The sequence below is a fragment of the Ascaphus truei genome, chromosome 5, assembly GCF_040206685.1.
Source record: "Ascaphus truei isolate aAscTru1 chromosome 5, aAscTru1.hap1, whole genome shotgun sequence".
Taxonomy (NCBI): Eukaryota; Metazoa; Chordata; class Amphibia; order Anura; family Ascaphidae; genus Ascaphus; species Ascaphus truei.
This window is the reverse complement of record NC_134487.1, coordinates 2,685,565-2,757,653: the sequence shown is the minus strand read 5'-3', so window position 1 is coordinate 2,757,653 and position 72,089 is coordinate 2,685,565. Positions and strand designations below refer to the sequence as shown.

General features: G+C 53.1%; 1 protein-coding gene across 1 annotated transcript; it reads left to right on the top strand.

Moving 5' to 3' along the window:
• The first annotated feature begins 33,350 nt into the window (after positions 1–33,350).
• LOC142494331 (uncharacterized) lies at positions 33,351–52,144 on the top strand. The gene is made up of 3 exons (XM_075598890.1): positions 33,351–33,461; positions 34,957–37,917; positions 52,013–52,144. The coding sequence occupies exons 1-2, from the start codon at positions 33,351–33,353 to the stop codon at positions 37,507–37,509; spliced, it is 2,664 nt and encodes an 887-aa protein (XP_075455005.1). The 3' UTR covers positions 37,510–37,917; positions 52,013–52,144.
• Positions 52,145–72,089: the final 19,945 nt, after the last annotated feature.

Sequence of the window (72,089 nt, the reverse complement as noted above, 5' to 3'; positions counted from 1 at the left end):
TGTATAGCGCATACACAGAGCGAGCCCTGCTCCTATGTGACTATCTCACTGTCCTGTATAGCGCATACACAGAGCGAGCGCTGCTCCTATGTGACTATATCACTGTCCTGTATAACGCATACACAGAGCCCTGCTCCTATGTGTCTATCTCACTGTCCTGTATAGCGCATACACAGAGCGAGCACTGCTCCTATGTGACTATCTCACTGTCCTGTATAGCACATACACAGAGCGAGCGCTGCTCCTATGTGACTATATCACTGTCCTGTATAGCACATACACAGAGCGAGCGCTGCTCCTATGTGACTATCTCACTGTCCTGTATAGCACATACACAGAGCGAGCCCTGCTCCGATGTGACTATCTCACTGTCCTGTATAACGCATACACAGAGCCCTGCTCCTATGTGTCTATCTCACTGTCCTGTATAGCGCATACACAGAGCGAGCCCTGCTCCTATGTGACTATCTCACTGTCCTGTATAGCACATACACAGAGCGAGCGCTGCTCCTATGTGACTATATCACTGTCCTGTATAGCACATACACAGAGCGCTGCTCCTATGTGACTATCTCACTGTCCTGTATAGCGCATACACAGAGCGAGCGCTGCTCCTATGTGACTATCTCACTGTCCTGTATAGCGCATACACAGAGCGAGCCCTGCACCTATGTGACTATCTCACTGTCCTGTATAGCGCATACACAGAGCGAGCGCTGCTCCTATGTGACTATATCACTGTCCTGTATAGCACATACACAGAGCGCTGCTCCTATGTGACTATCTCACTGTCCTGTATAGCGCATACACAGAGTGAGCGCTGCTCCTATGTGACTATCTCACTGTCCTGTATAGCGCATACACAGAGCGAGCCCTGCTCCTATGTGACTATCTCACTGTCCTGTATAGCACATACACAGAGCGAGCGCTGCTCCTATGTGACTATCTCACTGTCCTGTATAGCACATACACAGAGCGAGCCCTGCTCCTATGTGACTATCTCACTGTCCTGTATAGCGCATACACAGAGCGAGCGCTGCTCCGATGTGACTATCTCACTGTCCTGTATAGCGCATACACAGAGCGAGCCCTGCTCCTATGTGACTATCTCACTGTCCTGTATAGCACATACACAGAGCGAGCCCTGCGCCTATGTGACTATCTCACTGTCCTGTATAGCGCATACACAGAGCGAGCCCTGCACCTATGTGACTATCTCACTGTCCTGTATAGCGCATACACAGAGCGAGCCCTGCACCTATGTGACTATCTCACTGTCCTGTATAGCACATACACAGAGCGAGCCCTGCGCCTATGTGACTATCTCACTGTCCTGTATAGCGCATACACAGAGCGAGCCCTGCGCCTATGTGACTATCTCACTGTCCTGTATAGCGCATACACAGAGCGAGCGCTGCGCCTATGTGACTATCTCACTGTCCTGTATAGCACATACACAGAGCGCTGCTCCTATGTGACTATCTCACTGTCCTGTATAGCACATACACAGGGCGGGCGCTGCTCCTATGTGACTATCTCACTGTCCTGTATAGCACATACACAGGGCGGGCGCTGCTCCTATGTGACTATCTCACTGTCCTGTATAGCGCATACACAGAGCGAGCCCTGCACCTATGTGACTATCTCACTGTCCTGTATAGCTCATACACAGAGCGAGCGCTGCTCCTATGTAACTATCTCACTGTCCTGTATAGCACATACACAGAGCGAGCCCTGCGCCTATGTGACTATCTCACTGTCCTGTATAGCACATACACAGAGCGAGCGCTGCTCCTATGTGACTATCTCACTGTCCTGTATAGCACATACACAGAGCGAGCGCTGCTCCTATGTGACTATCTCACTGTCCTGTATAGCGCATACACAGAGCCCTGCTCCTATGTGACTATCTCACTGTCCTGTATAGCACATACACAGAGTGAGCGCTGCTCCTATGTGACTATCTCACTGTCCTGTATAGCACATACACAGAGTGAGCCCTGCGCCTATGTGACTATCTCACTGTCCTGTATAGCACATACACAGAGCGAGCGCTGCGCCTATGTGACTATCTCACTGTCCTGTATAGCACATATACAGAGCGAGCGCTGCTCCTATGTGACTATCTCACTGTCCTGTATAGCGCATACACAGAGCCCTGCTCCTATGTGACTATCTCACTGTCCTGTATAGCACATACACAGAGCGAGCGCTGCTCCTATGTGACTATCTCACTGTCCTGTATAGCACATACACAGAGCGAGCCCTGCGCCTATGTGTCTATCTCACTGTCCTGTATAGCGCATACACAGAGCGAGCCCTGCTCCTATGTGACTATCTCACTGTCCTGTATAGCACATACACAGAGCGAGCGCTGCTCCTATGTGACTATCTCACTGTCCTGTATAGCACATACACAGAGCGAGCGCTGCTCCTATGTGACTATCTCACTGTCCTGTATAGCGCATACACAGAGCCCTTCTCCTATGTGACTATCTCACTGTCCTGTATAGCACATACACAGAGCGAGCGCTGCTCCTATGTGACTATCTCACTGTCCTGTATAGCACATACACAGAGCGAGCGCTGCGCCTATGTGACTATCTCACTGTCCTGTATAGCACATACACAGAGTGAGCCCTGCGCCTATGTGACTATCTCACTGTCCTGTATAGCGCATACACAGAGCGAGCCCTGCGCCTATGTGACTATCTCACTGTCCTGTATAGCGCATACACAGAGCGAGCCCTGCTCCTATGTGACTATCTCACTGTCCTGTATAGCGCATACACAGAGCGAGCGCTGCTCCTATGTGACTATCTCACTGTCCTGTATAGCGCATACACAGAGCGAGCGCTGCTTCTATGTAACTATCTCACTGTCCTGTATAGCACATACACAGAGCGGGCCCTGCTTCTATGTGACTATCTCACTGTCCTGTATAGCACATACACAGAGCGAGCGCTGCGCCTATGTGACTATCTCACTGTCCTGTATAGCGCATACACAGAGCGAGCCCTGCTTCTATGTGACTATCTCACTGTCCTCTATAGCACATACACAGAGCGAGCGCTGCTCCTATGTGACTATCTCACTGTCCTGTATAGCGCATACACAGAGTGAGCGCTGCTCCTATGTGACTATCTCACTGTCCTGTATAGCACATACACAGAGCGAGCGCTGCTCCTATGTGACTATCTCACTGTCCTGTATAGCGCATACACAGAGTGAGCGCTGCTCCTATGTGACTATCTCACTGTCCTGTATAGCACATACACAGAGCGAGCGCTGCGCCTATGTGACTATCTCACTGTCCTGTATAGCGCATACACAGAGCGAGCCCTGCTTCTATGTGACTATCTCACTGTCCTGTATAGCACATACACAGAGCTAGCGCTGCTCCTATGTGACTATCTCACTGTCCTGTATAGCGCATACACAGAGTGAGCGCTGCTCCTATGTGACTATCTCACTGTCCTGTATAACGCATACACAGAGCCCTGCTCCTATGTGAATATCTCACTGTCCTGTATAGCACATACACAGAGCGCTGCTCCTATGTGAATATCTCACTGTCCTGTATAGCGCATACACAGAGCGAGCGCTGCTCCTATGTGACTATCTCACTGTCCTGTATAGCACATACACAGAGCGAGCCCTGCGCCTATGTGACTATCTCACTGTCCTGTATAGCACATACACAGAGCGAGCCCTGCGCCTATGTGACTATCTCACTGTCCTGTATAGCACATACACAGAGCCCTGCTCCTATGTGAATATCTCACTGTCCTGTATAGCACATACACAGAGCCCTGCTCCTATGTGAATATCTCACTGTCCTGTATAGCGCATACACAGAGCCCTGCTCCTATGTGACTATCTCACTGTCCTGTATAGCGTATACACAGAGCGCTGCTCCTATGTGACTATCTCACTGTCCTGTATAGCACATACACAGAGCGAGCGCTGCTCCTATGTGACTATCTCACTGTCCTGTATAGCACATACACAGAGCGAGCCCTGCGCCTATGTGACTATCTCACTGTCCTGTATAGCGCATACACAGAACGAGCCCTGCACCTATGTGACTATCTCACTGTCCTGTATAGCGCATACACAGAGCGAGCCCTGCGCCTATGTGACTATCTCACTGTCCTGTATAGCGCATACACAGAGTGAGCCCTGCGCCTATGTGACTATCTCACTGTCCTGTATAGCACATACACAGAGCGAGCCCTGCGCCTATGTGACTATCTCACTGTCCTGTATAGCGCATACACAGAGCGCTGCGCCTATGTGACTATCTCACTGTCCTGTATAGCACATACACAGAGCGCTGCTCCTATGTAACTATCTCACTGTCCTGTATAGCACATACACAGAGCGAGCGCTGCTCCTATGTGACTATCTCACTGTCCTGTATAGCACATACACAGAGCGAGCGCTGCTCCTATGTAACTATCTCACTGTCCTGTATAGCACATACACAGAGCGAGCGCTGCGCCTATGTGACTATCTCACTGTCCTGTATAGCGCATACACAGAGCGCGCGCTGCTCCTATGTGACTATCTCACTGTCCTGTATAGCGCATACACAGAGCGCTGCTCCTATGTGACTATCTCACTGTCCTGTATAGCACATACACAGAGCGAGCGCTGCTCCTATGTGACTATCTCACTGTCCTGTATAGCACATACACAGAGTGAGCCCTGCGCCTATGTGACTATCTCACTGTCCTGTATAGCACATACACAGAACGAGCCCTGCTCCTATGTAACTATCTCACTGTCCTGTATAGCACATACACAGAGCGAGCGCTGCGCCTATGTGACTATCTCACTGTCCTGTATAGCGCATACACAGAGCCCTGCTCCTATGTGACTATCTCACTGTCCTGTATAGCACATATACAGAGCGAGCGCTGCTCCTATGTGACTATCTCACTGTCCTGTATAGCGCATACACAGAGCCCTGCTCCTATGTGACTATCTCACTGTCCTGTATAGCACATACACAGAGCGAGCGCTGCTCCTATGTGACTATCTCACTGTCCTGTATAGCACATACACAGAGCGAGCCCTGCGCCTATGTGTCTATCTCACTGTCCTGTATAGCGCATACACAGAGCGAGCCCTGCTCCTATGTGACTATCTCACTGTCCTGTATAGCACATACACAGAGCGAGCGCTGCTCCTATGTGACTATCTCACTGTCCTGTATAGCACATACACAGAGCGAGCGCTGCTCCTATGTGACTATCTCACTGTCCTGTATAGCGCATACACAGAGCCCTGCTCCTATGTGACTATCTCACTGTCCTGTATAGCACATACACAGAGCGAGCGCTGCTCCTATGTGACTATCTCACTGTCCTGTATAGCACATACACAGAGCGAGCGCTGCGCCTATGTGACTATCTCACTGTCCTGTATAGCACATACACAGAGTGAGCCCTGCGCCTATGTGACTATCTCACTGTCCTGTATAGCGCATACACAGAGCGAGCCCTGCGCCTATGTGACTATCTCACTGTCCTGTATAGCGCATACACAGAGCGAGCCCTGCTCCTATGTGACTATCTCACTGTCCTGTATAGCGCATACACAGAGCGAGCGCTGCTCCTATGTGACTATCTCACTGTCCTGTATAGCGCATACACAGAGCGAGCGCTGCTTCTATGTAACTATCTCACTGTCCTGTATAGCACATACACAGAGCGAGCGCTGCTCCTATGTGACTATCTCACTGTCCTGTATAGCGCATACACAGAGTGAGCGCTGCTCCTATGTGACTATCTCACTGTCCTGTATAGCGCATACACAGAGCGAGCGCTGCTCCTATGTGACTATCTCACTGTCCTGTATAGCACATACACAGAGCGAGCGCTGCTCCTATGTGACTATCTCACTGTCCTGTATAGCGCATACACAGAGCCCTGCTCCTATGTGACTTTCTCACTGTCCTGTATAGCGCATACACAGAGCGCTGCTCCTATGTGACTATCTCACTGTCCTGTATAGCGCATACACAGAGCGAGCCCTGCTTCTATGTGACTATCTCACTGTCCTGTATAGCACATACACAGAGCGAGCGCTGCGCCTATGTGACGATCTCACTGTCCTGTATAGCACATACACAGAGCGGGCCCTGCTTCTATGTGACTATCTCACTGTCCTGTATAGCACATACACAGAGCGAGCGCTGCGCCTATGTGACTATCTCACTGTCCTGTATAGCGCATACACAGAGCGAGCCCTGCTTCTATGTGACTATCTCACTGTCCTCTATAGCACATACACAGAGCGAGCGCTGCTCCTATGTGACTATCTCACTGTCCTGTATAGCGCATACACAGAGTGAGCGCTGCTCCTATGTGACTATCTCACTGTCCTGTATAGCACATACACAGAGCGAGCGCTGCTCCTATGTGACTATCTCACTGTCCTGTATAGCGCATACACAGAGTGAGCGCTGCTCCTATGTGACTATCTCACTGTCCTGTATAGCACATACACAGAGCGAGCGCTGCGCCTATGTGACTATCTCACTGTCCTGTATAGCGCATACACAGAGCGAGCCCTGCTTCTATGTGACTATCTCACTGTCCTGTATAGCACATACACAGAGCTAGCGCTGCTCCTATGTGACTATCTCACTGTCCTGTATAGCGCATACACAGAGTGAGCGCTGCTCCTATGTGACTATCTCACTGTCCTGTATAACGCATACACAGAGCCCTGCTCCTATGTGAATATCTCACTGTCCTGTATAGCACATACACAGAGCGCTGCTCCTATGTGAATATCTCACTGTCCTGTATAGCGCATACACAGAGCGAGCGCTGCTCCTATGTGACTATCTCACTGTCCTGTATAGCACATACACAGAGCGAGCCCTGCGCCTATGTGACTATCTCACTGTCCTGTATAGCACATACACAGAGCGAGCCCTGCGCCTATGTGACTATCTCACTGTCCTGTATAGCACATACACAGAGCCCTGCTCCTATGTGAATATCTCACTGTCCTGTATAGCACATACACAGAGCCCTGCTCCTATGTGAATATCTCACTGTCCTGTATAGCGCATACACAGAGCCCTGCTCCTATGTGACTATCTCACTGTCCTGTATAGCGTATACACAGAGCGCTGCTCCTATGTGACTATCTCACTGTCCTGTATAGCACATACACAGAGCGAGCGCTGCTCCTATGTGACTATCTCACTGTCCTGTATAGCACATACACAGAGCGAGCCCTGCGCCTATGTGACTATCTCACTGTCCTGTATAGCGCATACACAGAACGAGCCCTGCACCTATGTGACTATCTCACTGTCCTGTATAGCGCATACACAGAGCGAGCCCTGCGCCTATGTGACTATCTCACTGTCCTGTATAGCGCATACACAGAGTGAGCCCTGCGCCTATGTGACTATCTCACTGTCCTGTATAGCACATACACAGAGCGAGCCCTGCGCCTATGTGACTATCTCACTGTCCTGTATAGCGCATACACAGAGCGCTGCGCCTATGTGACTATCTCACTGTCCTGTATAGCACATACACAGAGCGCTGCTCCTATGTAACTATCTCACTGTCCTGTATAGCACATACACAGAGCGAGCGCTGCTCCTATGTGACTATCTCACTGTCCTGTATAGCACATACACAGAGCGAGCGCTGCTCCTATGTAACTATCTCACTGTCCTGTATAGCACATACACAGAGCGAGCGCTGCGCCTATGTGACTATCTCACTGTCCTGTATAGCGCATACACAGAGCGCGCGCTGCTCCTATGTGACTATCTCACTGTCCTGTATAGCGCATACACAGAGCGCTGCTCCTATGTGACTATCTCACTGTCCTGTATAGCACATACACAGAGCGAGCGCTGCTCCTATGTGACTATCTCACTGTCCTGTATAGCACATACACAGAGTGAGCCCTGCGCCTATGTGACTATCTCACTGTCCTGTATAGCACATACACAGAACGAGCCCTGCTCCTATGTAACTATCTCACTGTCCTGTATAGCACATACACAGAGCGAGCGCTGCGCCTATGTGACTATCTCACTGTCCTGTATAGCGCATACACAGAGCCCTGCTCCTATGTGACTATCTCACTGTCCTGTATAGCACATATACAGAGCGAGCGCTGCTCCTATGTGACTATCTCACTGTCCTGTATAGCGCATACACAGAGCCCTGCTCCTATGTGACTATCTCACTGTCCTGTATAGCACATACACAGAGCGAGCGCTGCTCCTATGTGACTATCTCACTGTCCTGTATAGCACATACACAGAGCGAGCCCTGCGCCTATGTGTCTATCTCACTGTCCTGTATAGCGCATACACAGAGCGAGCCCTGCTCCTATGTGACTATCTCACTGTCCTGTATAGCACATACACAGAGCGAGTGCTGCTCCTATGTGACTATCTCACTGTCCTGTATAGCACATACACAGAGCGAGCGCTGCTCCTATGTGACTATCTCACTGTCCTGTATAGCGCATACACAGAGCCCTGCTCCTATGTGACTATCTCACTGTCCTGTATAGCACATACACAGAGCGAGCGCTGCTCCTATGTGACTATCTCACTGTCCTGTATAGCACATACACAGAGCGAGCGCTGCTCCTATGTGACTATCTCACTGTCCTGTATAGCACATACACAGAGTGAGCCCTGCGCCTATGTGACTATCTCACTGTCCTGTATAGCACATACACAGAACGAGCCCTGCTCCTATGTAACTATCTCACTGTCCTGTATAGCACATACACAGAGCGAGCGCTGCGCCTATGTGACTATCTCACTGTCCTGTATAGCGCATACACAGAGCCCTGCTCCTATGTGACTATCTCACTGTCCTGTATAGCACATATACAGAGCGAGCGCTGCTCCTATGTGACTATCTCACTGTCCTGTATAGCGCATACACAGAGCCCTGCTCCTATGTGACTATCTCACTGTCCTGTATAGCACATACACAGAGCGAGCGCTGCTCCTATGTGACTATCTCACTGTCCTGTATAGCACATACACAGAGCGAGCCCTGCGCCTATGTGTCTATCTCACTGTCCTGTATAGCGCATACACAGAGCGAGCCCTGCTCCTATGTGACTATCTCACTGTCCTGTATAGCACATACACAGAGCGAGCGCTGCTCCTATGTGACTATCTCACTGTCCTGTATAGCACATACACAGAGCGAGCGCTGCTCCTATGTGACTATCTCACTGTCCTGTATAGCGCATACACAGAGCCCTGCTCCTATGTGACTATCTCACTGTCCTGTATAGCACATACACAGAGCGAGCGCTGCTCCTATGTGACTATCTCACTGTCCTGTATAGCACATACACAGAGCGAGCGCTGCGCCTATGTGACTATCTCACTGTCCTGTATAGCACATACACAGAGTGAGCCCTGCGCCTATGTGACTATCTCACTGTCCTGTATAGCGCATACACAGAGCGAGCCCTGCGCCTATGTGACTATCTCACTGTCCTGTATAGCACATACACAGAGCGAGCGCTGCGCCTATGTGACTATCTCACTGTCCTGTATAGCGCATACACAGAGCGCTGCGCCTATGTGACTATCTCACTGTCCTGTATAGCACATACACAGAGCGCTGCTCCTATGTAACTATCTCACTGTCCTGTATAGCACATACACAGAGCGAGCGCTGCTCCTATGTGACTATCTCACTGTCCTGTATAGCACATACACAGAGCGAGCGCTGCTCCTATGTAACTATCTCACTGTCCTGTATAGCACATACACAGAGCGAGCGCTGCGCCTATGTGACTATCTCACTGTCCTGTATAGCGCATACACAGAGCGCGCGCTGCTCCTATGTGACTATCTCACTGTCCTGTATAGCGCATACACAGAGCGCTGCTCCTATGTGACTATCTCACTGTCCTGTATAGCACATACACAGAGCGAGCGCTGCTCCTATGTGACTATCTCACTGTCCTGTATAGCACATACACAGAGTGAGCCCTGCGCCTATGTGACTATCTCACTGTCCTGTATAGCACATACACAGAACGAGCCCTGCTCCTATGTAACTATCTCACTGTCCTGTATAGCACATACACAGAGCGAGCGCTGCGCCTATGTGACTATCTCACTGTCCTGTATAGCGCATACACAGAGCCCTGCTCCTATGTGACTATCTCACTGTCCTGTATAGCACATATACAGAGCGAGCGCTGCTCCTATGTGACTATCTCACTGTCCTGTATAGCGCATACACAGAGCCCTGCTCCTATGTGACTATCTCACTGTCCTGTATAGCACATACACAGAGCGAGCGCTGCTCCTATGTGACTATCTCACTGTCCTGTATAGCACATACACAGAGCGAGCCCTGCGCCTATGTGTCTATCTCACTGTCCTGTATAGCGCATACACAGAGCGAGCCCTGCTCCTATGTGACTATCTCACTGTCCTGTATAGCACATACACAGAGCGAGCGCTGCTCCTATGTGACTATCTCACTGTCCTGTATAGCACATACACAGAGCGAGCGCTGCTCCTATGTGACTATCTCACTGTCCTGTATAGCGCATACACAGAGCCCTGCTCCTATGTGACTATCTCACTGTCCTGTATAGCACATACACAGAGCGAGCGCTGCTCCTATGTGACTATCTCACTGTCCTGTATAGCACATACACAGAGCGAGCGCTGCGCCTATGTGACTATCTCACTGTCCTGTATAGCACATACACAGAGTGAGCCCTGCGCCTATGTGACTATCTCACTGTCCTGTATAGCGCATACACAGAGCGAGCCCTGCGCCTATGTGACTATCTCACTGTCCTGTATAGCGCATACACAGAGCGAGCCCTGCTCCTATGTGACTATCTCACTGTCCTGTATAGCGCATACACAGAGCGAGCGCTGCTCCTATGTGACTATCTCACTGTCCTGTATAGCGCATACACAGAGCGAGCGCTGCTTCTATGTAACTATCTCACTGTCCTGTATAGCACATACACAGAGCGAGCGCTGCTCCTATGTGACTATCTCACTGTCCTGTATAGCGCATACACAGAGTGAGCGCTGCTCCTATGTGACTATCTCACTGTCCTGTATAGCGCATACACAGAGCGAGCGCTGCTCCTATGTGACTATCTCACTGTCCTGTATAGCACATACACAGAGCGAGCGCTGCTCCTATGTGACTATCTCACTGTCCTGTATAGCGCATACACAGAGCCCTGCTCCTATGTGACTTTCTCACTGTCCTGTATAGCGCATACACAGAGCGCTGCTCCTATGTGACTATCTCACTGTCCTGTATAGCGCATACACAGAGCGAGCCCTGCTTCTATGTGACTATCTCACTGTCCTGTATAGCACATACACAGAGCGAGCGCTGCGCCTATGTGACGATCTCACTGTCCTGTATAGCACATACACAGAGCGGGCCCTGCTTCTATGTGACTATCTCACTGTCCTGTATAGCACATACACAGAGCGAGCGCTGCGCCTATGTGACTATCTCACTGTCCTGTATAGCGCATACACAGAGCGAGCCCTGCTTCTATGTGACTATCTCACTGTCCTCTATAGCACATACACAGAGCGAGCGCTGCTCCTATGTGACTATCTCACTGTCCTGTATAGCGCATACACAGAGTGAGCGCTGCTCCTATGTGACTATCTCACTGTCCTGTATAGCACATACACAGAGCGAGCGCTGCTCCTATGTGACTATCTCACTGTCCTGTATAGCGCATACACAGAGTGAGCGCTGCTCCTATGTGACTATCTCACTGTCCTGTATAGCACATACACAGAGCGAGCGCTGCGCCTATGTGACTATCTCACTGTCCTGTATAGCGCATACACAGAGCGAGCCCTGCTTCTATGTGACTATCTCACTGTCCTGTATAGCACATACACAGAGCTAGCGCTGCTCCTATGTGACTATCTCACTGTCCTGTATAGCGCATACACAGAGTGAGCGCTGCTCCTATGTGACTATCTCACTGTCCTGTATAACGCATACACAGAGCCCTGCTCCTATGTGAATATCTCACTGTCCTGTATAGCACATACACAGAGCGCTGCTCCTATGTGAATATCTCACTGTCCTGTATAGCGCATACACAGAGCGAGCGCTGCTCCTATGTGACTATCTCACTGTCCTGTATAGCACATACACAGAGCGAGCCCTGCGCCTATGTGACTATCTCACTGTCCTGTATAGCACATACACAGAGCGAGCCCTGCGCCTATGTGACTATCTCACTGTCCTGTATAGCACATACACAGAGCCCTGCTCCTATGTGAATATCTCACTGTCCTGTATAGCACATACACAGAGCCCTGCTCCTATGTGAATATCTCACTGTCCTGTATAGCGCATACACAGAGCCCTGCTCCTATGTGACTATCTCACTGTCCTGTATAGCGTATACACAGAGCGCTGCTCCTATGTGACTATCTCACTGTCCTGTATAGCACATACACAGAGCGAGCGCTGCTCCTATGTGACTATCTCACTGTCCTGTATAGCACATACACAGAGCGAGCCCTGCGCCTATGTGACTATCTCACTGTCCTGTATAGCGCATACACAGAACGAGCCCTGCACCTATGTGACTATCTCACTGTCCTGTATAGCGCATACACAGAGCGAGCCCTGCGCCTATGTGACTATCTCACTGTCCTGTATAGCGCATACACAGAGTGAGCCCTGCGCCTATGTGACTATCTCACTGTCCTGTATAGCACATACACAGAGCGAGCCCTGCGCCTATGTGACTATCTCACTGTCCTGTATAGCGCATACACAGAGCGCTGCGCCTATGTGACTATCTCACTGTCCTGTATAGCACATACACAGAGCGCTGCTCCTATGTAACTATCTCACTGTCCTGTATAGCACATACACAGAGCGAGCGCTGCTCCTATGTGACTATCTCACTGTCCTGTATAGCACATACACAGAGCGAGCGCTGCTCCTATGTAACTATCTCACTGTCCTGTATAGCACATACACAGAGCGAGCGCTGCGCCTATGTGACTATCTCACTGTCCTGTATAGCGCATACACAGAGCGCGCGCTGCTCCTATGTGACTATCTCACTGTCCTGTATAGCGCATACACAGAGCGCTGCTCCTATGTGACTATCTCACTGTCCTGTATAGCACATACACAGAGCGAGCGCTGCTCCTATGTGACTATCTCACTGTCCTGTATAGCACATACACAGAGTGAGCCCTGCGCCTATGTGACTATCTCACTGTCCTGTATAGCACATACACAGAACGAGCCCTGCTCCTATGTAACTATCTCACTGTCCTGTATAGCACATACACAGAGCGAGCGCTGCGCCTATGTGACTATCTCACTGTCCTGTATAGCGCATACACAGAGCCCTGCTCCTATATGACTATCTCACTGTCCTGTATAGCACATACAGAGCCCTGCTCCTATGTGACTATCTCACTGTCCTGTATAGCACATACACAGAGTGAGCCCTGCGCCTATGTGACTATCTCACTGTCCTGTATAGCACATACACAGAGCGAGCGCTGCGCCTATGTGACTATCTCACTGTCCTGTATAGCACATACACAGAGCGAGCGCTGCTCCTATGTGACTATCTCACTGTCCTGTATAGCACATACACAGAGTGAGCCCTGCGCCTATGTGACTATCTCACTGTCCTGTATAGCGCATACACAGAGCGAGCCCTGCGCCTATGTGACTATCTCACTGTCCTGTATAGCGCATACACAGAGCGAGCCCTGCGCCTATGTGACTATCTCACTGTCCTGTATAGCGCATACACAGAGCGCTGCTCCTATGTGACTATCTCACTGTCCTGTATAGCACATACACAGAGCGCTGCTCCTATGTGACTATATCACTGTCCTGTATAGCACATACAGATCCCTGCTCCTATGTGACTATCTCACTGTCCTGTATAGCACATACACAGAGCGAGCGCTGCTCCTATGTAACTATCTCACTGTCCTGTATAGCGCATACACAGAGCGGGCGCTGCTCCTATGTAACTATCTCACTGTCCTGTATAGCGCATACACAGAGCGAGCGCTGCTCCTATGTAACTATCTCACTGTCCTGTATAGCGCATACACAGAGCGAGCGCTGCTCCTATGTAAATAACTCACTGTCCTGTATAGCGCATACACAGAGCGGGCGCTGCTCCTATGTAACTATCTCACTGTCCTGTATAGCACATACACAGAGCGAGCGCTGCTCCTATGTGACTATCTCACTGTCCTGTATAGCACATACACAGAGCGAGCGCTGCTCCTATGTGACTATCTCACTGTCCTGTATAGCACATACAGAGCCCTGCTCCTATGTGACTATCTCACTGTCCTGTATAGCACATACACAGAGCGAGCGCTGCTCCTATGTGACTATCTCACTGTCCTGTATAGCGCATACACAGAGCGGGCGCTGCTCCTATGTAACTATCTCACTGTCCTGTTTAGCACATACACAGAGCGAGCGCTGCTCCTATGTAACTATCTCACTGTCCTGTATAGCACATACACAGAGCAAGCGCTGCTCCTATGTAACTATCTCACTGTCCTGTATAGCACATACACAGAGTGAGCCCTGCGCCTATGTGACTATCTCACTGTCCTGTATAGCGCATACACAGAGCGCTGCTCCTATGTGACTATCTCACTGTCCTGTATAGCGTATACACAGAGCGAGCGCTGCTCCTATGTAACTATCTCACTGTCCTGTATAGCGCATACACAGAGCGAGCGCTGCTCCTATGTAACTATCTCACTGTCCTGTATAGCACATACACAGAGCGAGCGCTGCTCCTATGTAACTATCTCACTGTCCTGTATAGCGCATACACAGAGCGGGCGCTGCTCCTATGTAACTATCTCACTGTCCTGTATAGCACATACACAGAGCGAGCGCTGCTCCTATGTGACTATCTCACTGTCCTGTATAGCACATATACAGAGCGAGCCCTGCTCCTATGTAACTATCTCACTGTCCTGTATAGCGCATGCACAGAGCGGGCACTGCTCCTATGTAACTATCTCACTGTCCTGTATAGCGCATACACAGAGCGAGCGCTGCTCCTATGTGACTATCTCACTGTCCTGTATAGCACATATACAGAGCGAGCCCTGCTCCTATGTAACTATCTCACTGTCCTGTATAGCGCATGCACAGAGCGGGCACTGCTCCTATGTAACTATCTCACTGTCCTGTATAGCACATACACAGAGCGAGCGCTGCTCCTATGCGACTATCTCACTGTCCTGTATAGCGCATGCACAGAGCGGGCGCTGCTCCTATGTAACAATCTCACTGTCCTGTATAGCACATATACAGAGCGAGCCCTGCTCCTATGTAACTATATCACTGTCCTGTATAGCACATACACAGAGCAAGCGCTGCGCCTATGTGACTATCTCACTCTCCTGTATAGCGCATACACAGAGCGAGCCCTGCGCCTATGTGACTATCTCACTGTCCTGTATAGCACATATACAGAGCGCTGCTCCTATGTGACTATCTCACTGTCCTGTATAGCACATACACAGAGTGAGCGCTGCTCCTATGTGACTATCTCACTGTCCTGTATAGCACATACACAGAGTGAGCGCTGCTCCTATGTGACTATCTCACTGTCCTGTATAGCGCATACACAGAGCGAGCGCTGCTCCTATGTGACTATCTCACTGTCCTGTATAGCACATACACAGAGCGAGCGCTGCTCCTATGTTACTATCTCACTGTCCTGTATAGCACATACACAGAGCGAGCGCTGCTCCTATGTGACTATCTCACTGTCCTGTATAGCGCATACACAGAGCGGGCGCTGCTCCTATGTAACTATCTCACTGTCCTGTTTAGCACATATACAGAGCGAGCGCTGCGCCTATGTGACTATCTCACTGTCCTGTATAGCGCATACACAGAGCCCTGCTCCTATGTGACTATCTCACTGTCCTATATAGCGCATACACAGAGCCCTGCTCCTATGTGACTATCTCACTGTCCTATATAGCGCATACACAGAGCGAGCGCTGCTCCTATGTGACTCACTGTCCTGTATAGCACATACACAGAGCGAGCTCTGCTCCTATGTAACTATCTCACTGTCCTGTATAGCACATACACAGAGCGAGCCCTGCGCCTATGTGACTATCTCACTGTCCTGTATAGCGCATACACAGAGCAAGCCCTGCTCCGATGTGACTATCTCACTGTCCTGTATAGCACATACACAGAGCGAGCGCTGCTCCTATGTGACTATCTCACTGTCCTGTATAGCGCATACACAGAGCCCTGCTCCTATGTGTCTATCTCACTGTCCTGTATAGCGCATACACAGAGCGAGCGCTGCTCCTATGTGACTATCTCACTGTCCTGTATAGCACATACACAGAGCCCTGCTCCTATGTGTCTATCTCACTGTCCTGTATAGCGCATACACAGAGCCCTGCTCCTATGTGTCTATCTCACTGTCCTGTATAGCGCATACACAGAGCGAGCCCTGCTCCTATGTGACTATCTCACTGTCCTGTATAGCACATTCACAGAGCGAGCGCTGCTCCTATGTGACTATATCACTGTCCTGTCTAGCACATACACAGAGCGCTGCTCCTATGTGACTATCTCACTGTCCTGTATAGCGCATACACAGAGCGAGCGCTGCTCCTATGTGACTATCTCACTGTCCTGTATAGCGCATACACAGAGCGAGCCCTGCTCCTATGTGACTATCTCACTGTCCTGTATAGCACATACACAGAGCGAGCGCTGCTCCTATGTGACTATCTCACTGTCCTGTATAGCACATACACAGAGCGAGCCCTGCTCCTATGTGACTATCTCACTGTCCTGTATAGCGCATACACAGAGCGAGCGCTGCTCCGATGTGACTATCTCACTGTCCTGTATAGCGCATACACAGAGCGAGCCCTGCTCCTATGTGACTATCTCACTGTCCTGTATAGCACATACACAGAGCGAGCCCTGCGCCTACTGTATGTGACTATCTCACTGTCCTGTATAGCGCATACACAGAGCGAGCCCTGCACCTATGTGACTATCTCACTGTCCTGTATAGCGCATACACAAAGCGCTGATCCTATGTGTCTATCTCACTGTCCTGTATAGCGCATACACAGAGCGAGCCCTGCGCCTATGTGACTATCTCACTGTCCTGTATAGCGCATACACAGAGTGAGCCCTGCGCCTATGTGACTATCTCACTGTCCTGTATAGCACATACACAGAGCGCTGCTAATATGTAACTATCTCACTGTCCTGTATAGCACATACACAGAGCGCTGCGCCTATTTGACTATCTCACTGTCCTGTATAGCACATACACAGAGCGAGCGCTGCTCCTATGTGACTATCTCACTGTCCTGTATAGCACATACACAGAGCGAGCGCTGCTCCTATGTGACTATCTCACTGTCCTGTATAGCACATATACAGAGCGAGCCCTGCTCCTATGTAACTATCTCACTGTCCTGTATAGCGCATGCACAGAGCGGGCACTGCTCCTATGTAACTATCTCACTGTCCTGTATAGCGCATACACAGAGCGAGCGCTGCTCCTATGTGACTATCTCACTGTCCTGTATAGCACATATACAGAGCGAGCCCTGCTCCTATGTAACTATCTCACTGTCCTGTATAGCGCATGCACAGAGCGGGCACTGCTCCTATGTAACTATCTCACTGTCCTGTATAGCACATACACAGAGCGAGCGCTGCTCCTATGCGACTATCTCACTGTCCTGTATAGCGCATGCACAGAGCGGGCGCTGCTCCTATGTAACTATCTCACTGTCCTGTATAGCACATATACAGAGCGAGCCCTGCTCCTATGTAACTATATCACTGTCCTGTATAGCACATACACAGAGCAAGCGCTGCGCCTATGTGACTATCTCACTCTCCTGTATAGCGCATACACAGAGCGAGCCCTGCGCCTATGTGACTATCTCACTGTCCTGTATAGCACATATACAGAGCGCTGCTCCTATGTGACTATCTCACTGTCCTGTATAGCACATACACAGAGTGAGCGCTGCTCCTATGTGACTATCTCACTGTCCTGTATAGCACATACACAGAGTGAGCGCTGCTCCTATGTGACTATCTCACTGTCCTGTATAGCGCATACACAGAGCGAGCGCTGCTCCTATGTGACTATCTCACTGTCCTGTATAGCACATACACAGAGCGAGCGCTGCTCCTATGTTACTATCTCACTGTCCTGTATAGCACATACACAGAGCGAGCGCTGCTCCTATGTGACTATCTCACTGTCCTGTATAGCGCATACACAGAGCGGGCGCTGCTCCTATGTAACTATCTCACTGTCCTGTTTAGCACATATACAGAGCGAGCGCTGCGCCTATGTGACTATCTCACTGTCCTGTATAGCGCATACACAGAGCCCTGCTCCTATGTGACTATCTCACTGTCCTATATAGCGCATACACAGAGCCCTGCTCCTATGTGACTATCTCACTGTCCTATATAGCGCATACACAGAGCGAGCGCTGCTCCTATGTGACTCACTGTCCTGTATAGCACATACACAGAGCGAGCTCTGCTCCTATGTAACTATCTCACTGTCCTGTATAGCACATACACAGAGCGAGCCCTGCGCCTATGTGACTATCTCACTGTCCTGTATAGCGCATACACAGAGCGAGCCCTGCTCCGATGTGACTATCTCACTGTCCTGTATAGCACATACACAGAGCGAGCGCTGCTCCTATGTGACTATCTCACTGTCCTGTATAGCGCATACACAGAGCCCTGCTCCTATGTGTCTATCTCACTGTCCTGTATAGCGCATACACAGAGCGAGCGCTGCTCCTATGTGACTATCTCACTGTCCTGTATAGCACATACACAGAGCCCTGCTCCTATGTGTCTATCTCACTGTCCTGTATAGCGCATACACAGAGCCCTGCTCCTATGTGTCTATCTCACTGTCCTGTATAGCGCATACACAGAGCGAGCCCTGCTCCTATGTGACTATCTCACTGTCCTGTATAGCACATTCACAGAGCGAGCGCTGCTCCTATGTGACTATATCACTGTCCTGTCTAGCACATACACAGAGCGCTGCTCCTATGTGACTATCTCACTGTCCTGTATAGCGCATACACAGAGCGAGCGCTGCTCCTATGTGACTATCTCACTGTCCTGTATAGCGCATACACAGAGCGAGCCCTGCTCCTATGTGACTATCTCACTGTCCTGTATAGCACATACACAGAGCGAGCGCTGCTCCTATGTGACTATCTCACTGTCCTGTATAGCACATACACAGAGCGAGCCCTGCTCCTATGTGACTATCTCACTGTCCTGTATAGCGCATACACAGAGCGAGCGCTGCTCCGATGTGACTATCTCACTGTCCTGTATAGCGCATACACAGAGCGAGCCCTGCTCCTATGTGACTATCTCACTGTCCTGTATAGCACATACACAGAGCGAGCCCTGCGCCTACTGTATGTGACTATCTCACTGTCCTGTATAGCGCATACACAGAGCGAGCCCTGCACCTATGTGACTATCTCACTGTCCTGTATAGCGCATACACAAAGCGCTGATCCTATGTGTCTATCTCACTGTCCTGTATAGCGCATACACAGAGCGAGCCCTGCGCCTATGTGACTATCTCACTGTCCTGTATAGCGCATACACAGAGTGAGCCCTGCGCCTATGTGACTATCTCACTGTCCTGTATAGCACATACACAGAGCGCTGCTAATATGTAACTATCTCACTGTCCTGTATAGCACATACACAGAGCGCTGCGCCTATTTGACTATCTCACTGTCCTGTATAGCACATACACAGAGCGAGCGCTGCTCCTATGTGACTATCTCACTGTCCTGTATAGCACATACACAGAGCGAGCGCTGCTCCTATGTGACTATCTCACTGTCCTGTATAGCACATACACAGAGTGAGCGCTGCTCCTATGTGACTATCTCACTGTCCTGTATAGCGCATACACAGAGCGAGCGCTGCTCCTATGTGACTATCTCACTGTCCTGTATAGCACATACACAGAGCGAGCGCTGCTCCTATGTTACTATCTCACTGTCCTGTATAGCACATACACAGAGCGAGCGCTGCTCCTATGTGACTATCTCACTGTCCTGTATAGCGCATACACAGAGCGGGCGCTGCTCCTATGTAACTATCTCACTGTCCTGTTTAGCACATATACAGAGCGAGCGCTGCGCCTATGTGACTATCTCACTGTCCTGTATAGCGCATACACAGAGCCCTGCTCCTATGTGACTATCTCACTGTCCTATATAGCGCATACACAGAGCCCTGCTCCTATGTGACTATCTCACTGTCCTATATAGCGCATACACAGAGCGAGCGCTGCTCCTATGTGACTCACTGTCCTGTATAGCACATACACAGAGCGAGCTCTGCTCCTATGTAACTATCTCACTGTCCTGTATAGCACATACACAGAGCGAGCCCTGCGCCTATGTGACAATCTCACTGTCCTGTATAGCGCATACACAGAGCGAGCCCTGCTCCGATGTGACTATCTCACTGTCCTGTATAGCACATACACAGAGCGAGCGCTGCTCCTATGTGACTATCTCACTGTCCTGTATAGCGCATACACAGAGCCCTGCTCCTATGTGTCTATCTCACTGTCCTGTATAGCGCATACACAGAGCGAGCGCTGCTCCTATGTGACTATCTCACTGTCCTGTATAGCACATACACAGAGCCCTGCTCCTATGTGTCTATCTCACTGTCCTGTATAGCGCATACACAGAGCCCTGCTCCTATGTGTCTATCTCACTGTCCTGTATAGCGCATACACAGAGCGAGCCCTGCTCCTATGTGACTATCTCACTGTCCTGTATAGCACATTCACAGAGCGAGCGCTGCTCCTATGTGACTATATCACTGTCCTGTCTAGCACATACACAGAGCGCTGCTCCTATGTGACTATCTCACTGTCCTGTATAGCGCATACACAGAGCGAGCGCTGCTCCTATGTGACTATCTCACTGTCCTGTATAGCGCATACACAGAGCGAGCCCTGCTCCTATGTGACTATCTCACTGTCCTGTATAGCACATACACAGAGCGAGCGCTGCTCCTATGTGACTATCTCACTGTCCTGTATAGCACATACACAGAGCGAGCCCTGCTCCTATGTGACTATCTCACTGTCCTGTATAGCGCATACACAGAGCGAGCGCTGCTCCGATGTGACTATCTCACTGTCCTGTATAGCGCATACACAGAGCGAGCCCTGCTCCTATGTGACTATCTCACTGTCCTGTATAGCACATACACAGAGCGAGCCCTGCGCCTACTGTATGTGACTATCTCACTGTCCTGTATAGCGCATACACAGAGCGAGCCCTGCACCTATGTGACTATCTCACTGTCCTGTATAGCGCATACACAAAGCGCTGATCCTATGTGTCTATCTCACTGTCCTGTATAGCGCATACACAGAGCGAGCCCTGCGCCTATGTGACTATCTCACTGTCCTGTATAGCGCATACACAGAGTGAGCCCTGCGCCTATGTGACTATCTCACTGTCCTGTATAGCACATACACAGAGCGCTGCTAATATGTAACTATCTCACTGTCCTGTATAGCACATACACAGAGCGCTGCGCCTATTTGACTATCTCACTGTCCTGTATAGCACATACACAGAGCGAGCGCTGCTCCTATGTGACTATCTCACTGTCCTGTATAGCACATACACAGAGCGAGCGCTGCTCCTATGTGACTATCTCACTGTCCTGTATAGCACATACACAGAGCGAGCGCTGCTCCTATGTGACTATCTCACTGTCCTGTATAGCACATACACAGAGTGAGCCCGGCGCCTATGTGACTATCTCACTGTCCTGTATAGCACATACACAGAGCGAGCGCTGCGCCTATGTGACTATCTCACTGTCCTGTATAGCACATACACAGAGCGAGCGCTGCTCCTATGTGACTATCTCACTGTCCTGTATAGCACATACACAGAGCGAGCGCTGCGCCTATGTGACTATCTCACTGTCCTGTATAGCACATACACAGAGCGAGCCCTGCTCCTATGTGACTATCTCACTGTCCTGTATAGCGCATACACAGAGCCCTGCTCCTATGTGTCTATCTCACTGTCCTGTATAGCGCATACACAGAGCGAGCGCTGCTCCTATGTGACTATCTCACTGTCCTGTATAGCGCATACACAGAGCCCTGCTCCTATGTGTCTATCTCACTGTCCTGTATAGCGCATACACAGAGCGAGCCCTGCTCCTATGTGACTATATCACTGTCCTGTATAGCACATACACAGAGCGCTGCTCCTATGTGACTATCTCACTGTCCTGTATAGCGCATACACAGAGCGAGCGCTGCTCCTATGTGACTATCTCACTGTCCTGTATAGCGCATACACTGAGCGAGCCCTGCTCCTATGTGACTATCTCACTGTCCTGTATAACGCATACACAGAGCGAGCGCTGCGCCTATGTGACTATCTCACTGTCCTGTATAGCACATACACAGAGCGAGCGCTGCTCCTATGTGACTATCTCACTGTCCTGTATAACGCATACACAGAGCGAGCCCTGCGCCTATGTGACTATCTCACTGTCCTGTATAGCACATACACAGAGCGAGCGCTGCTCCTATGTGATTATCTCACTGTCCTGTATAGCACATACACAGAGCGAGCCCTGCTCCTATGTGACTATCTCACTGTCCTGTATAGCGCATACACAGAGCGAGCCCTGCGCCTATGTGACTATCTCACTGTCCTGTATAACGCATACACAGAGCGAGCCCTGCGCCTATGTGACTATCTCACTGTCCTGTATAGCACATACACAGAGCGAGCGCTGCTCCTATGTGATTATCTCACTGTCCTGTATAGCACATACACAGAGCGAGCCCTGCTCCTATGTGACTATCTCACTGTCCTGTATAGCGCATACACAGAGCGAGCCCTGCTCCTATGTGACTATCTCACTGTCCTGTATAGCGCATACACAGAGCGAGCCCTGCTCCTATGTGACTATCTCACTGTCCTGTATAGCACATACACAGAGCGAGCGCTGCTCCTATGTGACTATCTCACTGTCCTGTATAGCACATACACAGAGCGAGCCCTGCGCCTACTGTATGTGACTATCTCACTGTCCTGTATAGCGCATACACAGAGCGAGCCCTGCACCTATGTGACTATCTCACTGTCCTGTATAGCGCATACACGCGCATACACAAAGCGCTGATCCTATGTGTCTATCTCACTGTCCTGTATAGCGCATACACAGAGCGAGCCCTGCGCCTATGTGACTATCTCACTGTCCTGTATAGCGCATACACAGAGTGAGCCCTGCGCCTATGTGACTATCTCACTGTCCTGTATAGAACATACACAGAGCGCTGCTAATATGTAACTATCTCACTGTCCTGTATAGCACATACACAGAGCGCTGCGCCTATGTGACTATCTCACTGTCCTGTATAGCACATACACAGAGCGAGCGCTGCTCCTATGTGACTATCTCACTGTCCTGTATAGCACATACACAGAGCGAGCGCTGCTCCTATGTGACTATCTCACTGTCCTGTATAGCACATACACAGAGCGAGCGCTGCTCCTATGTGACTATCTCACTGTCCTGTATAGCACATACACAGAGTGAGCCCTGCGCCTATGTGACTATCTCACTGTCCTGTATAGCACATACACAGAGCGAGCGCTGCGCCTATGTGACTATCTCACTGTCCTGTATAGCACATACACAGAGCGAGCGCTGCTCCTATGTGACTATCTCACTGTCCTGTATAGCGCATACACAGAGCCCTGCTCCTATGTGACTATCTCACTGTCCTGTATAGCACATACACAGAGCGAGCGCTGCTCCTATGTGACTATCTCACTGTCCTGTATAGCACATACACAGAGCGAGCCCTGCGCCTATGTGACTATCTCACTGTCCTGTATAGCGCATACACAGAGCGAGCCCTGCTCCTATGTGACTATCTCACTGTCCTGTATAGCACATACACAGAGCGAGCGCTGCTCCTATGTGACTATCTCACTGTCCTGTATAGCACATACACAGAGCGAGCGCTGCTCCTATGTGACTATCTCACTGTCCTGTATAGCGCATACACAGAGCCCTGCTCCTATGTGACTATCTCACTGTCTTGTATAGCACATACACAGAGCGAGCGCTGCTCCTATGTGACTATCTCACTGTCCTGTATAGCACATTCACAGAGCGAGCGCTGCTCCTATGTGACTATCTCACTGTCCTGTATAGCGCATACACAGAGCGAGCGCTGCGCCTATGTGACTATCTCACTGTCCTGTATAGCACATTCACAGAGTGAGCCCTGCGCCTATGTGACTATCTCACTGTCCTGTATAGCGCATACACAGAGCGAGCCCTGCGCCAAAGTGACTATCTCACTGTCCTGTATAGCGCATACACAGAGCGAGCCCTGCTCCTATGTGACTATCTCACTGTCCTGTATAGCGCATACACAGAGCGAGCGCTGCTCCTATGTGACTATCTCACTGTCATGTATAGCGCATACACAGAGCGAGCGCTGCTTCTATGTAACTATCTCACTGTCCTGTATAGCACATACACAGAGCAAGCGCTGCTCCTATGTGACTATCTCACTGTCCTGTATAGCGCATACACAGAGTGAGCGCTGCTCCTATGTGACTATCTCACTGTCCTGTATAGCGCATACACAGAGCGAGCGCTGCTCCTATGTGACTATCTCACTGTCCTGTATAGCGCATACACAGAGCGAGCGCTGCTCCTATGTGACTATCTCACTGTCCTGTATAGCACATACACAGAGCGAGCGCTGCTCCTATGTGACTATCTCACTGTCCTGTATAGCGCATACACAGAGCGCTGCTCCTATGTGACTATCTCACTGTCCTGTATAGCACATACACAGAGCGAGCGCTGCTCCTATGTGACTATCTCACTGTCCTGTATAGCACATACACAGAGTGAGCCCTGCGCCTATGTGACTATATCACTGTCCTGTATAGCGCATACACAGAGCGAGCCCTGCGCCTATGTGACTATCTCACTGTCCTGTATAGCACATACACAGAGCGAGCGCTGCTCCTATGTGACTATCTCACTGTCCTGTATAGCGCATACACAGAGTGAGCGCTGCTCCTATGTGACTATCTCACTGTCCTGTATAGCGCATACACAGAGCGGGCGCTGCTCCTATGTGACTATCTCACTGTCCTGTATAGCACATACACAGAGCGAGCCCTGCGCCTATGTGACTATCTCACTGTCCTGTATAGCGCATACACAGAGCGAGCGCTGCGCCTATGTGACTATCTCACTGTCCTGTATAGCACATACACAGAGCGCTGCTCCTATGTGACTATCTCACTGTCCTGTATGGCACAAACACAGAGCCCTGCTCCTATGTGACTATCTCACTGTCCTGTATAGCACATACAGAGCCCTGCTCCTATGTGTCTATCTCACTGTCCTGTATAGCACATACACAGAGCGAGCGCTGCGCCTATGTGACTATCTCACTGTCCTGTATAGCGCATACACAGAGCGAGCGCTGCCCCTATGTGACTATCTCACTGTCCTGTATAGCGCATACACAGAGCGAGCCCTGCGCCTATGTGACTATCTCACTGTCCTGTATAGCACATACACAGAGTGAGCCCTGCACCTATGTGACTATCTCACTGTCCTGTATAGCGCATACACAGAGCGAGCCCTGCGCCTATGTGACTATCTCACTGTCCTGTATAGCGCATACACAGAGTGAGCCCTGCGCCTATGTGACTATCTCACTGTCCTGTATAGCACATACACAGAGCGAGCCCTGCGCCTATGTGACTATCTCACTGTCCTGTATAGCACATACACAGAGCGAGCCCTGCTCCTATGTGACTATCTCACTGTCCTGTATAGCGCATACACAGAGCGCTGCTAATATGTAACTATCTCACTGTCCTGTATAGCACATACACAGAGCGCTGCGCCTATGTGACTATCTCACTGTCCTGTATAGCACATACACAGAGCGAGCGCTGCTCCTATGTGACTATCTCACTGTCCTGTATAGCACATACACAGAGCGAGCCCTGCTCCTATGTGACTATCTCACTGTCCTGTATAGCACATACACAGAGCGAGCGCTGCTCCTATGTGACTATCTCACTGTCCTGTATAGCGCATACACAGAGCCAGCCCTGCTCCTATGTGACTATCTCACTGTCCTGTATAGCACATACACAGAGCGCTGCTCCTATGTGACTATCTCACTGTCCTGTATAGCGCATACACAGAGCGCGCGCTGCTCCTATGTGACTATCTCACTGTCCTGTATAGCACATACACAGAGTGAGCCCTGCGCCTATGTGACTATCTCACTGTCCTGTATAGCACATACACAGAACGAGCCCTGCTCCTATGTAACTATCTCACTGTCCTGTATAACACATACACAGAGCGAGCGCTGCGCCTATGTGACTATCTCACTGTCCTGTATAGCACATACACAGAGCGAGCGCTGCTCCTATGTGACTATCTCACTGTCCTGTATAGCGCATACACAGAGCCCTGCTCCTATGTGACTATCTCACTGTCCTGTATAGCACATACACAGAGTGAGCCCTGCGCCTATGTGACTATCTCACTGTCCTGTATAGCACATACACAGAGCGAGCGCTGCGCCTATGTGACTATCTCACTGTCCTGTATAGCACATACACAGAGCGAGCGCTGCTCCTATGTGACTATCTCACTGTCCTGTATAGCACATACACAGAGTGAGCCCTGCTCCTATGTGACTATCTCACTGTCCTGTATAGCACATACACAGAGCGAGCGCTGCGCCTATGTGACTATCTCACTGTCCTGTATAGCACATACACAGAGCGCTGCTCCTATGTGACTATCTCACTGTCCTGTATAGCACATACACAGAGCTCTGCTCCTATGTGACTATCTCACTGTCCTGTATAGCGCATACACAGAGCGAGCCCTGCTCCTATGTGACTATCTCACTGTCCTGTATAGCGCATACACAGAGCGAGCGCTGCTCCTATGTGACTATCTCACTGTCCTGTATAGCGCATACATAGAGTGAGCCCTGCGCCTATGTGACTATCTCACTGTCCTGTATAGCGCATACACAGAGCGAGCCCTGCACATATGTGACTATCTCACTGTCCTGTATAGCGCATACACAGAGCTCTGCTCCTATGTGACTATCTCACTGTCCTGTATAGCGCATACACAGAGCGAGCCCTGCGCCTATGTGACTATCTCACTGTCCTGTATAGCGCATACACATAGCTCTGCTCCTATGTGACTATCTCACTGTCCTGTATAGCGCATACACAGAGCGAGCCCTGCGCCTATGTGACTATATCACTGTCCTGTATAGCACATACACAGAGCGAGCGCTGCTCCTATGTGACTATCTCACTGTCCTGTATAACACATACACAGAGCCCTGCGCCTATGTGAATATCTCACTGTCCTGTATAGCACATACACAGAGCGAGCCCTGCGCCTATGTGACTATCTCACTGTCCTGTATAGCGCATACACAGAGCGCTGCTCCTATGTGACTATCTCACTGTCCTGTATAGCACATACACAGAGCGAGCGCTGCTCCTATGTGACTATCTCACTGTCCTGTATAACGCATACACAGAGCCCTGCTCCTATGTGACTATCTCACTGTCCTGTATAGCACATACACAGAGCGAGCGCTGCTCCTATGTGACTATCTCACTGTCCTGTATAGCGCATACACAGAGTGAGCCCTGCGCCTATGTGACTATCTCACTGTCCTGTATAGCGCATACACAGAGCCCTGCGCCTATGTGACTATCTCACTGTCCTGTATAGCGCATACACAGAGCGAGCGCTGCGCCTATGTGACTATCTCACTGTCCTGTATAGCACATACACAGAGCGCTGCTCCTATGTGACTATCTCACTGTCCTGTATAGCACATACACAGAGCGAGCCCTGCGCCTATGTGACTATCTCACTGTCCTGTATAGCGTATACACAGAGCGAGCGCTGCCTCTATGTGACTATCTCACTGTCCTGTATAGCACATACACAGAGCCCTGCTCCTATGTGACTATCTCACTGTCCTGTATAGCACATACACAGAGCGAGCGCTGCTCCTATGTGACTATCTCACTGTCCTGTATAACGCATACACAGAGCCCTGCTCCTATGTGACTATCTCACTGTCCTGTATAGCACATACACAGAGCCCTGCTCCTATGTGACTATCTCACTGTCCTGTATAGCACATACACAGAGCGCTGCTCCTATGTGACTATCTCACTGTCCTGTATAGCACATACACAGAGCGAGCGCTGCGCCTATGTGACTATCTCACTGTCCTGTATAGCGCATACACAGAGTGAGCCCTGCGCCTATGTGACTATCTCACTGTCCTGTATAGCACATACACAGAGCGCTGCTCCTATGTGACTATCTCACTGTCCTGTATAGCACATACACAGAGCGAGCCCTGCGCCTATGTGACTATCTCACTGTCCTGTATAGCGTATACACAGAGCGAGCGCTGCCTCTATGTGACTATCTCACTGTCCTGTATAGCACATACACAGAGCCCTGCTCCTATGTGACTATCTCACTGTCCTGTATAGCACATACACAGAGCGAGCGCTGCTCCTATGTGACTATCTCACTGTCCTGTATAACGCATACACAGAGCCCTGCTCCTATGTGACTATCTCATTGTCCTGTATAGCACATACACAGAGCCCTGCTCCTATGTGACTATCTCACTGTCCTGTATAGCACATACACAGAGCGCTGCTCCTATGTGACTATCTCACTGTCCTGTATAGCACATACACAGAGCGGGCGCTGCTCCTATGTGACTATCTCACTGTCCTGTATAGCGCATACACAGAGCGAGCGCTGCTCCTATGTGACTATATCACTGTCCTGTATAGCACATACACAGAGCGCTGCTCCTATGTGACTATCTCACTGTCCTGTATAGCACATACACAGAGCCCTGCTCCTATGTGACTATCTCACTGTCCTGTATAGCGCATACACAGAGCGAGCGCTGCTCCTATGTGACTATCTCACTGTCCTGTATAGCACATACACAGAGCGCTGCTCCTATGTGACTATCTCACTGTCCTGTATAGCACATACACAGAGCGAGCGCTGCGCCTATGTGACTATCTCACTGTCCTGTATAGCGCATACACAGAGTGAGCCCTGCGCCTATGTGACTATCTCACTGTCCTGTATAGCACATACACAGAGCGCTGCTCCTATGTGACTATCTCACTGTCCTGTATAGCACATACACAGAGCGAGCCCTGCGCCTATGTGACTATCTCACTGTCCTGTATAGCGTATACACAGAGCGAGCGCTGCCTCTATGTGACTATCTCACTGTCCTGTATAGCACATACACAGAGCCCTGCTCCTATGTGACTATCTCACTGTCCTGTATAGCACATACACAGAGCGAGCGCTGCTCCTATGTGACTATCTCACTGTCCTGTATAACGCATACACAGAGCCCTGCTCCTATGTGACTATCTCACTGTCCTGTATAGCACATACACAGAGCCCTGCTCCTATGTGACTATCTCACTGTCCTGTATAGCACATACACAGAGCGCTGCTCCTATGTGACTATCTCACTGTCCTGTATAGCACATACACAGAGCGGGCGCTGCTCCTATGTGACTATCTCACTGTCCTGTATAGCGCATACACAGAGCGAGCGCTGCTCCTATGTGACTATATCACTGTCCTGTATAGCACATACACAGAGCGCTGCTCCTATGTGACTATCTCACTGTCCTGTATAGCGCATACACAGAGCGCTGCTCCTATGTGACTATCTCACTGTCCTGTATAGCACATACACAGAGCCAGCGCTGCTCCTATGTGACTATCTCACTGTCCTGTATAGCACATACACAGAGCGAGCCCTGCTCCTATGTAACTATCTCACTGTCCTGTATAGCACATACACAGAGCGCTGCTCCTATGTGACTATCTCACTGTCCTATATACACAATACACAATACCAGGAAAAGCGACAAATCTAGTACAGAGTGCTTTTCCTGGTATTATACAGGTTAATAAGAGCTTCAATCAGACGTGGAACTATGCAACTAATTTTGACAGATTTATTATGAATCATTCTTCCTGGTAATGTGCAGGTTATTAAGAATCTATTTTAGTGTCAGGACCCTTGAGACGTGGTCTGCCTTGGAGGGGCTCAAGGGCTTACAACACTTTGGCCAAAGAGTTAAACTAAAAGACCATATTATTAAAAAGATATATATATATATATTTCGGCACTGTGCCGTGTATTAGTGCCTTTGGATGTGCACTGAGCTCTGTCAGTGTGTCACGTTCTGTCTCTGGTTTTAGATGTTTATAAATGGAAGGTTTTGGGATCGGAGATTCGAGCCGTAGAACTTTTGTCTGAAGGTATAGCCGTCTCCTGTGACGTGGAGGGCTTGGTGTACCATAGGGAGGAGTTTAAACGTGGCTCGTGGGCTGCGGTCCCAGTAATGTCTGTGACTCGCCCGGCGGCGGGGGGGGTGGGGGGCGGCGCGTGCACAGCGCTAACCGCGATCTGCAGTCTGAGGGGAGAGAGGGAGCTTGCGACGGAAGGGGGCGTGGTCGGGGATTTGCGGGGCGTGGCCATTACGTCACGCGGCTGGTTCACCCTCATTGGGTGAAGCGCCGGTGGGGGCGTGGCCATGCCTCCGTCGCAAGGTTTGAACTCAATTTGATTGAGTTGGAAAAAACCTTGTGGCGCGGCTGCACCTTCAGCGTGACGGTGCGTACTGGGCCCTCCCCCAGTGAGTGGCGGAGCTTACACGCACAGCGCACGCCGCGCCGTGCGCACCCTGCGTCCTGCCCTCCTCCCGCACCCTGCGTCCTGCCCCCTCCCGCACCCTGCGTCCTGCCCCCCTCTTGCACCCTGCGTCCTGGCCTCCTCCCGCACCCTGCGTCCTGCCCCCCCCCCCCGCACCCTGCGTCCTGCCCCCCTCCCGCACCCTGCGTCCTGCCCCCCCCGCACCCTGCGTCCTGCCCCCCTCCCGCACCCTGCGTCCTGCCCTCCTCCCGCACCCTGCGTCCTGCCACCCCCCGCACCCTGCGTCCTGCCCCCCTCCCACACCCTGCGTCCTGCCCCCCTCCCGCACCCTGCGTCCTGCCCCCCTCCCGCACCCTGCGTCCTGCCCCCCTCCCGCACCCTGTGTCCTCCCCTCCTCCCACACCCTGCGTCCTGCCCCCCTCCCGCACCCTGCGTCCTGCCACCCTCCCGCACCCTGCGTCCTGCCCCCCTCCCGCACCCTGCGTCCTGCCCCCCTCCCGCACCCTGCGTCCTCCCCTCCTCCCACACCCTGCGTCCTGCCCTCCTCCCGCACCCTGCGTCCTGCCCCCCTCCCGCACCCTGTGTCCTCCCCTCCTCCCACACCCTGCGTCCTGCCCCCCTCCCGCACCCTGCGTCCTGCCACCCTCCCGCACCCTGCGTCCTGCCCCCCTCCCGCACCCTGCGTCCTGCCCCCCTCCCGCACCCTGCGTCCTCCCCTCCTGCCACACCCTGCGTCCTCCCCTCCTCCCGCACCCTGCGTCCTGCCCCCCTCCTGCACCCTGCGTCCTCCCCTCCTCCCGCACCCTGCGTCCTGCCCTCCTCCCGCACCCTGCGTCCTGCCCTCCTCCCGCACCCTGCGTCCTGCCCTCCTCCCGCACCCTGCGTCCTGCCCTCCTCCCGCACCCTGCGTCCTGCGCACCCTGCTCCCTGCTTCCTGCCTCCCGCACCTTGCCCCCCCTGCACTCTGCCCCCTGCGTCCTGCCCCCCCTCCCACACCCTGCGTCCTGCCCCCCTCCCACACCCTGCGTCCTGCCCCCCCTCCTCCCGCACCCTGCGTCTTGGACCCCCCCCCCACCCCCTTCCCCCTGCCAGTCACACGGTCTCTTTTGCTGTGGTCACTGTATTGCGACAGTCACTTGTTGAGCTGTCTCTCTTGTTGAGCTGTCTCTCTTGATGAGCTGTCTCTCTTGATGAGCTGTCTCTCTTGATGAGCTGTCTCTCTTGATGAGCGGTTTCTCTTGATGAGCGGTTTCTCTTGATGAGCGGTCTCTCTTGATGAGCGGTTTCTCTTGATGAGCGGTTTCTCTTGATGAGCTGTCTCTCTTGATGAGCGGTCTCTCTTGATGAGCGGTCTCTCTTGATGAGCGGTCTCTCTTGATGAGCGGTCTCTCTTGATGAGCGGTCTCTCTTGATGAGCGGTCTCTCTTGATGAGCTGTCTCGCAGCCTCTTTTGTGTTCTCTCTTTATAGGGAGATTGTGGTTCAGTCTCTGCGGTCTGTGCGTGTGCAGTTAGACAGTCTGGGATGGTCTCTGGCGCTCTCTGTCACAGGCTATGCATTAATATTCAGCCCCCATCACACTGTCTCCCTCTGCAGTCATTCACAATCTGTGGGCCAGTGATGGGAAAGGGGGGAGGGAGAGAGGAGAGAGGGGGAGGGAGAGAAAAAGGAGAGAGAGAGAGAGAGAAAGGGGGAGGGAGAGAGGGGAGAGAAAAAGGAGAGAGAGAGAAGAAAGGGGGAGAGAGAGAAAGGGGGAGAGAGAGAGAGAGAGAGAGAGGGAGAGAGAGAAGAGAGAGGAGAGAGAAAGGGGGAGGGAGAGGGAGAGAAAAAGGAGAGAGGAGAGAGGAGAGGGAGAAAGGGGGAGGGAGAGGGAGAAAGGGAGGAGAGAAAGAAAGGGGGAGAGAAAAGGGAGAGAGAAAGGGGAGGAGGAGGGAGAGGGAGAAAGGGGGGGAGGGAGAGAGAGAAAGGGGGAGAGGGAGAGGAGGGGGAGAAAGAGGAGAGAAAGGGGGAGGGTGGAGGGGAGAAGCGGAGATAGAGGGAGAGAAACAGAGGGAAAGGGAGGAGAGGGGAGATAGACAGGGAGAAGAGTGGGGAGAGGAGGGAGGTGGGGGGAAAGGGAGAGCAGGTAGGGGAGAGAGGAGGGGGAGCAGTATTCGCCCTGAGTATACACTATACAAGACATTGAGATAGGGGAGGGGAACGAGGCAGGGAGAGAGGGACAGGCATGGACCCAGAGACGTGTGAGGGAGGAGAGAGGGGCATACTCAGTATGTAGCAAAGCGTCTTCCCTCAGCCGGACAAGATGTGAGCCCCATCAGTTTGCACATAATAGATGTCTCCTAGCACCGGGATTCAGTGCGTGGGATAAGGGGCAGAAGGAGAGAAATGGCAGACGTCATTCCCAGTGCCTCCCAGTGCCTCCCAGTGCCTCCCAGTGCCTCCCAGTGCCTCCCAGTGCCAAGAGAGATCTGCTCTGTGCAAAGTGATGGGCCTAACGTATTCTCTAGCGCAGGGAAGGGGCCTCACGGTGTATGGAATAAGGGAGGGACTGGTAGGATTAGTGAGGTATGGGAGGAGATGGAGGAGGGCAAGAGATAACAAAATAAGGGGGGGGGAGAGAAGGACGAGAGAGAAGCGGGGGGGGGGGGCAGGGGGAGGGAAGAGAAGGGGGAGAGGGAAATGTGAAGAGTAAGAGAGAGAGGGGGGGCTGCTTATTGATCAAGGTGAATATTGGGGAGTGGGGGGGGGGTAGCAATTTTTGGCACTGAATGGAAAGAGTGAGGGAGAGAGAAGCATGAATGGACAGCCCCCCCTCCTCCTCCTCTCTGCCTCTCACCTCCTCCTCCCCTTGTCCTCCTCTCTCTCCTCCTCTCTCTCCTCCTCTCCTGCTGACAGTTTTAACTGAAAAGGCGAAAGAGCTGCAGAGATATACCAGCACTCCCCCCTATCCCAGCGTGCCACCTTCCCCTGTCCCCCCTATCCCAGCGTGCCTCCTTCCCCTGTCCCCCCTATCCCAGCGTGCCTCCTTCCCCTGTCCCCCCCTATCCCAGCGTTCCTCCTTCCCCCCCTATCCCAGCGTGTCTCCTTCCCCTGTCCCCCCTATCCCAGCGTGTCTCCTTCCCCTGTCCCCCCCATCCCAGCGTGCCTCCTTCCCCCCCTATCCCAGCGTGCCTCCTTCCCCTGTCCCCCCTATCCCAGCGTGCCTCCTTCCCCTGTCCCCCCTATCCCAGCGTGCCTCCTTCCCCTGTCCCCCCCTATCCCAGCGTTCCTCCTTCCCCCCCTATCCCAGCGTGCCTCCTTCCCCCCCTATCCCAGCTTGCCTCCTTCCCCTGTCCCCCCTATCCCAGCGTGCCTCCTTCCCCTGTCCCCCCCTATCCCAACGTGTCTCCTTCCCCTGTCCCCCCTATCCCAGCGTGCCTCCTTCCCCTGTCCCCCCTATCCCAGCGTGCCTCCTTCCCCTGTCCCCCCTATCCCAGCGTGCCTCCTTCCCCGTCCCCCCTATCCCAGTTGCCTCCTTCCCCTGTCCCCCCCTATCTTAGCGTGCCTCCTTCCCGAACCCCCCCCATTCCCATCGTGCCTCCTTCCCCTGTCCCCCCCATATCTCAGCGTGCCTCCTTCCCTTGTCCCCCCTATCCCAGCGTGCATCCTTCCCCTGTCCCCCCTATCCCATCGTGCCTCCTTCCCCTGTCCCCCCTATCTCAGCGTGCCTCCTTCCTGTCCCCCCTATCCCAGCGTGCCTCCTTCCCCTGTCCCCCCCATATCTCAGCGTGCCTCCTTCCCCTGTCCCCCCTATCCCAGCGTACCTCCTTCCCCTGTCCCCCTCTAACCCAGCGTGTCTCCTTCCCCTGTCCCCCTCTATCCCAGCGTGTCTCCTTCCCCTGTCCCCCCTATCCCAGCGTGCCTCCTTCCCCTGTCCCCCTCTATCCCAGCGTGCATCCTTCCCAAGTTCCCCCTATCTTAGCGTGCCTCCTTTTGTCCCCCCCTATCCCAGCGTGCCTCCTTCCCCTGTCCCCCCATATCTCAGCGTGCCTCCTTCCCCTGTCCCCCTTATCCCAGCGTGCCTCCTTCCCCTGTCCCCCTCTATCCCAGCGTGCCATTTTCCCCTGTCCCCCCTTTCCCAGCGTGCCTTCTTGCCCTGTCCCCCCTATCCCAGCGTGCCTCCTTCCCCTGCCCCCCCTATCTCAGCGTGCCTCCTTTTCGTCCCCCCCTATCCCAGCGTGCCTCCTTCCCCTGTCCCCCTCTATCCCAGCGTGTCTCCTTCCCCTGTCCCCCTCTATCCCAGCGTGTCTCCTTCCCCTGTCCCCCTCTATCCCAGCGTGTCTCCTTCCCCTGTCCTCCCTATCCCAGCGTGTCTCCTTCCCCTGTCCCCCCTATCCCAGCGTGCCTCCTTCCCCTGTCCCCCTCTATCCCAGCGTGTCTCCTACCCTTGTCCCTACCTATCCCAGCGTGTCTCTTTCCCTGTCCCCCTCTATTCCTGTCCCCCCCTATCCCAGCGTGTCTCTTCCCCTGTCCCCCTCTATCCCAGCGTGTCTCCTACCCTTGTCCCTACCTATCCCCGCGTGTCTTTCCCTGTCCCCCTCTATTCCTGTCCCCCTCTATCCCAGCGTGTTTCCTACCCCTGTCCCCCTCTACCCCAGCGTGTCTCCTACCCCTGTCCACCTCTATCCCAGCGTTTCTCTTCCTCTGTCCCCCCTCTATCCCAGTGTCTGTTCCCCTGTCCTCCTCTATCCCAGCGTGTCTCCTACCCCTGTCCCCCTCTATCCCAGCGTGTCTCCTACCCCTGTCCCCCTCTATCCCAGCGTGTCTCTTCCTCTGTCCCCCCTCTATCCCAGTGTCTGTTCCCCTGTCCCCCTCTATCCAAACGGGTCTCCTTCCCCTGTCACCCTCTATTGTAGCGTGTCTCTTCCTCTGTCCCCCCTCTATCCCAGCGTGCCTCCTTCCCCTGTCCCCCTCTATCCCAGCGTGTCTCTTCCCCTCTATCCTGGCGTGTCTCTTCCCCTGTCCCCCTCTATCCCAGCGTGTCTCTTCCCCTGTCCCCCTCTATCCCAGCGTGTCTCTTCCCCTGTCCCCCCCTCTATCCCAGCGTGCCTCCTTCCCCTGTCCCCCTCTATCCCAGCGTGTCTCCTTCCCCTGTCCCCCTCTATCCCAGCGTGTCTCCTTCCGCTGTCCCCCTCAATCCCAGCTTGTTTCTTCGGCTGTCCCCCTCTATCCCAGCGTGTCTCCTTTACCTGTCCCCCCTCTATCCCAGCGTGTCTCTTGCCCTGTCCCCCTCCATCTCAGCGTGTCTCTTCCCCTGTCCCCCTCCATCCCAGCGAGTCTCCTTCTGCTGTCCCCCTCTATCCCAGCGTGTCTCCTTCCCCTGTCCCCCCTCTATCCCAGCGTGTCTCTTCCCCTGTCCCCCTCTATCCCAGCGTGTCTCCTTCCGCTGTCCCCCTCTATCCCAGCGTGCCTCCTTCCCCTGCCCCTCTTTATCCCAGCGTGTCTCTTCCCCTGTCCCCCTCTATCCCAGCGTGTCTCCTTCCGCTGTCCCCCTCTATCCCAGCGTGCCTTCTTCCCCTGCCCCTCTCTATCCCAGCGTGTCTCTTCCCCTGTCCCCCTCTATCCCAGCGTGTCTCCTTCCGCTGTCCCCCTCTATCCCAGCGTGCCTCCTTCCCCTTCCCCCTCTATCCCAGCGTGTCTCTTCCCCCTCTATAACCCTCCATCCTTCTGTCTCTATCCCCTGTGTTTCTGTCAGTCTGTTTGTCCACCTTGTCTCTCTTTCTCCCTCTGTCTCTCTCTCCCTCCCTCTCTCCCTCCCTCTCCTTCTCTCTCTCCCTCTCTCCTTCTGTCTCTCTATCTCTCCCTCTGTCTCCCCCTCTGCCCCTCTGTCCCTCTCCCTCTGTCCATCCCTGTTTTTCTTTGCTTCCCATTCCTTCTCCCTCTGTCTCTCTCTCCCTCTCTCCCTCCCTCTCTCCCTCTCTCTCTCCCTCTCTCCCTCTCTCTCTCCCTCTCTCCCTCTCTCTCTCCCTCTCTCCCTTTCTCCCTCTCTCTCTCTCTCCCTCTCTCTCTTCCTCTCTCTCTCCCTCTCTCTCTCCCTCCCTCTCTCTCTCCCTCCCTCTCTCCCTCTCTCTCTCCCTCTGCCCCTCTGTCCCTCTGTCTCTTCCTCTCCCTCTGTCTCTGTCCATTCCTGTTTTTCTTTGCTTCACATTCCTTCTCCCTCTGTCTCCCTCTCCCCCCTTTCTCTCTCTTTCCCTCCCTCTCCTCCCCCCTTTCTCTCCCTCTCTCCCTCTCTGTCTCCCCCTCTCTTTCACTGTGTGTCTCACTCTGTCTTTCTCCCTCTCCCTCACACTTGCTCTGTCCTTGTCCCTCTCCCCCCCGCCCCCTCTGTTTCCCTCTCCCTCCCTCTCTCTCTCCCTCTCTCTGTCTCCCCCTCCCTCCCCCTCGCTCTGTCCTTGTCCCTCTCCGTGCCGGTTTTCCCAATCTTCCTCTCACCTTGTTTCCGCCTCCCCTCCGGTTCCTTGGTCGGTGCCGTGGTTTCGGTGGGAGGGAGGGAGAGGTGATCTGAGGACACCCAGAGTAGACTGGACTCTCCGGGAGGGAGGGGAGGGAGGGGAGCTCACGGTGCGGGAGAGCTGAGGGTCCCAGGATGAGCCTGTGGGAGCGTGGGGGGCCCAGGAAGGCCACTCATGGGCCCCCAATGAGCGCCTTGGGCCAGCGGCCCCTGAGATGCCCATGAGACAGTGGGGGAGCTGTGAGCTCCCGGCGTCGCACATGGCACGCACCCCGTCCCTCAGCACCGTCACATATGTGTTTGTTTACAGCCCCGGGCCCCTGGACACGAGGAGCGCAGGACCTCGGGGCCCCAAGAGGAAGCTGTACAGCGCGGTGCCTGGACGGACCTTCATAGCTGTGAAATCCTACGAACCGCAGGGACCGGGGGAGATCCAACTGAACCGAGGGGAGAGAGTGAAGGGTGAGTGTGATACACACAACTACAACACAACTACACAATGCAACAACCCGGGAGAGAGAGAAGGGTGAGTGTGATACACACAACTACAACACAACTACACAATGCAACAACCCGGGAGAGAGAGAAGGGTGAGTGTGATACACACAACTACAACACAACTACACAATGCAACAACCCGGGGAGAGAGAGAAGGGTGAGTGTGATACACACAACTACAACACAACTACACAATGCAACAACCCGGGAGAGAGAGAAGGGTGAGTGTGATACACACAACTACAACACAACTACACAATGCAACAACCCGGGGAGAGAGAGAAGGGTGAGTGTGATACACACAACTACAACACAACTACACAATGCAACAACCCGGGAGAGAGAGAAGGGTGAGTGTGATACACACAACTACAACACAACTACACAATGCAACAACCCGGGAGAGAGAGAAGGGTGAGTGTGATACACACAACTACAACACAACTACACAATGCAACAACCCGGGAGAGAGAGAAGGGTGAGTGTGATACACACAACTACAACACAACTACACAATGCAACAACCCGGGAGAGAGAGAAGGGTGAGTGTGATACACACAACTACAACACAACTACACAATGCAACAACCCGGGAGAGAGAGAAGGGTGAGTGTGATACACACAACTACAACACAACTACACAATGCAACAACCCGGGAGAGAGAGAAGGGTGAGTGTGATACACACAACTACAACACAACTACACAATGCAACAACCCGGGAGAGAGAGAAGGGTGAGTGTGATACACACAACTACAACACAACTACACAATGCAACAACCCGGGGAGAGAGTGAAGGGTGAGTGTGATACACACAACTACAACACAACTACACAATGCAACAACCCGGGGAGAGAGTGAAGGGTGAGTGTGATACACACAACTACACAATGCAACAACCAGGGGAGAGAGTGAAGGGTGAGCTGATATACACAACTACAACACAACTACACAATGCAACAACCCAGGGAGAGAGTGAAGGGTGAGTGTGATACACACAACTGCAACACAACTACACAATGCAACAACCCGGGGAGAGAGTGAAGGGTGAGTGTGATACACACAACTACAACACAACTACACAATGCAACAACCCGGGAGAGAGAGAAGGGTGAGTGTGATACACACAACTACAACACAACTACACAATGCAAGAACCCGGGGAGAGAGTGAAGGGTGAGTGTGATACACACAACTACAACACAACTACACAATGCAACAACCCGGGGAGAGAGTGAAGGGTGAGTGTGATACACACAACTACAACACAACTACACAATGCAACAACCCGGGGAGAGAGTGAAGGGTGAGTGTGATACACATAACTACAACACAACTACACAATGCAACAACCCGGGGAGAGAGAGAAGGGTGAGTGTGATACACACAACTACACAATGCAACAACCCGGGAGACAGAGAAGGGTGAGTGTGATACACACAACTACAACACAACTACACAATGCAACAACCAGGGGAGAGAGTGAAGGGTGAGTGTGATACACACAACTGCAACACAACAACACAATGCAACAACCAGGGGAGAGAGAGAAGGGTGAGTGTGATACACACAACTACAACACAACTACACAATGCAACAACCAGGGGAGAGAGAGAAGGGTGAGTGTGATACACGCAACTACAACACAACTACACAATGCAACAACCAGGGAGAGAGAGAAGGGTGAGTGTGATACACACAACTACAACACAACTACACAATGCAACAACCAGGGGAGAGAGAGAAGGGTGAGTGTGATACACGCAACTACAACACAACTACACAACACAACAACCAGGGGAGAGAGTGAAGGGTGAGTGCGATACACACAACTACAACACAACTACACAATGCAACAACCAGGGGAGAGAGAGAAGGGTGAGTGTGATACACACACCTACAACACAACTACACAATACAACAACCAGAGGAGAGAGAGCGATGGATGAGTGTGATACACACACCTACAACACAACTACACCACACAACCAGGGGAGAGAGGGACGGGTGAGTGTGATACACACAACTACAACACAACTACACAATGCAACAACCAGGGGAGAGAGTGAAGGGTGAGTGTGATACACACAACTACAACACAACTACACATGGCAACAACCAGGGGAGAGAGTGAAGGGTGAGTGTAATACACACAACTACAACACAACTACACAATACAACAACCAGGGGAGAGAGTGATGGGTGAGTGTGATGTACACAACTACAACACAGCAACCAGGGGAGAGAGTGAAGGGTGAGTGTGATACACACAACTACAACACAACTACAACACAACTACACAATACAACAACCAGGGGAGAGAGTGAAGGGTGAGTGTGATACACACCTACAACACAACTACACAACTCAACCAGGGGAGAGAGTGAAGGGTGAGTGTGATACACACAACTACAACACAACTACACAACACAACCAGGGGAGAGAGCGACAGGTGAGTGTGATACACACAACTACAACACAACTACACAATGCAACAACCAGGGTAGAGAGTGAAGGGTGAGTGTAATACACACAACTACAACACAACTACACAATACAACAACCAGGGGAGAGAGCGAAAGGTGAGTGTGATACACACACCTACAACACAACTACACAACACAACCAGGGGAGAGAGCGACTGATGAGTGTGATACACACAACTACAACACAACTACACAATACAACAACCAGGGGAGAGAGCGCGAAGGGTGAGTGTGATACACACAACTACAACACAACTACACAACACAACCAGGGGAGAGAGTGAAGGGTGAGTGTGATACACACAACTACAACACAACTACACAACACAACCAGGGGAGAGAGTGAAGGGTGAGTGTGATACACACAACTACAACACAAGTACACAATACAACAACCAGGGGAGAGAGTGATGGGTGAGTGTGATGTACACAACTACAACACAACAACCAGGGGAGAGAGTGAAGGGTGAGTGTGATACACACAACTACAACACAACTACACAATACAACAACCAGGGGAGAGAGTGAAGGGTGAGTGTGATACACACTACAACACAACTACACTATACAACAACCAGGGGAGAGAGCGCGAAGGGTGAGTGTGATACACACACCTACAACACAACTACACAACTCAACCAGGGGAGAGAGTGAAGGGTGAGTGTGATACACACAATTACAACACAACTACGCAATACAACAACCAGGGGAGAGAGTGAAGGGTGAGTGTGATGCACACAACTACACAATACAACAACCAGGGGAGAGAGTGAAGGGTGTGATGCACATAACTACAACACAACAACCAGGGGAGAGAGTGAAGGATGAGTGTGATACACACAACTACAACACAACTACACAATACAACAACCAGAGGAGAGAGTGAAGGGTGAGTGTGATACACACAACTACAACACAACTACACAATGCAACAACCAGGGGAGAGAGTGAAGGGTGAGTGTGATACACACAACTACAACACAACTACACAATGCAACAACCCGGGGAGAGAGAGAAGGGTGAGTGTGATACACACAACTACAACACAACAACACAATGCAACAACCCGGGGAGAGAGAGAAGGGTGAGTGTGATACACACACCTACAACACAACAACACAATGCAACAACCAGGGGAGAGAGAGAAGGGTGAGTGTGATACACACAACTACAACACAACTACACAATGCAACAACCAGGGGAGAGAGAGAAGGGTGAGTGTGATACACGCAACTACAACACAACTACACAATGCAACAACCAGGGGAAAGAGAGAAGGATGAGTGTGATACACACAACTACAACACAACTACACAATGCAACAACCAGGGAGAGAGTGAAGGGTGAGTTTGATACACACACCTACAACACAACAACCAGGGGAGAGAGTGAAGGGTGAGTGCGATACACACAACTACAACACAACTACACAATGCAACAACCAGGGGAGAGAGAGAAGGGTGAGTGTGATACACACACCTACAACACAACTACACAATACAACAACCAGAGGAGAGAGAGCGATGGATGAGTGTGATACACACACCTACAACACAACTACAACACAACAACCAGGGGAGAGAGCGATGGGTGAGTGTAATACACACAACTACAACACAACTACACAATACAACAACCAGGGGAGAGAGCGATGGATGAGTGTGATACACACACCTGCAACACAACTACACCACACAACCAAGGGAGAGAGCGACGGGTGAGTGTGATACACACAACTACAACACAACTACACAATGCAACAACCAGGGGAGAGAGTGAAGGGTGTGTGTGATACACACAACTACAACACAACTACACAATGCAACAACCAGGGGAGAGAGTGAAGGGTGAGTGTAATACACACAACTACAACACAACTACACAATACAACAACCAGGGGAGAGAGTGATGGGTGAGTGTGATGTACACAACTACAACACAGCAACCAGGGGAGAGAGTGAAGGGTGAGTGTGATACACACAACTACAACACAACTACAACACAACTACACAATACAACAACCAGGGGAGAGAGTGAAGGGTGAGTGTGATACACACCTACAACACAACTACACAACTCAACCAGGGGAGAGAGTGAAGGGTGAGTGTGATACACACAACTACAACACAACTACACAACACAACCAGGGGAGAGAGCGACAGGTGAGTGTGATACACACAACTACAACACAACTACACAATGCAACAACCAGGGTAGAGAGTGAAGGGTGAGTGTAATACACACAACTACAACACAACTACACAATACAACAACCAGGGGAGAGAGCGAAAGGTGAGTGTGATACACACACCTACAACACAACTACACAACACAACCAGGGGAGAGAGCGACAGGTGAGTGTGATACACACAACTACAACACAACTACACAATGCAACAACCAGGGTAGAGAGTGAAGGGTGAGTGTAATACACACAACTACAACACAACTACACAATACAACAACCAGGGGAGAGAGCGCGAAGGGTGAGTGTGATACACACACCTACAACACAACTACACAACACAACCAGGGGAGAGAGTGAAGGGTGAGTGTGATACACACAACTACAACACAAGTACACAATACAACAACCAGGGGAGAGAGTGATGGGTGAGTGTGATGTACACAACTACAACACAACAACCAGGGGAGAGAGTGAAGGGTGAGTGTGATACACACAACTACACAATACAACAACCAGGGGAGAGAGTGAAGGGTGAGTGTGATACACACTACAACACAACTACACTATACAACAACCAGGGGAGAGAGCGCGAAGGGTGAGTGTGATACACACACCTACAACACAACTACACAACTCAACCAGGGGAGAGAGTGAAGGGTGAGTGTGATACACACAATTACAACACAACTACACAATACAACAACCAGGGGAGAGAGTGAAGGGTGAGTGTGATGCACACAACTACACAATACAGCAACCAGGGGAGAGAGTGAAGGGTGAGTGTGATACACACAACTACAACACAACTACACAATACAACAACCAGGGGAGAGAGTGAAGGGTGTGATGCACACAACTACACAAAACAACAACCATGGGACAGGGTGAAGGGTGAGTGTGATACACACAACTACACAAACAACAACCAGAGGAGAGAGTGAAGGGTGAGAGTGATACACACATCTACAACACAACTACAACACAACAACCAGGGGAGAGAGTGAAGGGTGAGTGTGATACACACACCTACAACACAACTGCACGTTACAACCAGGGGAGAGAGTGAAGGGTGAGTGTGATACACACAACTACAACACAACACAACAACCAGGGGAGAGAGTGAATGGTGAGTGTGATGCACACACCTACAACACAACAACCAGGGGAGAGAGTGAAGGGTGAGTGTGATACACACAACAACCACACCACACAACACAACAACCAGGGGAGAGAGTGAAGGATGAGTGTGATACACACAACTACAACACAACTACACAATACAACAACCATGGGAGAGAGTGAAGGGTGAGTGTGATACACACAACTACACAAACAACAACCAGAGGAGAGAGTGAAGGGTGAGAGTGATACACACACCTACAACACAACTACAACACAACAACCAGGGGAGAGAGTGAAGGGTGAGTATGATACACACAACTACAAGACACCGACCGGGGGGGAGAGGGAAGGGTGAGTGTTATCGTACACATCTACACAACACATCGACCAGGGGAGAGAGTGAAGGGTGAGTGTGATGCACACAAGTGCAACACAACTACATAACTCAACAACCAAAGGAAAAACCGAAATGTGAGTGTAATGCAAACATCTACACAACCACACCACAAATACACAATAACCAGGGGAGCGAGCAAAAGGTGAGTGTGTTATACGCACAACTGCACAAACACAATACAACAACCAGGGGAGCAGTAAAGTGTGAGCATAATACACAAATCTACACAACTCTATGGGATAGAGTAAAGAGTGAATGTGATATATCTACACAACTACATAACACAACCCCCCCTTCCTGAGGTGTGAGTATTGGAGAACCCCCCCCCCCCTGAGGTATGAGTATTATAGAAGCCCCCCCCCCCCTGAGGTATGAGTATTAGAGAAGCCCCGTGTCCCTGTGGTATGAGTATTAGAGAGGCCCCCTGTCCCTGATGTGTGAGTATTAGAGAAGCCCCGTGTCCCTGCGGTATGAGTATTAGAGACGCCCCCTGTCACTGAGGTGTGAGTATTAGAGACGCCCCCTGTCCCTGAGGTGTGAGTATTAGAGAAGCCCCCTGTCCCTGAGGTGTGAGTATTAGAGACAGCCCCTGTCCCTGAGGTGTGAGTATTAGAGACGCCCCCTGTCCCTGAGGTGTGAGTATTAGAGACACCCCCTGTCCCTGAGGTGTGAGTATTAGACAGGACCCTGTCCCTGAGGTGTGAGTATTAGAGACGCCCCCTGTCCCTGAGGTGTGAGTATTGTAGAAGCCCCCTGTCCCTGAGGTATGATTATTAGAGAAGCCCCCTGTCCCTGACGTGTGAGTATTAGAGAAGCCCCCTGTCCCTGACGTGTGAGTATTGGAGAAGCCCCCTGTCCCTGAGGTGTGAGTATTAGAGACTCCCCCTGTCCCTGAGGTGTGAGTATTAGAGAAGCCCCTTGTCCCTGAGGTATGAGTATTGGAGAAGCCCCCTGTCCCTGAGGTGTGAGTATTGGAGAATCCCCCTGTCCCTGAGGTGTGAGTATTGGAGAAGCCCCCTGTCCCTGAGGTGTGAGTATTAGAGAAGCCCCCTGTCCCTGAGGTGTGAGTACTGGAGACGCTCCCTGTCCCTGAGGTGTGCGTATTGGAGAAGCCCCCTGTCCCTGAGATATGAGTATTAGGGAAGCCCCCTGTCCCTGAGGTGTGAGTATTAGAGAGGTCCCCTGTCCCTGAGGTATGAGTATTAGGGAAGCCCCCTGTCCCTGAGGTATGAGTATTGGAGAAGCCCCCTGTCCCTGAGGTGTGAGTATTAGAGAGGTCCCCTGTCCCCGAGGTGTGAGTATTGGAGACTCCCCCTGTCCCTGAGGTCTGAGTATTAGAGAAGCCCCTTGTCCCTGAAGTATGAGTATTGGAGAAGCCCCCTGTCCCTGAGGTATGAGTATTAGAGAGGTCCCCTGTCCCTGAGGTGTGAGTATTGGAGAAGCCCCCTGTCCCTGAGGTGTGAGTATTAGAGAAGCCCTCTGTCCCTGAGGTGTGAGTATTAGAGAAGCCCTCTGTCCCTGAGGTGTGAGTACTGGAGAAGCCCCCTGTCTCTGAGGTGTGAGTATTAGAGAAGCCCCCCTGTCCCTGAGGTGTGAGTATTAGAGACGCCCCCTGTCCCTGAGGTGTGAGTATTGGAGAAGCCCGCTGTCTCTGAGGTGTGAGTATTAGAGACACCCCCTGTCCCTGAGGTGTGAGTATTAGACAGGTCCCCTGTCCCTAAGGTGTGAGTATTAGAGACGCCCCCTGTCCCTGAGGTGTGAGTATTAGACAGGTCCCCTGTCCCTGAGGTGTGAGTATTAGAGACGCCCCTTGTCCCTGAGGTGTGAGTATTGGAGAAGCCCCCTGTACCTGAGGTGTGAGTCCTGGAGACGCCCCCTGTCCCTGAGGTGTGAGTATTGGAGAAGCCCCCTGTCCCTCAGGTGTGAGTATTAGAGAAGCCCCCTGTCCCTGAGGTGTGAGTACTGGAGACGCCCCCTGTCCCTGAGGTGTGCGTATTGGAGAAGCCCCCTGTTGCAGGGTACATGCAACTACACACGCGGGGTCTCTTGACAAGGCTTATTTATTTAGCCTTAAAAAACATACAGCACACAAAACAAAATATCTTCTCCTCAACAGACAAAACAAAATAGCTTATCTTCAGCATGGCAAACAAAGCAGTTTTTCTTCAGCATGCAGGACACAACAGTTCATAAAACATGTACTTTGCAAACAGACCCTATATCAGTAATCTCACTCCTGGCTTCTGACCAGCTAGGCTGCATGTGTGCACATCCTGGGGTTTTTAAAACATCTTGATTAGGCAGCTGGGATCCAACTAATTGCCCTGAGCTTCCCAGCTGAAGTTAACCTATTCACTGCTGCACTGCAGACTAAACATATGTCTGCCAGGCATATAGCTGGTGGCTTTTATTTACCCTGTCACATTCCTCCCCTGTTAGTGTGTGGCTGGGGCTACGCACGGCTGAAGCCCGACCATCCACCCCTTCTCTAGAAAAGAAATCAGCATTTGCGTTCTCTTTTCCCGGCCTGTGCTGAATCTCAAATGAGAAGGGTTGGAGGGCCATATACCACCTAGTTAACCTAGCATTGGAATCTTTCATACTATTTAACCACTTCAGTGGAGCATGGTCCGTCAACAGAGTAAAATGGACTCCTGCCAGGTAATGCCTTAAAGCCTCGATTGCCCACTTTACTGCGAGGCACTCCTTCTCAATCACTGAGTAATTTTTTTCCCTCGGGAACAATTTCCTACTCAGGAAAAGGATAGGGTGTTCAACTCCCTCAAACTGTTCTGACAACACTGCCCCTAGCCCTATCTCTGATGCATCCGTTTGCACTACTGTACATAAGGCCTGTTGAAGTCTGGGCTTCTAAGGACGGGACCCTCTGATAGACAACTTTTTATGTCCTCAAAGGTTCTCTGACACTCCCTTGACCATACCACTTGTGTAGGGGCACACTTTTTTGTGAGGTCCGTTAATGGGGCTGCAACTTCCGAGTAGTTGGGGATGAACGCCGATAGTACCCTGCTAAACCGAGCAGAGCGCGTACCTGCGTTTTTGTTTGGGGGGTCAGAACTTCTTTAAGGGCAGCTACCTTGTCGGCTAGTGGCCTTACTTTTCCACCTCCCACTGCATCCCCTAAGTATTTGGGTTCCGCCTTACCCAAGGCACATTTCTTAGGGTTGGCTGTGAGCCCTGCCTCTCTTAGAGATTTGAGGTCCGCTTTCAGCCTATTTAGATGGGCCCGCCAGTGTTTACTATAAATGACAATGTCATCAAGGTAGGCTGCGGCATAAGTCCTATGGGGTCTCAGCACCTTATCCATGAGTCTCTGAAATGTGGCTGGGGCTCCATGCAGTCCAAATGGCATTGTCACAAACTGGTATAAACCCATGGGAGTGGCAAAGGCTGTTTTGCACTTGGATTTTTCCTCTAAGGGTATTTGCCAGTATCCTTTTGTTAAGTCCAGCGTGGATATATATTCCGCGTTACCAAGGGCGTCAATTAATTCGTCCACCCTTGGCATCGGATATGCGTCAAACTTGGATACCGCATTGACCTTTCGGAGGTCCACACAAAATTTTACCTTCCCATCGGGTTTAGGGACCATAACTAGTGGACTACACCACTCACTGCATGATTCCTCAATCACTCCTAAGTGTAACATTTCTTGTACCTCCTTCTCTACCAGGGCCCTACAACTTTCAGACAACCTATAAGGACGGGAACGTACTTTTACCCCAGGTGCTGTCTCGATCACATGTGAAATTAAGTTAGTTTGCCCTGGTAAATCAGAAAAAACATCATGGAATTGTGTAATTATCTCTAACAAGTCCCCTTTTGTTCAGAGGACAACTGTTTACCCATTGGGATTTTTTCGTCACCTACGATGTTCTCCCGTGGGGGCTGAGGACCCAAGTCCGTTTCCTCCTCCACCGGGTGGATGAATAGAGACCGCTGCATCTTCCAGGGTTTCAGCAAATTCACATGGTAAATTTGTTTACCCTTCCTGGACCTTGGTTGAGCGATCTCATAATCCACATCACCCGTGCGGCGGAGTACTTCGAATGGGCCCTGCCATTTGGCCAGGAGTTTACTCTCGCAACTGGGTAACAATAACATCACCTGGTCTCCTGGGTGAAACACTCTCATGCGAGCATTCTGATTGTAATGTCTCTCCTGACTGTCCTGGGCTGATCTAAGATTCTCCCTAGCAAAATGGCCGACCACATCTAGGCGCTTCCTAAGGTCTAGTACATATTGCAGGGTATTCTTAGAAGGGGACCGCTGTTCCTCCCAGGACTCCTTTAGGAGGTCTAGGATACCCCGGGGTTGGCGGCTATACAGCAGTTCAAATGGAGAGAATCCCGTGGAGGCCTGGGGAACTTCCCGCACTGCAAACAGCAGAAAAGGGAGTTCATCCCAGGCTCTCTTCTCTGAATCTACAAATTTCCTCAGCATCCCTTTTAGAGTTCGGTTAAATCTTTGCACCAATCCGTCAGTCTGTGGATGGTAGACCGATGTCCGAACAGACTTGACCTCTAGTAATTTTAAGACATCCTGCATCAGTTTAGCCATAAAATGTGTACCTTGGTCTGTCAACATAACCTGGGGAAGTCCAACCCGTGAGAACAGCTCCAACAACTTGTTGGCTACTTGCTTCGCCGTTGCTGTTCCCAGGGGGAATGCCTCAGGATATCTTGTTGCATAATCAACTATTACAAGAATAAACCTGTGTCCTTTCGCAGAGGGTTCTACCCCAATCCTCTCAAAGGGAACTGACCCCAAGGGTAGAGGAACCAAAGGGGCTGGTTTTTGTCCCTTCGGACTAGTTAGCTGGCACTACGGACATGCCGCACATAACTTAGCAATATCACTATGCATCCCTGGCCAATAGAATCGGGATGAAATACGGTCCAATGTTTTATCCCTGCCCAGGTGACCACCCCAAGGGACAGTATGGGCTAGAGTGAACACAGATTTAACAAACGCCTTGGGAACCAATATCTGTCTGGTGACCTCCCCTGTTTGTGTCTGCCTATTCACCCTATACAGGATATCATTTGATAACTCAAAATGGGGGAATACTATCACCCCCTGTGCATCTAAAATCTGCTCATCAATTTTTACCGTTTATCATACTGTCTAGCAAGGACTTCCCTTTGCCTCTGGCGAAAATCAGGGAGGTATAGGTCTGATAAATCTCCAGGGCCCATATCCCCCTCCCTCTGGCCATCCCCAGTCATCACTTGTGACTTCTGGCTATTAGAATGGTCACCTTGAGACCCAGATTTCTGCAACCAGTCCTGTTTGTCAGAGCGTCTTTGCTTCTGAGTCTTTTGAACCCGGTGTCTACTGGGAAAAAGGTCTGCCGAGAAGGGGAACAGTTTGCCAGGGTTCTCCTGAGCCATAGAATAAGGCTCCTCGTGAGAGACTTGAGCCATTCAGTCCAAAAAGAAAGGCCAGTCCCGGCCGAGCACAACGGGGGCAGGGAGCCAAGGAGCTACTCCTACTTCGAGGTAGGCCTCCTGACCTTTTACCTGTAGCCGGATCCTGGCCATCGGATACCGTTTTACATCGCCGTGTATACATTCTATACTCCATGCGGAGTCAAAAGAACACACGTTAGGCGGTAACAGTTCCTGGAGGTCCAGAGTTTTCCCAGAGCCCGAATCTACAAGGGCCTGGATGTTTTTTCCCCCAACCTGGGCTGGAAGTAGCCAGGGCTTGTAATTTTCTCCAGTGAAGGCCGAGGCGACGGTCCTGCTGAATGAACAATCCATCAGTGGACTGTCCACCTGCCGGTGGCCTTGATCTCCGCAGGCGTAACATGGAGAGGGTTCCCTCGCAGGAGGGGGCCGTGGAAAACGCTCCGCTGGACCGGATACTGGAGACCAGGCATCTGGTGGGTCTTGTGGGCGACGTCCTCAGAAGTTCCTCTCATTTTGTGACAAGCCGACATCAGGAAGGAGATGAGGGTCTCGACGGGGACCAGCATTTGGACTCCGCCCTTGCTGGAACGACTGCTCCTTCCGTTGGACTTGGCGGTTGCGTGTGGACGGGCCGTAGGTTCCCCGTTGATTCGACCTCCCTCTTTGGGCGTCCGCAGGCGCCGGTGTAGTCGGATCCGTCGGGTTCAGGACTCTCGCCTGTTCCTCAGCCCCAAGGAAGTTCTCCACGAGTCGGACCGCCAAAGCTAGGGTTTCAGCCGCGTGGCGTTTTACCCACGAGCATGCAGAAGGGGGTATTCTTTTTAGGAATTGTTCCAAAACCACCTGCTCAAGAATTGCCTCCTTAGTGCACTCCTCGGGTTGTATCCAGCGTGTACACAAGTCCAATAACCGCTGAGCAAGGACCCGGGGTCTCATCTTAGCGGTGTACTTCATGTTCTGGAACTGCTGCCGGTAGGTCTCTGGGGTCAGATCTAAACGATCCAGTATGGCGGCTTTCACTTGTCGGTAGTCCATTGCCTGATCTGCAGGGAGGCCCTGATATGAGGCCTGGGCTTCTCCTATGAGGAGCGGGGCCAAAGCAGTTGCCCAGTGATCTGCAGCCCAGCCCTGAGCTTCAGCAACTCTTTCAAATGTCAGTAAAAAAAAATTTGGATCCTCGTTCGGAGCCATTTTCCTCAGGAGTATCGGGGGTTTGTTTGCAAGTTCTGGACTGGCAGACCCCTGGAATTGGGTCAGCAGCTTGGCAATCCGCTCATCCTGTGCTGCCTGTAGTCTTTCATTTCTCTCTGCTTGTAGTTGAGCCTGCTCCTGCATTAACAGTCCCTGCTGTTTGATCTGCTCCTGCATTACCAGTCCCTGCTGTCTGGTCTGCTCCTGCATTAACTGTCGCTGCTGTCTGGTCTGCTCCCACAGAAACTCTTTCAAAAGTTCTTCCATTTTTCTCATTCTTGTGTGTGTGTGGCCCTTTAACTGCAGGGGTCTTTCAAAATCCCACTTCTGACACCATATGTTGCAGGGTACATGCAACTTCACACACGGGGTCTCTTGATAAGGCTTATTTATTTAGCCTTAAAAAACATACAGCACACAAAACAAAATATCTTCTCTTCAGCAGACAAAACAAAATAGCTTATCTTCAGCATGGCAAACAAAGCAGTTTTTCTTCAGCATGCATGACACAACAGTTCATAAAACATGTACTTTGCAAACAGACCTTATATCAGAAATCTCACTCCTGTCTTCTGACCAGCTAGGCTGCATGTGTGCACATCCTGGGGTTTTTAACACATCTTGATTAGGCAGCTGGGATCCAACTAATTGCCCTGAGCTTCCCAGCTGATGTTAACCTATTCACTGCTGCACTGCAGACTAAACATATGTCTGCCAGGCATATAGCTGGTGGCTTTTATTTACCCTGTCACATCCCCTTTCCCCGATGTGTGAGTATTAGAGAAGCCCCCTGTCCCTGAGGAGTGAGTATTGGAGAAGGCCTCTGTCCCTGAGGTGTGAGTACTGGAGACGCCCCCTGTCCCTGAGGTGTGAGTATTGGAGAAGCCCCCTGTCCCTGATGTGTGAGTATTGGAGAAGCCCCCTGTCCCTGAGGTGTGAGTGTTGGCTCGAAAATTCCCTTGGTTCTGAGTTGTGTGTTTTGTATGTTTTGTGTGTATTTTGTGTATTGATCTGTGTGGAAGCCTGTGTCTGTTTTCTGTATGTTTTATTAATATGTATTGCTTTGATTTGTGTGTCTGTTGAAGTGCATAGATGTATAGTATGTGTTCTGTAGTATTTGTTAAATTGCTCGGCATTGTGATGGTGTGTGTGTGTGGTGTTTGTTTTGTCTGTAACACTGTTTCTCCACCGCTCATGCTTCTGTCTCATATGCTATTTTATTCTCCACGCTCCATTCCAGACGCTCTCGCTCATAACGTAGGTAACTACCGTACCTGTCTGACTGCCTCTTTCACACACGTTGGGCAGTCTCTCCTCTGAGCCCATCTCTGATCTTCACCACTTCCATAATCTCCCCCACCCCCATAATTTCTACCACCCCCATAATTTCTACCACCTCCGTCATCTCCACCACCTCCGTCATCTCCAGCACCCACGTCATCTCCAGCACCCACGTCATCTCCAGCACCCCCGTCATCTCCAGCACCCACGTCATCTCCAGCACCCACGTCATCTCCAGCACCCCCGTCATCTCCAGCACCCCCGTCATCTCCAGCACCCACGTCATCTCCAGCACCCCCGTCATCTCCAGCACCCCCGTCATCTCCAGCACCCCCGTCATCTCCAGCACCCACGTCATCTCCAGCACCCACGTCATCTCCAGCACCCACGTCATCTCCAGCACCTCCATCATCTCCAGCACCCACGTCATCTCCAGCACCCACGTCATCTCCAGCACCCACGTCATCTCCAGCACCCACGTCATCTCCAGCACCCCGTCATCTCCAGCACCCATGTCATCTCCAGCACCTCCATCATCTCCAGCACCTCCATCATCTCCATCACCTCCATCATCTCCACCACCCGAACCAACTGTATCATTTCCATCCTTCTCCTTGTTTGTCTCGCTTTGCCGTCTTCCCTCACCTCCGATCTCCTGCATGAGGGAGCACTGAAAGTACAAGAGGGGGCACTGAAGGGACGATAGGGGGCACTGAAGGGACGATAGGGGGCACTGAAGGGACGATAGGGGGCACTGAAGGGACGATAGGGGGCTAAGAGAGTCCTTAGAGCAAAGGGCTGCAGCAAAAAAGTTAAGACAGTGTCCGGTGTGACGGGGGCACATTATCCGGTGTGACGGGGACACATTATCCGGTGTGACTGGGACACATTATCCGGTGTGACGGGGACACATTATCCGGTGTGACGGGGACACATTATCCGGTGTGACAGGGACACATTATCTGGTGTGACGGGGACACATTATCCGGTGTGACGGGGACACATTATCCGGTGTGACGGGGGCACATTATCCGGTGTGACGGGGACACATTATCCGGTGTGACGGGGACACATTATCCGATGTGACGGGGACACATTATCCGGTGTGACGGGGACACATTATCCGGTGTGACGGGGACACATTATCCGGTGTGACGGGGGCACATTATCCGGTGTGACGGGGACACATTATCCGGTGTGACGGGGACACATTATCCGGTGTGACGGGGACACATTATCCGATGTGACGGGGACACATTATCCGGTGTGACGGGGACACATTATCCGGTGTGACGGGGACACATTATCCGGTGTGACGGGGACACATTATCCGGTGTGACGGGGACACATTATCCGGTGTGACGGGGACACATTATCCGGTGTGACGGGGGCACATTATCCGATGTGACAGGGACACATTATCCGGTGTGACGGGGACACATTATCTGGTGTGACGGGGGCACATTATCTGGTGTGACGGGGACACATTATCCGGTGTGACGGGGGCACATTATCTGGTGTGACGGGGGCACATTATCTGGTGTGACGGGGACACATTATCCGGTGTGACGGGGACACATTATCCGGTGTGACGGGGGCACATTATCCGGTGTGACGGGGACACATTATCCGGTGTGACGGGGACACATTATCCGGTGTGACGGAGACACATTATCCGGTGTGACGGGGGCACATAGCCCGGTGTGACGGGGACACAATATCCGGTGTGACGGGGACACATTATCCGGTGTGACGGGGACACATTATCCGGTGTGACGGGGACACATTATCCGATGTGACGGGGACACATTATCCGGTGTGACGGGGACACATTATCCGGTGTGACGGGGACACATAGCCCGGTGTGACGGGGACACATTATCCGGTGTGACGGGGACACATAGCCCGGTGTGACGGGGACACATTATCCGGTGTGACGGGGACACATAGCCCGGTGTGACGGGGACACATTATCCGGTGTGACGGGGACACATAGCCCGGTGTGACGGGGACACATTATCCGGTGTGACGGGGACACATAGCCCGGTGTGACGGGGACACATTATCCGGTGTGACGGGGGCACATAGCCCGGTGTGACGGGGACACATTATCCGGTGTGACGGGGGCACATTATCCGGTGTGACGGGGACACATTATCCGGTGTGACGGGGACACATTATCCGGTGTGACGGGGACACATTATCCGGTGTGACGGGGACACATTATGCGGTGTGACGGGGACACATTATCCGGTGTGACGGAGACACATTATCCGGTGTGACGGGGACACATTATCCGGTGTGACGGGGACACATTATCCGGTGTGACGGGGGCACATTATCCGGTGTGACGGGGGCACATAGCCCGGTGTGACGGGGGCACATTATCCGGTGTGACGGGGACACATTATCCGGTGTGACGGGGACACATAGCCCGGTGTGACGGGGACACATTATCCGGTGTGACGGGGACACATTATCCGGTGTGACGGGGACACATAGCCCGGTGTGACGGGGACACATTATCTGGTGTGACGGGGACACATTATCCTGTGTGACGGGGACACATTATCCGGTGTGACGGGGACACATTATCCGGTGTGACGGGGACACATTATCCGGTGTGACGGGGACACATTATCCGGTGTGACGGGGACACATTATCCGGTGTGACGGGGACACATTATCCGATGTGACGGGGACACATTATCCGGTGTGACGGGGACACATTATCCGGTGTGACGGGGACACATTATCCGGTGTGACGGGGACACATTATCCGGTGTGACGGGGACACATTATCCGGTGTGACGGGGGCACATTATCCGGTGTGACGGGGGCACATTATCCGGTGTGACGGGGACACATTATCCGGTGTGACGGGGGCACATTATCCGGTGTGACGGGGGCACATTATCCGATGTGACGGGGACACATTATCCGGTGTGACGGGGGCACATTATCCGGTGTGACGGGGACATATTATCCGGTGTGACGGGGACACATTATCCGGTGTGACGGAGACACATTATCCGGTGTGACGGGGACACATTATCCGGTGTGACGGGGACACATTATCCGGTGTGACGGGGACACATTATCCGGTGTGACGGGGGCACATTATCCGGTGTGACGGGGGCACATTATCCGATGTGACGGGGACACATTATCCGGTGTGACGGGGACACATTATCCGGTGTGACGGGGACACATTATCCGGTGTGACGGGGACACATTATCCGGTGTGACGGGGACACATTATCCGGTGTGACGGGGACACATTATCCGGTGTGACGGGGACACATTATCCGGTGTGACGGGGACACATTATCCGGTGTGACGGGGACACATTATCCGGTGTGACGGGGACACATTATCCGGTGTGACGGGGACACATTATCCGGTGTGACGGGGACACATTATCCGGTGTGACGGGGACACATTATCCGGTGTGACGGGGGCACATTATCCGGTGTGACGGGGACACATTATCCGGTGTGACGGGGACACATAGCCCGGTGTGACGGGGACACATAGCCCGGTGTGACGGGGACACATTATCCGGTGTGACGGGGACACATTATCCGGTGTGACGGGGACACATTATCCGGTGTGACGGGGGCACATAGCCCGGTGTGACGGGGACACATTATCCGGTGTGACGGGGACACATTATCCGGTGTGACGGGGACACATTATCCGGTGTGACGGGGACACATTATCCGGTGTGACGGGAACACATTATCCGGTGTGACGGGGACACATTATCCGGTGTGACGGGGACACATTATCCGGTGTGACGGAGACACATTATCCGGTGTGACGGGGGCACATAGCCCGGTGTGACGGGGACACAATATCCGGTGTGACGGGGACACATTATCCGGTGTGACGGGGACACATTATCCGGTGTGACGGGGACACATTATCCGATGTGACGGGGACACATTATCCGATGTGACGGGGACACATTATCCGGTGTGACGGGGACACATTATCCGGTGTGACGGGGACACATAGCCCGGTGTGACGGGGACACATTATCCGGTGTGACGGGGACACATAGCCCGGTGTGACGGGGACACATTATCCGGTGTGACGGGGACACATAGCCCGGTGTGACGGGGACACATTATCCGGTGTGACGGGGACACATAGCCCGGTGTGACGGGGACACATTATCCGGTGTGACGGGGACACATAGCCCGGTGTGACGGGGACACATTATCCGGTGTGACGGGGGCACATAGCCCGGTGTGACGGGGACACATTATCCGGTGTGACGGGGGCACATTATCCGGTGTGACGGGGACACATTATCCGGTGTGACGGGGACACATTATCCGGTGTGACGGGGACACATTATCCGGTGTGACGGGGACACATTATGCGGTGTGACGGGGACACATTATCCGGTGTGACGGAGACACATTATCCGGTGTGACGGGGACACATTATCCGGTGTGACGGGGACACATTATCCGGTGTGACGGGGGCACATTATCCGGTGTGACGGGGGCACATAGCCCGGTGTGACGGGGGCACATTATCCGGTGTGACGGGGACACATTATCCGGTGTGACGGGGACACATAGCCCGGTGTGACGGGGACACATTATCTGGTGTGACGGGGACACATTATCCGGTGTGACGGGGACACATAGCCCGGTGTGACGGGGACACATTATCTGGTGTGACGGGGACACATTATCCTGTGTGACGGGGACACATTATCCGGTGTGACGGGGACACATTATCCGGTGTGACGGGGACACATTATCCGGTGTGACGGGGACACATTATCCGGTGTGACGGGGACACATTATCCGGTGTGACGGGGGCACATTATCCGATGTGACGGGGACACATTATCCGATGTGACGGGGGCACATTATCCGGTGTGACGGGGACACATTATCCGGTGTGACGGGGACACATTATCCGGTGTGACGGGGACACATTATCCGATGTGACGGGGGCACATTATCCGATGTGACGGGGGCACATTATCCGGTGTGACGGGGACACATTATCCGGTGTGACGGGGACACATTATCCGGTGTGACGGGGACACATTATCCGGTGTGACGGGGACACATTATCCGGTGTGACGGGGACACATTATCCGGTGTGACGGGGGCACATTATCCGGTGTGACGGGGACATATTATCCGGTGTGACGGGGACACATTATCCGGTGTGACGGGGACACATTATCCGGTGTGACGGGGACACATTATCTGGTGTGACGGGGACACATTATCCGATGTGACGGGGACACATTATCCGGTGTGACGGGGACACATTATCCGGTGTGACGGGGACACATTATCCGGTGTGACGGGGACACATTATCCGGTGTGACGGGGACACATTATCCGGTGTGACGGGGACACATTATCCGGTGTGACGGGGACACATTATCCGGTGTGACGGGGACACATTATCCGGTGTGACGGGGACACATTATCCGGTGTGACGGGGACACATTATCCGGTGTGACGGGGACACATTATCCGGTGTGACGGGGACACATTATCCGGTGTGACGGGGACACATTATCCGATGTGACGGGGACACATTATCCGGTGTGACGGGGACACATTATCCGGTGTGACGGGGACACATTATCCGATGTGACGGGGACACATTATCCAGTGTGACGGGGACACATTATCCGGTGTGACGGGGGCACATTATCCGGTGTGACGGGGACACATTATCCGGTGTGACGGGGACACATTATCCGGTGTGACGGGGACACATTATCCGGTGTGACGGGGACACATTATCCGATGTGACGGGGACACATTATCCGGTGTGACGGGGACACATTATCCGGTGTGACGGGGACACATTATCCGGTGTGACGGGGACACATTATCCGGTGTGACGGGGACACATTATCCGGTGTGACGGGGGCACATTATCCGGTGTGACGGGGGCACATTATCCGGTGTGACGGGGACACATTATCCGGTGTGACGGGGACACATTATCCGGTGTGACGGGGGCACATAGCCCGGTGTGACGGGGACACATTATCCGGTGTGACGGGGGCACATTATCCGGTGTGACGGGGACACATTATCCGGTGTGACGGGGACACATTATCCGGTGTGACGGGGACACATTATCTGGTGTGACGGGGCAGGGCGCCCGGTGTGACGGGGACACATTATCCGGTGTGACGGGGACACATTATCCGGTGTGACGGGGGCACATAGCCCGGTGTGACGGGGGCACATAGCCCGGTGTGACTGGGACACATTATCCGGTGTGACGGGGGCACATAGCCCGGTGTGACGGGGACACATTATCCGATGTGACGGGGACACATTATCCGGTCTGACGGGGACACATTATCCGGTGTGACGGGGACACATTATCCGGTGTGACGGGGACACATAGCCCGGTGTGACGGGGACACATTATCCGGTGTGACGGGGACACATTATCCGGTGTGACGGGGACACATTATCCGGTGTGACGGGGACACATTATCCGGTGTGACGGGGACACATTATCCGGTGTGACGGGGACACATTATCCGGTGTGACGGGGACACATTATCCGGTGTGACGGGGACACATTATCCGGTGTGACGGGGACACATTATCCGGTGTGACGGGGGCACATTATCCGGTGTGACGGGGACACATTATCCGGTGTGACGGGGGCACATTATCCGGTGTGACGGGGACACATTATCCGGTGTGACGGGGACACATTATCCGGTGTGACGGGGACACATTATCCGGTGTGACGGGGACACATTATCCGGTGTGACGGGGACACATTATCCGGTGTGACGGGGACACATTATCCGGTGTGACGGGGACACATTATCCGGTGTGACGGGGACACATTATCCGGTGTGACGGGGACACATTATCCGGTGTGACGGGGACACATTATCCGGTGTGACGGGGACACATTATCCGGTGTGACGGGGGCACATAGCCCGGTGTGACGGGGACACATTATCCGGTGTGACGGGGACACATTATCCGGTGTGACGGGGACACATTATCCGGTGTGACGGGGGCACATAGCCCGGTGTGACGGGGACACATTATCCGGTGTGACGGGGGCACATTATCCGGTGTGACGGGGACACATTATCCGGTGTGACGGGGGCACATTATCCGGTGTGACGGGGACACATTATCCGATGTGACGGGGACACATTATCCGGTGTGACGGGGACACATTATCCGGTGTGACGGGGACACATTATCCGATGTGACGGGGACACATTATCCGGTGTGACGGGGACACATTATCCGGTGTGACGGGGGCACATTATCCGGTGTGACGGGGACACATTATCCGGTGTGACGGGGACACATTATCCGGTGTGACGGGGACACATTATCCGGTGTGACGGGGACACATTATCCGATGTGACGGGGACACATTATCCGGTGTGACGGGGACACATTATCCGGTGTGACGGGGACACATTATCCGGTGTGACGGGGACACATTATCCGGTGTGACGGGGACACATTATCCGGTGTGACGGGGGCACATTATCCGGTGTGACGGGGGCACATTATCCGGTGTGACGGGGACACATTATCCGGTGTGACGGGGGCACATTATCCGGTGTGACGGGGGCACATTATCCGATGTGACGGGGACACATTATCCGGTGTGACGGGGGCACATTATCCGGTGTGACGGGGACACATTATCCGGTGTGACGGGGACACATTATCCGGTGTGACGGAGACACATTATCCGGTGTGACGGAGACACATTATCCGGTGTGACGGGGGCACATAGCCCGGTGTGACGGGGACACATTATCCGGTGTGACGGGGGCACATAGCCCGGTGTGACGGGGACACATTATCCGGTGTGACGGGGACACATTATCTGGTGTGACGGGGACACATTATCCGGTGTGACGGGGACACATTATCCGGTGTGACAGGGACACATTATCCGGTGTGACGGGGACACATTATCCGGTGTGACGGGGACACATTATCCGATGTGACGGGGACACATTATCCGGTGTGACGGGGACACATTATCCGGTGTGACGGGGACACATTATCCGGTGTGACGGGGACACATTATCCGGTGTGACGGGGACACATTATCCGGTGTGACGGAGACACATTATCCGGTGTGACGGGGACACATTATCCGGTGTGACGGGGGCACATTATCCGGTGTGACGGGGGCACATTATCCGGTGTGACGGGGACACATTATCCGGTGTGACGGGGACACATTATCCGGTGTGACGGGGACACATTATCCGGTGTGACGGGGACACATTATCCGGTGTGACGGGGACACATTATCCGGTGTGACGGGGACACATTATCCGGTGTGACGGGGACACATTATCCGGTGTGACGGGGACACATTATCCGGTGTGACGGGGACACATTATCCGGTGTGACGGGGACACATTATCCGGTGTGACGGGGACACATTATCCGGTGTGACGGGGACACATTATCCGGTGTGACGGGGACACATTATCCGGTGTGACGGAGACACATTATCCGGTGTGACGGGGACACATTATCCGGTGTGACGGGGACACATTATCCGGTGTGACGGGGACACATTATCCGGTGTGACGGGGGCACATTATCCGGTGTCACGGGGGCACATTATCCGATGTGACGGGGACACATTATCCGGTGTGACGGGGACACATTATCCGGTGTGACGGGGACACATTATCCGGTGTGACGGGGACACATTATCCGGTGTGACGGGGACACATTATCCGGTGTGACGGGGACACATTATCCGGTGTGACGGGGACACATTATCCGGTGTGACGGGGACACATTATCCGGTGTGACGGGGACACATTATCCGGTGTGACGGGGACACATTATCCGGTGTGACGGGGACACATTATCCGGTGTGACGGGGACACATTATCCGGTGTGACGGGGACACATTATCCGGTGTGACGGGGACACATTATCCGGTGTGACGGGGGCACATTATCCGGTGTGACGGGGACACATTATCCGGTGTGACGGGGACACATAGCCCGGTGTGACGGGGACACATTATCCGGTGTGACGGGGACACATTATCCGGTGTGACGGGGACACATTATCCGGTGTGACGGGGGCACATAGCCCGGTGTGACGGGGACACATTATCCGGTGTGACGGGGACACATTATCCGGTGTGACGGGGACACATTATCCGGTGTGACGGGGACACATTATCCGGTGTGACGGGGACACATTATCCGGTGTGACGGGAACACATTATCCGGTGTGACGGGGACACATTATCCGGTGTGACGGGGACACATTATCCGGTGTGACGGAAACACATTATCCGGTGTGACGGGGGCACATAGCCCGGTGTGACGGGGACACAATATCCGGTGTGACGGGGACACATTATCCGGTGTGACGGGGGCACATTATCCGGTGTGACGGGGGCACATTATCCGATGTGACGGGGACACATTATCCGGTGTGACGGGGACACATTATCCGGTGTGACGGGGACACATAGCCCGGTGTGACGGGGACACATTATCCGGTGTGACGGGGACACATAGCCCGGTGTGACGGGGACACATTATCCGGTGTGACGGGGACACATAGCCCGGTGTGACGGGGACACATTATCCGGTGTGACGGGGACACATAGCCCGGTGTGACGGGGACACATTATCCGGTGTGACGGGGACACATAGCCCGGTGTGACGGGGACACATTATCCGGTGTGACGGGGGCACATAGCCCGGTGTGACGGGGACACATTATCCGGTGTGACGGGGGCACATTATCCGGTGTGACGGGGACACATTATCCGGTGTGACGGGGACACATTATCCGGTGTGACGGGGACACATTATCCGGTGTGACGGGGACACATTATCCGGTGTGACGGGGACACATTATCCGGTGTGACGGGGACACATTATCCGGTGTGACGGGGACACATTATCCGGTGTGACGGGGACACATTATCCGGTGTGACGGGGACACATTATCCGGTGTGACGGGGACACATTATCCGGTGTGACGGGGACACATTATCCGGTGTGACGGGGACACATTATCCGGTGTGACGGGGACACATTATCCGGTGTGACGGGGACACATTATCCGGTGTGACGGGGACACATTATCCGGTGTGACGGGGACACATTATCCGGTGTGACGGGGACACATTATCCGATGTGACGGGGACACATTATCCGGTGTGACGGGGACACATTATCCGGTGTGACGGGGACACATTATCCGGTGTGACGGGGACACATTATCCGGTGTGACGGGGACACATTATCCGGTGTGACGGGGGCACATTATCCGGTGTGACGGGGACACATTATCCGGTGTGACGGGGACACATTATCCGGTGTGACGGGGACACATTATCCGGTGTGACGGGGACACATTATCCGGTGTGACGGGGACACATTATCCGGTGTGACGGGGGCACATAGCCCGGTGTGACGGGGGCACATTATCCGGTGTGACGGGGACACATTATCCGGTGTGACGGGGGCACATTATCCGGTGTGACGGGGACACATTATCCGGTGTGACGGGGACACATTATCCGGTGTGACGGGGGCACATTATCCGGTGTGACGGGGACACATTATCCGGTGTGACGGGGACACATTATCCGGTGTGACGGGGGCACATTATCCGATGTGACGGGGACACATTATCCGGTGTGACGGGGACACATTATCCGGTGTGACGGGGACACATTATCCGGTGTGACGGGGACACATTATCCGGTGTGACGGGGACACATTATCCGGTGTGACGGGGACACATTATCCGGTGTGACGGGGACACATTATCCGGTGTGACGGGGACACATTATCCGGTGTGACGGGGACACATTATCCGGTGTGACGGGGACACATTATCCGGTGTGACGGGGACACATTATCCGGTGTGACGGAGACACATTATCCGATGTGACGGGGACACATTATCCGGTGTGACGGGGGCACATTATCCGGTGTGACGGGGACACATTATCCGGTGTGACGGGGACACATTATCCGGTGTGACGGGGACACATTATCCGGTGTGACGGGGACACATTATCCGGTGTGACGGGGACACATTATCCTGTGTGACGGGGACACATTATCCGGTGTGACGGGGACACATTATCCGATGTGACGGGGACACATTATCCGGTGTGACGGGGACACATTATCCGGTGTGACGGGGACACATTATCCGGTGTGACGGGGGCACATTATCCGGTGTGACGGGGACACATTATCCGATGTGACGGGGACACATTATCCGGTGTGACGGGGGCACATAGCCCGGTGTGACGGGGACACATTATCCGGTGTGACGGGGACACATTATCCGGTGTGACGGGGACACATTATCCGGTGTGACGGGGACACATTATCCGGTGTGACGGGGACACATTATCTGGTGTGACGGGGACACATTATCCGATGTGACGGGGACACATTATCCGGTGTGACGGGGACACATTATCCGGTGTGACGGGGACACATTATCCGGTGTGACGGGGACACATTATCCGGTGTGACGGGGACACATTATCCGGTGTGACGGGGACACATTATCCGGTGTGACGGGGACACATTATCCGGTGTGACGGGGACACATTATCCGATGTGACGGGGACACATTATCCGGTGTGACGGGGACACATTATCCGGTGTGACGGGGACACATTATCCGGTGTGACGGGGACACATAGCCCGGTGTGACGGGGGCACATTATCCGGTGTGACGGGGGCACATTATCCGGTGTGACGGGGACACATTATCCGGTGTGACGGGGGCACATAGCCCGGTGTGACGGGGACACATTATCCGGTGTGACGGGGACACATTATCCGGTGTGACGGGGACACATTATCCGGTGTGACGGGGACACATTATCCGGTGTGACGGGGACACATTATCCGGTGTGACGGGGACACATAGCCCGGTGTGACGGGGGCACATTATCCGGTGTGACGGGGGCACATTATCCGGTGTGACGGGGACACATTATCCGGTGTGACGGGGACACATTATCCGGTGTGACGGGGACACATTATCCGGTGTGACGGGGACACATTATCCTGTGTGACGGGGACACATTATCCGGTGTGACGGGGACACATTATCCGGTGTGACGGGGACACATTATCCGGTGTGACGGGGACACATTATCCGGTGTGACGGAGACACATTATCCGGTGTGACGGGGACACATTATCCGGTGTGACGGGGACACATTATCCGGTGTGACGGGGACACATTATCCGGTGTGACGGGGGCACATTATCCGGTGTGACGGGGACACATTATCCGATGTGACGGGGACACATTATCCGATGTGACGGGGACACATTATCCGGTGTGACGGGGACACATTATCCGATGTGACGGGGACACATTATCCGGTGTGACGGGGGCACATTATCCGGTGTGACGGGGGCACATTATCCGGTGTGACGGGGACACATTATCCGGTGTGACGGGGACACATTATCCGGTGTGACGGGGACACATTATCCGGTGTGACGGGGACACATTATCCGGTGTGACGGGGGCACATTATCCGGTGTGACGGGGACACATTATCCGGTGTGACGGGGACACATTATCCGGTGTGACGGGGACACATTATCCGGTGTGACGGGGACACATTATCCGGTGTGACGGGGACACATTATCCGGTGTGACGGGGACACATTATCCGGTGTGACGGGGACACATTATCCGGTGTGACGGGGACACATTATCCGGTGTGACGGGGGCACATTATCCGATGTGACGGGGGCACATTATCCGGTGTGACGGGGACACATTATCCGATGTGACGGGGACACATTATCCGGTGTGACGGTGACACATTATCCGATGTGACGGGGGCACATTATCCGGTGTGACGGGGACACATTATCCGGTGTGACGGGGACACATTATCCGGTGTGACGGGGACACATTATCCGGTGTGACGGGGACACATTATCCGGTGTGACGGGGGCACATTATCCGGTGTGACGGGGACACATTATCCGGTGTGACGGGGACACATTATCCGGTGTGACGGGGGCACATTATCCGGTGTGACGGGGACACATTATCCGGTGTGACGGGGACACATTATCCGGTGTGACGGGGACACATTATCCGGTGTGACGGGGACACATTATCCGGTGTGACGGGGACACATTATCCGGTGTGACGGGGACATATTATCCGGTGTGACGGGGGCACATTATCCTGTGTGACGGGGACACATTATCCGGTGTGACGGGGACACATTATCCGGTGTGACGGGGACACATTATCCGGTGTGACGGGGACACATTATCCGGTGTGACGGGGACACATTATCCGGTGTGACTGGGACACATTATCCGGTGTGACGGGGACACATTATCCGGTGTGACGGGGACACATTATCCGGTGTGACGGGGACACATTATCCGGTGTGACGGGGACACATTATCCGGTGTGACGGGGACACATTATCCTGTGTGACGGGGACACATTATCCGGTGTGACGGGGACACATTATCCGGTGTGACGGGGACACATTATCCGGTGTGACGGGGACACATTATCCGGTGTGACGGGGACACATTATCCGGTGTGACGGGGACACATAGCCCGGTGTGACGGGGACACATTATCCGGTGTGACGGGGGCACATAGCCCGGTGTGACGGGGACACATTATCCGGTGTGACGGGGGCACATTATCCGGTGTGACGGGGACACATTATCCGGTGTGACGGGGACACATTATCCGGTGTGACGGGGACACATTATCCGGTGTGACGGGGACACATTATGCGGTGTGACGGGGACACATTATCCGGTGTGACGGAGACACATTATCCGGTGTGACGGGGACACATTATCCGGTGTGACGGGGACACATTATCCGGTGTGACGGGGGCACATTATCCGGTGTGACGGGGGCACATAGCCCGGTGTGACGGGGGCACATTATCCGGTGTGACGGGGACACATTATCCGGTGTGACGGGGACACATAGCCCGGTGTGACGGGGACACATTATCTGGTGTGACGGGGACACATTATCCGGTGTGACGGGGACACATAGCCCGGTGTGACGGGGACACATTATCTGGTGTGACGGGGACACATTATCCTGTGTGACGGGGACACATTATCCGGTGTGACGGGGACACATTATCCGGTGTGACGGGGACACATTATCCGGTGTGACGGGGACACATTATCCGGTGTGACGGGGACACATTATCCGGTGTGACGGGGGCACATTATCCGATGTGACGGGGACACATTATCCGATGTGACGGGGGCACATTATCCGGTGTGACGGGGACACATTATCCGGTGTGACGGGGACACATTATCCGGTGTGACGGGGACACATTATCCGATGTGACGGGGGCACATTATCCGATGTGACGGGGGCACATTATCCGGTGTGACGGGGACACATTATCCGGTGTGACGGGGACACATTATCCGGTGTGACGGGGACACATTATCCGGTGTGACGGGGACACATTATCCGGTGTGACGGGGACACATTATCCGGTGTGACGGGGGCACATTATCCGGTGTGACGGGGACATATTATCCGGTGTGACGGGGACACATTATCCGGTGTGACGGGGACACATTATCCGGTGTGACGGGGACACATTATCTGGTGTGACGGGGACACATTATCCGGTGTGACGGGGACACATTATCCGGTGTGACGGGGACACATTATCCGGTGTGACGGGGGCACATTATCCGTGTGACGGGGGCACATAGCCCGGTGTGACGGGGGCACATTATCCGGTGTGACGGGGACACATTATCCGGTGTGACGGGGACACATAGCCCGGTGTGACGGGGACACATTATCTGGTGTGACGGGGACACATTATCCGGTGTGACGGGGACACATAGCCCGGTGTGACGGGGACACATTATCTGGTGTGACGGGGACACATTATCCTGTGTGACGGGGACACATTATCCGGTGTGACGGGACACATTATCCGGTGTGACGGGGACACATTATCCGGTGTGACGGGGACACATTATCCGGTGTGACGGGGACACATTATCCGGTGTGACGGGGGCACATTATCCGATGTGACGGGGACACATTATCCGATGTGACGGGGCACATTATCCGGTGTGACGGGGACACATTATCCGGTGTGACGGGGACACATTATCCGTGTGACGGGGACACATTATCCGATGTGACGGGGGCACATTATCCGATGTGACGGGGGCACATTATCCGGTGTGACGGGGACACATTATCCGGTGTGACGGGGACACATTATCCGGTGTGACGGGGACACATTATCCGGTGTGACGGGGACACATTATCCGGTGTGACGGGACACATTATCCGGTGTGACGGGGGCACATTATCCGGTGTGACGGGGACATATTATCCGGTGTGACGGGGACACATTATCCGGTGTGACGGGGACACATTATCCGGTGTGACGGGGACACATTATCTGGTGTGACGGGGACACATTATCCGATGTGACGGGGACACATTATCCGGTGTGACGGGGACACATTATCCGGTGTGACGGGGACACATTATCCGGTGTGACGGGGACACATTATCCGGTGTGACGGGGACACATTATCCGGTGTGACGGGGACACATTATCCGGTGTGACGGGGACACATTATCCGGTGTGACGGGGACACATTATCCGGTGTGACGGGGGACACATTATCCGGTGTGACGGGGACACATTATCCGGTGTGACGGGGACACATTATCCGGTGTGACGGGGACACATTATCCGTGTGACGGGGACACATTATCCGATGTGACGGGGACACATTATCCGGTGTGACGGGGACACATTATCCGGTGTGACGGGACACATTATCCGATGTGACGGGGACACATTATCCAGTGTGACGGGGACACATTATCCGGTGTGACGGGGGCCACATTATCCGGTGTGACGGGGACACATTATCCGGTGTGACGGGGACACATTATCCGGTGTGACGGGGACACATTATCCGGTGTGACGGGGACACATTATCCGATGTGACGGGGACACATTATCCGGTGTGACGGGGACACATTATCCGGTGTGACGGGACACATTATCCGGTGTGACGGGGACACATTATCCGGTGTGACGGGGACACATTATCCGGTGTGACGGGGGCACATTATCCGGTGTGACGGGGGCACATTATCCGGTGTGACGGGGACACATTATCCGGTGTGACGGGACACATTATCCGGTGTGACGGGGCACATAGCCCGGTGTGACGGGGACACATTATCCGGTGTGACGGGGGCACATTATCCGGTGTGACGGGGACACATTATCCGGTGTGACGGGGACACATTATCCGGTGTGACGGGGACACATTATCTGGTGTGACGGGGCAGGGCGCCCGGTGTGACGGGGACACATTATCCGGTGTGACGGGGACACATTATCCGGTGTGACGGGGGCACATAGCCCGGTGTGACGGGGCACATAGCCCGGTGTGACTGGGACACATTATCCGGTGTGACGGGGGCACATAGCCCGGTGTGACGGGGACACATTATCCGATGTGACGGGGACACATTATCCGGTCTGACGGGGACACATTATCCGGTGTGACGGGGACACATATCCGGTGTGACGGGGACACATAGCCCGGTGTGACGGGGACACATTATCCGGTGTGACGGGGACACATTATCCGGTGTGACGGGGACACATTATCCGGTGTGACGGGGACACATTATCCGGTGTGACGGGGACACATTATCCGGTGTGACGGGGACACATTATCCGGTGTGACGGGGACACATTATCCGGTGTGACGGGGACACATTATCCGGTGTGACGGGGACACATTATCCGGTGTGACGGGGCACATTATCCGGTGTGACGGGGACACATTATCCGGTGTGACGGGGGCACATTATCCGGTGTGACGGGGACACATTATCCGTGTGACGGGGACACATTATCCGGTGTGACGGGGACACATTATCCGGTGTGACGGGGACACATTATCCGGTGTGACGGGGACACATTATCCGGTGTGACGGGGACACATTATCCGGTGTGACGGGGACACATTATCCGGTGTGACGGGGACACATTATCCGGTGTGACGGGGACACATTATCCGGTGTGACGGGGACACATTATCCGGTGTGACGGGGACACATTATCCGGTGTGACGGGGGCACATAGCCCGGTGTGACGGGGACACATTATCCGGTGTGACGGGGACACATTATCCGGTGTGACGGGGACACATTATCCGGTGTGACGGGGGCACATAGCCCGGTGTGACGGGGACACATTATCCGGTGTGACGGGGGCACATTATCCGGTGTGACGGGGACACATTATCCGGTGTGACGGGGGCACATTATCCGGTGTGACGGGGACACATTATCCGATGTGACGGGGACACATTATCCGGTGTGACGGGGACACATATCCGGTGTGACGGGACACATTATCCGAGTGACGGGGACACATTATCCGGTGTGACGGGGACACATTATCCGGTGTGACGGGGGCACATTATCCGGTGTGACGGGGACACATTATCCGGTGTGACGGGGACACATTATCCGGTGTGACGGGGACACATTATCCGGTGTGACGGGGACACATTATCCGATGTGACGGGGACACATTATCCGGTGTGACGGGGACACATTATCCGGTGTGACGGGGACACATTATCCGGTGTGACGGGACACATTATCCGGTGTGACGGGGACACATTATCCGGTGTGACGGGGGCACATTATCCGGTGTGACGGGGCACATTATCCGGTGTGACGGGGACACATTATCCGGTGTGACGGGGGCACATTATCCGGTGTGACGGGGGCACATTATCCGATGTGACGGGGACACATTATCCGGTGTGACGGGGGCACATTATCCGGTGTGACGGGGACACATTATCCGGTGTGACGGGGACACATTATCCGGTGTGACGGAGACACATTATCCGGTGTGACGGAGACACATTATCCGGTGTGACGGGGCACATAGCCCGGTGTGACGGGACACATTATCCGGTGTGACGGGGGCACATAGCCCGGTGTGACGGGGACACATTATCCGGTGTGACGGGGACACATTATCTGGTGTGACGGGGACACATTATCCGGTGTGACGGGGACACATTATCCGGTGTGACAGGGACACATTATCCGGTGTGACGGGGACACATTATCCGGTGTGACGGGGACACATTATCCGATGTGACGGGGACACATTATCCGGTGTGACGGGGACACATTATCCGGTGTGACGGGGACACATTATCCGGTGTGACGGGGACACATTATCCGGTGTGACGGGGACACATTATCGGTGTGACGGAGGACACATTATCCGGTGTGACGGGGACACATTATCCGGTGTGACGGGGCACATTATCCGGTGTGACGGGGGCACATTATCCGGTGACGGGGACACATTATCCGGTGTGACGGGGACACATTATCCGGTGTGACGGGACACATTATCCGGTGTGACGGGGACACATTATCCGGTGTGACGGGGACACATTATCCGGTGTGACGGGGACACATTATCCGGTGTGACGGGGACACATTATCCGGTGTGACGGGGACACATTATCCGTGTGACGGGGACACATTATCCGGTGTGACGGGGACACATTATCCGGTGTGACGGGGACACATTATCCGGTGTGACGGGGACACATTATCCGGTGTGACGGGGACACATTATCCGGTGTGACGGAGACACATTATCCGGTGTGACGGGGACACATTATCCGGTGTGACGGGGACACATTATCCGGTGTGACGGGGACACATTATCCGGTGTGACGGGGGCACATTATCCGGTGTCGACGGGGCACATTATCCGGATGTGACGGGACACATTATCCGGTGTGACGGGGACACATTATCCGGTGTGACGGGGACACATTATCCGGTGTGACGGGGACACATTATCCGGTGTGACGGGGACACATTATCCGGTGTGACGGGGACACATTATCCGGTGTGACGGGGACACATTATCCGGTGTGACGGGGACACATTATCCGGTGTGACGGGGACACATTATCCGGTGTGACGGGGACACATTATCCGGTGTGACGGGGACACATTATCCGGTGTGACGGGACACATTATCCGGTGTGACGGGACACATTATCCGGTGTGACGGGGACACATTATCCGGTGTGACGGGGGCACATTATCCGGTGTGACGGGGACACATTATCCGTGTGACGGGGACACATATCCCGGTGTGACGGGGACACATTATCCGGTGTGACGGGGACACATTATCCGGTGTGACGGGGACACATTATCCGGTGTGACGGGGCACATATCCCGGTGTGACGGGGACACATTATCCGGTGTGACGGGGACACATTATCCGGTGTGACGGGGACACATTATCCGTGTGACGGGGACACATTATCCGGTGTGACGGGGACACATTATCCGGTGTGACGGGAACACATTATCCGGTGTGACGGGGACACATTATCCGGTGTGACGGGGACACATTATCCGGTGTGACGGAGACACATTATCCGGAGTGACGGGGGCACATAGCCCGGTGTGACGGGGACACAATATCCGGTGTGACGGGGACACATTATCCGGTGTGACGGGGCACATTATCCGGTGTGACGGGGACACATTATCCGGTGTGACGGGGACACATTATCCGGTGTGACGGGGACACATTATCCGGTGTGACGGGGACACATAGCCCGGTGTGACGGGGACACATTATCCGGTGTGACGGGGACACATATCCCGGTGTGACGGGGACACATTATCCGGTGTGACGGGGACACATTATCCGGTGTGACGGGGACACATTATCCGGTGTGACGGGGACACATAGCCCGGTGTGACGGGGACACATTATCCGGTGTGACGGGACACATATCCCGGTGTGACGGGGACACATTATCCGGTGGGACGGGGGCACATACCGGTGTGACGGGGACACATTATCCGTGTGACGGGGGCACATTATCCGGTGTGACGGGGACACAT

What these genes read in the sequence shown, in the direction of transcription:
- LOC142494331 (XM_075598890.1), top strand. Translation starts at nt 33,351, where the DNA reads ATGGCAGACGTCATTCCCAGTGCCTCCCAGTGCCTCCCAGTGCCTCCC. An exon ending in TGCAAAGTGATGGGCCTAAC is followed by an intron (nt 33,462 to 34,956) that starts GTATTCTCTAGC and finishes CCCCTATCCCAG; the next exon opens with CGTGCCTCCTTCCCCTGTCC.